We start from the raw sequence: 56,165 nt of genomic DNA, 5'->3' as shown, positions 1-56,165 counted from the left end.
AATTAAAAGGGAGATCATTACATCGCTCTGTCATCTTAACTTAATATAGGAGACCAATACATAACTCTTGTTGGTGTATTTTAGTGTTCCTTGCCGACATTTTTCAAGCACATGTCTCTGTCTATAAAACGATTAGGTAGAATACTTGTGGCCATGAAGCTTTTTTCTGTTTTTAGTTATTTTTTGAATCATGGAATTAATTCTTCTACCGAATTTCCTTCATACTAACATTCAATTGCCCCGACCCTGATCGTCTGCCTGCCTTGGTTGTGATTAACCAATAACCATAGAGGGGTAAACAATGAGCTTTTTTGTATAATAAATAGTTAGAATTAGGGGTTGGTGAGTATCAATTTCATGTCACATGGCATGACGTGACATAAATCCTGCTTGGTATGATCGTAAGTTTTCCCTTAAGCTTTGCAAAGTTTCATGGCACAAGTAGAGTGATTAAAAACAAATGAATCACAATTTTGAATTATACATTTGAGAAGGAGATCCATAATGTTCAATCTCCTTATATATACTTTCGAATCACAGGCCATTCCTTCAATAATTCATGGTCCAAAAACAATCCTAAATCTATGCCAGAGCCAGTCAGAAAGTAATAAGATGAAATACCCGGTTGCTGTGCGTGGTCATCCTTCGGAAGTATGGCCCCACTTATATGGTGGTTAGGTTGGTGGCACTGCAATTGATGCACCATTAAACACACAACAACAACAATTGGGTAAACTATAAACTTGGGCACTGGGGCCATGAGAGAGACAAAATAAAATGGTCCAGCACATGACTTCACCCATAGGGCAATATGAAGCAATTCAAGATGGCAACATTGACATTAATATTCTCCCACTTCAAAACAATTGGAAGGACCCATTACATTTTGCTAACCAAAAACTTTTTTGAGGATGCAGCGTTATGGCCACAATTGGGTGAAATTCCAGCAAGTCTAAAGACTCTGAGAATGCTCGAAGCCCAGCTCATTTATATATTACTTTTTTATTCACAAGATCTTCCTGTACACTGTACACTGCACTCTTCCCTATCCAAAATCAAATCTATAATTCCCTGAACCAGATCAAACAGACACTACTAGGTCATTATAATCTTCCTGGATATTAGCGAGAGAAGGATAGGACTACCACTAGAAAGCCTTCTTCCCTCAATCGAATTTCCTAAACTGCCCACAGTTCAGAAGGAGTAGGATGTCTGGGTGGGTGGATGCAAATTTAAACAATCTGCAGCGGAAAAATTCTCAAGAATTTGAACCAAACAGATTTGTGACTGACTAGACATTGAGCAATTCCACTTGGCCTACTAGGTACTTCCATTTTCCAGCAAGAATAGGTATCGGAACCTTGAATCAAAAGGTACAACGGTGAAGCTTCGAGCGCTTAGAAGCCTCTGCTTGCGATGGGAAGAACAGTCTCGAACCAAGGTAGCTTGTTCAGGGGAAAGGAACCGGCAGATCCATTCAGGCAACAGTGACTCCTCCACTATGCCCTTAGCAAAACAATGAAGCAGCTTCGGCACTAGTAGTTTCCCTCTGCTGCTTATACCCACGGATGCTTGGATGTAATAAACTCTCAATGAATTTTGGAGCTCCTCAATCACATTTTTGCGCTGAATATGGATGCTTAATCTATGTTCTAAACTTTAATGCATTTATTCAAGGTAAGTCTCTAAATAGAACCTTTTTGTAGGCCTTCCATCACCATCCGGAAGATCTCAAAAACCTGCTGGAGCTCAAGATTTCCAACGTAGTCAAACATTAGGTCAAAGGATAATGGGCAATATGATGGACAACCTTTTACTCGGAAATCTTACCTCTAAATCAAGAAGCCGTCCTTCAGATGCTTTTGTACCATCTTCTCCTGTCATGGTATTGGAATAGTGGACATCAACAAACTTTTGGCCTGCTAACATTTAAATGAAGCTGATAATTTTCTCACTATAATGGAGTCAAAATCTGAATCTAATTGGGATCCCAGTTCTATGTATTTTCTCTCTTTTATCTAACCTACTGGTTTGTTTTCTATTCGTTAGCATTTTATGTTGTAATTTATTCATTGGACAAGAAAGTTATATCACAAATATGTTTCCTTGTGGGAAATCTATTGATTGGGTTCTTCTCCCCTGGTTATCTGGTATTCTGGAAGCCAAAACCTGAATTACCCTCAATGGCTTAAGGAGAAAGATTTTGCCATCATTCTCAATTTAAATATCTGGAGGTGGAGAATGATATTTGAGATGGATTTATACAAGTGGTCTTTGTCGGAAGGGAGTGATAATTCTCTAAATATTAGGTACATAACAATTAGTATCAGAGTGGTTTCCTAAGCTAAAGGTTGTGGGTTCCAGTGAGGCCAAATCCTATGATTAGAGAAGTACGTGGAGTTCAGGTTAAGATTTGAATACGGCAAAGACTTGAAGAATTGACTATGATCAACAGGAGATTTGAAAATTCTACAATAATTTGGGGAGATTTTTTTGAAATCTTACTTATAAGAGTTGTTGGGCCCACAAGGATTTGCATCCCCACCAGAGCTTTTTATATTCTAGATTTGAGGATGTAGATAGATTTTTAGAAAATTTTAAAAAAGAAATAAACATAATCAATCAAAACTAGATCAAGGAATAGGGGAATGGGGAGGAGATTAATCGAAACCAGAAAATTACTCGTATGTTGAAAGTCCTAAAAGTTCTATGAAATCAAAACCCTAACCGACATCCTTCAATCAAAAACAGAAAATTAAAAAATTAAAAACTTGATTGAAATATAAGATTACCAACTAAATCACGCAGAAGCACGCACGATTCTGATCTTATTATCAGATCCACAAACACATAGAGAGAGAGAGAGAGAAAGGATGCACCTTTGAAACTCCTAGAGACGGAAAGCAAAGGTTTCTAAGTGCAGCGGTGTTGGAAAGAGTGGTGAAGATCAGTGATAATAATAGAATAAATGAAACATACCCGCTCTTTGCCCTAGGGTTTAGGGCTGTCAACGGATAGGTATCCGATCCGATAGGGCCATATCTGAATTTGAATTAAAAAAAAAATAATATTATCCGAATTCAAATCCGAATATCCCTAACAAACATTCGAATTTGAATCCAAAAAATATATCGGATATCCGATAATATCCTATCTGATAAAAAAACCTACAAAATACCATCATCCTCAATCTGTTGGAGTTCGCACAGTCGAAACCTACAGATTTCACTTTGATTGATTCAGATCAAGGAGAGAGAGAGAGAGAGAGAGAGAGAGAGAGAGAGAGAGAGAGAGAATATGTACCTAGATGCTCGTCGGCGGGAGAAGACATGTCAGAGTTCGCACAGTCGAAACCCACATATTTCCTCCGAAAAATCACTCCAAATTAAGGGAGAGAGAGAGAGAGAGAGAAAGAGAGAGAGAGAAATATACCTGATGCTCGCCGACCAGAGAAGACGATGGTTACGCAGTTCGATCGAAACCTACCGTTACGTCGTCTGGTTGTCTTCTTCTTCACGTTTTATACTTTAATGTGGTTGAGTCGTCTGGTTGTCTTCTTCTTCACGTTTTAGACTTTAATGTGGTTGAGAGAAGATAGAATTTTAAAAATAAAATTTTGTTGTATGAAACGAATATATAACACCATATATATATATATATATATATATAAAATTTGTTGTAAAACATAAATACATAATATATATGTTATTATTGGAACGAATATTATTGGATCGGATATCGTAATATTTGAATTCGTATCCGAAATTCGTTTGAATGTTAAAATGACATCCGAATCTGATATCCAAAAATTTGGGATAATATCTGATTTTTCGAATTCGAATTTCGACTATCAATTGACACCCCTACTAGGGTTTGTTTGCCTATGCAAACTCTATACTGGGCTATAGGCTCAGGTCCTTGAGCGCGAGCTCTCACTGGCAGTGTCAGATCCTTGAATTTAAAAAATTCTCCTTGACTGATATAACAATTGTGCAAGTGTGTGACTTAAAACCTAAGATAAATTTCAAAGAGTTTAAGTTGGAACTGAGTAAAATCTGAGCATAATTTGAGCATAATCTGAGCATAAACTGAGCATAGAATGAGCATAAACTGAGCATGACTGAGCATAATTGAGCATAAACTGAGCATAAGCTGATCATAATTCTGAGAAAACCCTCGGCGGCAACTAAGCAAAATCCAAGATGACCCTTGGCGACAACTGAGTAAAATCCAAGATAACCCTTGGCGGCATTTGAGCAAAATCCAAGATAAACCTTGGCGGCATCTGAGCAAAATCCAAGATAACCCTTGGCGGCAACTGAGCAAAATCCAAGATAACCCTTGGCGGCAACTAAGCAAAATTCAAGTTAACCCTTGACGGCATCTGAGCAAAATCCAAGATAACCCTTGGTGGCAACTGAGCAAAATCCAAGATAACCCTTGGTGGTATTTAGATCCAACAATCATGATGGGCCGAGCCATTTAAATCCAAATAGAAATTAAATTCTATTCTAAATTCGAATTCCAACCCATCTTCAAAGAAGAAAAATTATTTACAAAATGAAAGTATTTTCCAGAAAAAGTATTTTCCTGGAAAAATATTTTCCACAAGTGAAAGATTTTCCAAAAGAAAATGCTTTCCCAAAAAAAAGTTTTCTAAAAGAAAATATTTTCCAAAAAAAGAAGAAGAAGAAAAATATTTTTTTAAAAAAAAAGAAGATTTACAAAAGATCTATTTTTGCATGAAAATTTATTGAAATCAGATTTGTGAAAATGATTATTCTATAAAAACAAAATTTTTTAATAATTTTCAAGAGTGCAATAAAATTATTTTCCTTCTGAATAATCATTGAATGGATTGGTGTAAAGAATTCAATAAAATCTCAGGATTCATTAAAATGTTATCAAGGGGGTAACACTGAAACTGGTTAAATTCACTTTCAATGAGGTTTAAAGGTTATCATTATACTTAAGCTCAATCGTTCGTCTAGCTAGGGTTGTAAGTCCGATCAGTTAGAACAAACATCACTACCAAGTCAACAGTTAGAAATAACCTCAGAATTTCTCAATATCGTCCAGTTGTTCCTTGAAGATCACCGTGCCTCAATCCTGTTGATTGTAAGCAATGTCTCAGTCCTCAGTCTTAATCAAACCCGTTGTGAATAGTTGTATTGAGTTTTCATGAGTTATTTGAGTTAACTCGAGTCCAATTTTTCAATGTCATATTTTCTTTAGATCGGGTCTACTCTTTTTCTACTGAGTCAAGTTAATTTGTCAAGTCTACAATGGTGTCAGTCACTCTATCTAAATTTAATTGAATAAAGAATTTTTGAATACCTTGAGCGCATTAACGAATTAACTAATAACTGGCTTCAAGGCGAAATTCCTCTAATAAGGAACCCCCTTTTGAATGTGAAGATAAATGTTTTGCTCGAGGAAGCAAAAGTCATTGACTTCGGAACAAAAATAATTCCCAAGAAATTCAGATTGGAACTAACTTATCCCTAGAAGAACATAAGGGGATAATGAGTTTTCTCAGAAATTTCAAAAGACTTGTTCGCCTGGGCCTATGAGGATGTGTTAGGTGCAAGCTTGGGTGTTTTCTGACACGGATTAGATACTGACTTGATAAAATGAGATCAAGGAAGATGTTCTCAAAATGGTAGAGCTCCCAGAATAGGTTACCATTCTCAGACTAATGAAACAGTTGAAGCGGTATTGATCTCTGATAATGGGTCATACATCAAAGCTTAGGTTATTACTCTATGTTCAAAGTTCAGGATCTGGAATCACAAATCATCCCCTTATGTTCTCAGCCTAATGGAATAATTGAAGCAGTCAGTAAAAATCTCAAGACAATCATCGTGAAAATATGTCAATCACACATCATTGACTAGAGAAGATACCATTTGTGCTATGGACATATTGCACTTCAATACAGTCTTCCATTAAAGTCACTCTAGTATATGATATGGAAGCAATCTTACCGGTTAAAATGAAAATCCTGTATCTCAAGGTCTTCAAAGAAAATCAATTGTCAGAAACAGATTGGGTTCGCCAACATAGAATTAAACTTGATTGAAGAAAAATAACTTAGAGTTTTGTACCACGTGCAAACTTATCAGAGAAGAGTCACCCGCACGAAAGTCAAAGTTCACCACTTGCAAACCAAGGATTTAACCATCAGACTTCAAAGAAATTGACCACCTCTCCTCGACCATAGGAGGAAGTCTGAACTTAATTGGAGAGATTCATCTATTAGCAAAGAAACACTATTTTAGAAAACCATCAGATTTCAAAGAGAATCGAGTACCTATCTTTGACCCTAGAGGGAAGTTCAAACCAAATCGGGGAAGTCCGTTCATCATCAAGGAAATATTACCAGGAAAAGGTGTCAAGCTTCAAGATCATGATGGAATATAATTACCAGAACCAACCAACCTTGACCAAATCAAACGGTACTACATTTAAGGAGGCCATCTTTGACCGAATCAATTCTCCTGTTACCCAGTTCAATATATCCTTTCTCAACCCCTTTGCAGTCTTTTCAAAAGGAAAAATTATGCATTTTTCTTTCTCAGCCCGATCACCTAACCTAGGGGAGGGAAGATCCGAACTACGTTTTGGTCTGATCCCAAAATTTTGGGGTACGTAGGCAACCTGAGAAGTTACTTCAAGCCCAACCACATCAAAATAAAAAAATAGATTCCTTGACAAAAAAAAATTAAAAAATAAAAAATAAAAACATAAAAAATAAAAAAAAATTCAAAAGAAAAAGAAATATCATCCAAAATGGGGAAAAAATTCAAAGCAAAATAAAAGAAATGCCACACAAGGGGCATTTGGGTTTTTGAGCCTCAAAATCCCTTTCTTTTTATACCCAGTCCTAAGCTTACCCATAAAAGTCCTCTTAAGTACCGTGCGAAAAGTTAAGGAAGATAGCAAAGCATGATCAGACAGCAGCTTCAGAAGTTCAGATAGGAAGAAAAGAAAAAGAAGAAAAAAAAAGGGTCTGCTAGGTTGAAAACCCCAAAAAGGCGACTTAGAAAAAAATTAGGGCAAGCTCGCAAGGTTGAAAATCCGAAAGGACAACCTTGACAACAATCAGAGCAAAGAAAAAATAAAACTCGCTAGATTGAAAATTTGAAAAGACGATCTAGGCAAAAGTTAGAGCAAGCTCGCTAGATTGAAAATCTGAAAAGGCGATCTAAGCAAAAGTTAGAGCAACAAAGCAAAACAGAAGAAAAGCTAAGAGCAGTCCGAGCTGAAATATCAGAAGTCCGAATAATCAAGTTCAATACTTAAACCAGGCATAGACTCAGAAGCCACAAGTATCTCGTCTTTGATTGATCTGAAAAGTTTCATGTCACTAAGCGAACCAACGGGGAGAAAGAACAAATTCTATGATGAATTTCAGAAAGAAATATTTTGTTCCAATTTCTTTGAGCCTGACTCAAAATCTTCAATATAAAAAGTCAAAATTAAAAGTTAAACCTTTATTGCGCTTGTGGTAATCAAGGATTTCAAACTTTCATAACAAGGGCACTTCCTTTTTCTAAAGAGTATAGTTTCCCCCCTTACACTAGGGGCATTTGTTTTCAAATTATGTTCAATTATCCCTAGTGTAATATTCCCTGTCATACTAGGGGCATTTTTGTTCTGATGCCTGGTCAATTTTAACCCCAAAGGATAAGGTTAACTTTGAATTAAAGGTTACCCTCTTGATAGCAATTTTGAAAACTCCTTAGATTCAAAAAGAGTTAAAATGTTTACCGGACCTTCATAAAATTCAATTTTTTATGTGGTGTAAATCCCCCATTTATCCCCAAAAAATTAGTTCATTTCTCTTTCATCCTAGGCAAGTAGAGTAGAACTCCAAAAAAAAAATAGTTTATTACTCTTTCACTCTTAGTAGGTAGAGTAGAACTTCCCAAAAAAATTAGTTCATTACTCTTTCACCCTGGGCAGGTAGAGTAGGACTCCCAAAAAATTAGTTCATTACTCTTTCACTTTGAGTAGGTAGAATAGAACTTCCAAAAAAAAATTAGTTCATTACTCTTTCACCCTAGACAGGTAGAGTAGGACTCCCAAAAAATTAGTTCATTACTCTTTCACTCCGAGTAGGTAGAGTAGAACTTTCCAAAAAAATTAGTTCATTACTCTTTCACCCTGGGCAGGTAGAGTAGGACTCCCAAAAAATTAGTTCATTACTCTTTCACTCCGAGTAGGTAGAATAGAACTTCCCAAAAAAATTTGTTCATTACTCTTTCACCCTGGGCAGGTAGAGTAGGACTCCCAAAAAATTAATTCATTACTCTTTCACTCCGAGTAGGTAGAGTAGAACTTTCCAAAATAAAAAAATAGTTCATTACTCTTTCACCCTGGACAGGTAGAGTAGGAGTCTCAAAAAGCTTAGTTCATTACTCTTTCACTCTGAGTAGGTAGAGTAGAACTTCCCAAAAAAATTAGTTCATTACTTTTTCACCCTGGGCAGGTAGAGTAGGACTCCCAAAAAATTAGTTCATTACTCTTTCACTCCGAATAGGTAGAGTAGAACTTCCCAAAAAAATTAGTTCATTACTCTTTCACCCTGGACAGGTAGAGTAGGACTCTCAAAAAAATTAGTTCATTACTCTTTTACTCCGAGTAGGTAGAGTAGAACTTTCCAAAAAAAAAAATTAGTTCATTACTCTTTCACCCTGGGCAGGTAGAGTAAGACTCTTAAAAAACTTAGTTCATTACTCTTTCACTCTGAGTAGGTAGAGTAGAACTTCCTAAAAAAAATTAGTTCATTACTCTTTCACCCTAGGCAGGTAGAGTAGGACTCCCAAAAAATTAGTTCATTACTCTTTCACTCCGAGTAGGTAGAGTAGAACTTCCCAAAAAAAATTAGTTCATTACTCTTTCACCCTGGGCAAGTAGAGTAGGACTCCCAAAAAAATTAGTTCATTACTCTTTCACTCAGAGTAGGTAGAGTAGAACTTTCAAAAAAAAAAATTAGTTCATTACTCTTTAACCCTGGGCAGGTAGAGTAGGATTCTCAAAAAAATTAGTTCATTACTCTTTCACTCCGAGTAGGTAGAGTAGAACTTCCCAAAAAAAATAGTTCATTATTCTTTCACCCAGGACAGGTAGAGTAGGACTTCCAAAAAATTAGTTTATTACTCGTTCACCTAGGGTAGGTAGAGGAAAACATTCAAATTTTGCTCAGATTATGCTCAGTTTGCTCAGATTATGCTCAGATTTTACTCAGATTATGCTTAGTTTTTTTTTCTCAATCTTTGCTCAGTTTCACACAATACATACACTCACACTTGCACTTTAGTCAGGGAGAATTCTCTAAAATTCAAGGATTTGACACTGTCAGTGAGAGCTCACGCTCAAGGACCTGACAACTTTTTAGTTCGGGGAAAGTTTTACGCTCAAGGATCCGAACATCCTGACGAATTGCCAAATTAGGCTCCAAAATGAACTGTCACTAGCTTTGGCATTTGGATATCACACTATCTATCAAAATAGATTTGCTTCAACCCTTTGCCAAAGAGGGGCATCTGTAGACACCTCATTTTTGCATCTGCCTGATTAATCAACTCGTCAACCCGATCGCAATGATTCCCAATGATGGATATTATTTCCATTGCTTTATTTTGTTACCAGAAATGTTTCAGAAATTCGGATGAGGTATCTCGGACTCATAAAACTGTAGAAACCACGTTACGCTAGGAAAATACGACTTCAAAAACATAGAAATCATCATTTTGCAGAGAAAAAGAAGTTTCACGATAAAAATCACTAAAAAATGACCAAATTATCAAAATACCCCTAACATCAAAATATTCTTAGAGCCTACATTACGCTTAGGAAAATCCATTCAAATACATAAAATAATAAATCGAAATCAAATAAATCATTTCGCTAATTTTAAACAGAATTTGACAAAATTACGAAAATGCCCTTCATAAAGTTCACGATCATTTCACACAAAAAATTTCATAAATGATAAAAACCAATATTCCCATTGAATTCCTTATGAAAAATTATTTCTAAAATATCCTAGAACATCAAAAATCGACTTAAAACGTAAAAAGTCATCTCCGGGGGTAAAACGGTAATTTCACAATTTTTATAATTAAAATTTTCGAAATTAATAAATAAAACATTAAATAATTAAAGTGAAACATTAATAAAATTAATTTAAAATTTTGAACTAAAAAAATCGATCAATCAGGATCTTAGGCAAAATTGTTGAGGGTTCGCAAGATATTTCTTTAAAGACATCTCCATTTGGGGGTCCAAAGAATTAAAGATATAATAGAGGGAGGTTCTAAAAAAATTAAATTCAATCAAGCAAGATTAAAGTCAAGATATTAAAGTCAATCAAATAAGACTAAAGTCAAAATTAAAGTCAATTTAGTAAGACTAAAGTCAAAATCTTAAAGTCAATCAAATAAGACCAAAAGTCAAAATCCTAATAGAGTTCTAATTAAATAATAACTCTATTTAATAGAGTTCGAACTAAAATATATCAATCAAATAAGATCAAAAGTCGAAATTCTAATAGAGTTCTAATTAAATAATAACTCTATTTAATAGAGTTCTAACTAAAATATAACTCTACCTAAAATAATTCTAATTAAAATATAACTCTACCTAAAACAATCATAACTAAAATACAACTCTAACTAAAAGAATTCTAATTAAACACTAATTCTATTTAAATCAACTCTTACAAAAACCTATAAATAGGGGTCCTCACACCCTATTTTCGTATCAAATCATATACCCTAAGAGAAGTAGGTCAAAAAGTCCTCCTAGCCTCCCATAAACCCTAGTTTTGAAACCCCAACTCCTTACCTAAGACCCATACTTCGATTTTAGCTTGAAAAACACCTAGAAGCCCTTCAAAAATACCCCAAAATCCATAAACAAATCCGAAGAATCCAGATCTAAGGAAGTGATACCTCGTCTCAGAGATCAGAAATCAGATCTGGAGACAGACCGAAACAAAGAATTCTGTACAAGGAGTTACTCTGTCAGATCTGAGGGAACGAGAACATTGTCTTCAGAAAGGTATAAATTTCTCAACTTTTTTATTATTACTTAGGTCTTTTAGCGATGTAAGTTATTTGAGAATTAGTAGAGACTGGCGTTTGTCAGGCGGGATTGGTGCCTAACACGTTTCAACCCCGTAACGTGATCCCTGAACCCTTTTTTTTCTTTCGTAGACTAGTAATATTTACCTTTTTTAGAATCACTTTGGTTCCTAGACCATAATAACTAGGTGGCGACTCCTAAGCCTCAAGGTTCAAAAGTAGATCTGCACACCCCGCGGATCAAGGGCGTTTTCACCACTCGGGTGTGATTCTGACATTTTATTATTTCATACCATTTTTTTCGATTTTTACAGTTTTCAATCTCTTCAATAAAATATATATTTTCTAATATTCATAAACTCAATATGAGTTCATTGAATATTAAATCATATTTTCTAACTATAAATTTATTTTTATCAATAATATTGAAAAAAAATATAAATTTTATATCAAAATGGGGTCCGAGTAGTGCACAAGACCCAATTGATAGAAATAACCCGTTAAAGATACCCTACCATGTATAATTTGTTAAAAATACAATTAAACATATCAAACATACAATTTCTGGAGTGAATTTTGAAATAACAAATTGAATTCTATATTTTTGGAAACTCACCACAAATTTTTAATAAAATCTTAAATGTAATTTTCATAATCTACGATTACTAATAGAAATTGAGAATTCCTTACAATCACTAGACGACGGAATTGAAGCACGTGCACGGAAATCGAGGTAAATTATGCAGAAATCAAGATAACTCGTACTTCGAGGCTGTTTCTTTTCGAAACCAGCCCAGTGGTTTCGAAAATCTTGATGTGGTCGTCCTTTTTCCCTTCTACGGCTGAGGACGGTTTGACCCTGAAACGGATGAAATCCGAGGTCGAAGTTACGAAATCTCCGTATAAAAATACGGCTGATTTTTGACGATACGGGGTGAAAAAAATGAAAAAAAGGAAGTAATTTGGGTGGATTTTGTAGATGTCGAGGCTGCGGACGTTTCTCCCTTCTATGTCGGAAGTCAACGGCGAGCCATTTGTGAGAGATCTGAGGTTGAAATTCGAAGAAAACGATTTTTTTTTTAAATGGGTTGGCTGGTTTGGACGGGTTGGAGAAGACGAATAATAAAAAAAATTAAAATTTTATATATATAAAATTTTGAACGAAATCGATATTTCGCCTATTGTTTCGATCGACGATAACTTGACCGTCCGGATTTCAAATGTGACGAATAAATACTCTATTTTGCCTAATTTTTCGTTATGGATCTAATGATATGATCAATTTCTATAAATTCTATCTTTAACAAAAATTTACATTTTTACCCTGAGGTGACCCCTAAAATTGACGTCATTTCGTTTTTAACGATAATTCAACTTCCTAATCTCCAAAAATGACAAATAAATAGTCTATGTTCAATAATTTTTTGTTACGAACCCAATGATATAATTAAATCTTAATAATTCTTACTCTAGCAAAAAAGTCACTATTTTAGCCTGGTTCGACTCGGTAATCAAAGATTTTGCAACTTTTATCATTAAAAATGATTAGAAATATTTTAAAGTTTTACCCCTAAGTCTCACTTTCAAGATTTTTTCAAAATTCTAATATTTATTTTTCCTCAAGATACGAATCGAGAACTCGGGATTTTACAATGTGTGTGTGGATCTGATAATAAGATCAGAATCTTACGTGCTTCTGCGAGATTTAGTTGGTAATCTTTTATTTCAATCAAGTTTTTTATTTTTATTTTTATTTTCTGTTTTCGATTGAAGGACGTCGGCTAGGGTTTTGATTTCATAGAACTTTTAGGATTTTCGATATCCAAGTAATTTTCTGGTTTCGATTAATCTCCTCTCCATTCCTCGATTCCTTCGTCTAGTTTTGATTGATTACGTAATTTATTTGTAATACTTTCAATAGCCCTTCGTTTTACTAATCTACTTGCAGAAATATTGTGGGTTCGAGTAGATCAAACCTTTGTTCTTTGCAAATTTCATTTTTTTTTCCTTCACTTCGTATTGTTTTTCTAAAACTAGAATTAATCGATCAAAACTACGCATAATAACCACAAAATTTCAACTTAGTAACACCTGGAATTGTTCAAACTGTGCTGAGGTCTGTTGGTTCTCTACAGTTCACTCTCATTTGTAAAAGGAAATTTAATCTATACCCTTTCAAATTTAAAATTTCTTCCATATATATGATTTAATATATTTTTTTTCAAGCTCCAATGCTTAGTATATATGAAAATTTTAAGATCTTTGTATAAAATGGGTTAATTTTAAAATATAGAAAATCTTAAATCATGTATAATGTAAAAATAAATGACAAAATTAATCGATTCCAAGTACTCATGGGTACCCATAAGATAGAACCTAATGGTTCATGTTCTTATCGGATCGGTTCCATATTAGACCCGACTCTAATTGGTTCCAATTAAAAGGAAACGGAAACCAATATTTCCGATTTCGATTTTGGGTAAACAGGTACCCATTGACATCCATTCTCCAATGTACCATCCATCTTCATCTCCATCTTCATTTTGGGTTGAATAAAAAATATTAAAATATTTATGAATAATCATTTTAGATAGTATGATTGGAGTGCATACTTGTTAAATATCATAAATGACTAGCCATTAGGGTGTATTTTTATGTTTTATTTCTTTTTAAAATTTTCTAAAACTCCATCTACATCCTCAAATCTAGATTATAGAAAGCTATGACGGGGATGCAAATCAATGTAGGCCCAACAACTCTTATCGGTAAGATTTCAAAAAAAATCTTACCAAATTTAACGACTCTAGGCTAGCTTAATTCTCTCGTATATGTATTGTGCTTTGAATTAAAGCTCATTAGCCTATAGCCTAGTATAGAGTTTGCTGAGGCGGACGAACCCTAGGGAAAAGAGAGGGTTTGTTTCATTTATTCTATATAATTATCACTGATTTTCACCACTCTCTCCAATGCCGTTGCATTTGAAAATCCCTTGCTTTCCATCTCTAGGAATTTCAAAGGTTCGTCATTTCTCTATCTGTCTATCTCTCTACATGTATGTGTAGATCTTATAATACGATCAGTATCGTGCGTGCTTCTGCGTGATTTAGTTGGTGATCTTTTATTTCAATCAAGATTTTTATTTTTATTTTTATTATCTATTTTCGATTGAAGGGCATCGGTTAGGATTTTGATTTTATAGAACTTTTAGGACTTTCGATATTCGAGTAATTTTCTAGTTTCGATTAATCTCCTCCCCATTCCCTTATTCCTTGATCTAGTTTGATTGATTACGTAATTTATTTGTAATACTTTCAATAGCCCTTCGTTCTACTGATCTACTTGCAGAAATATTGTGGGTTCGAATAGATCAAACCTTTGTTCTTTGCAAATTTCATTTTTTTTTCTTCACTTTGTATTGTTTTTCTAAAGCTGGAATTAATCGATCTAAACTACGCATAATAGCCACCAAATTTGAACTTATTAACACTTGGAATTGTCCAAACTGTGTTGAAGTCTGTTAGTTCTCTACAAATCACCATCATTTGTAAAAGGAAATTTAATCTATACCCTTTCAAATTTAAAATTTCTTCCCTATATATGATTTAATATATTTTTTTTCAAGCTCCAATGTTTAGTATATATGAAAATTTTAAGATCTTTGTATAAAATGTGTTAATTTTAAAATATAGAAAATCTTAAATCATGTATAATGTAAAAATAAATGACAAAATTAATCAATTCCAAGTACGCATGGGTACCCATTAGATAGAACCTCATGGTTCATGTTTTTATCGGTTCGGTTCCATATTAGACCCGACTCTAATTGGTTCCAATAAAAAGGAAACTGAAACTAATATTTCCGGTTTCGATTTTGGGTAAACAGGTATCCATTGACATCCATTCTCCAATGTACCATCCATCTTCATCTCCATCTTCATTTTGGGTTGAATAAAAAATATTAAAATATTTATGAATAATCATTTTAGATAGTATGATTGGAGTACATACATGTTAAATATCCAAAATGACTAGCCATTAGGGTGTATTTTTATGTTTTATTTCTTTTCAAAATTTTCTAAACATCCATCTACATCCTCAAATCTAGATTATAGAAAACAATGGCGGGGATGCAAATCCATGTAGGCCCAACAACTCTTATCAGTAAGATTTCAAAAAAAATCTTACCAAATTTTACGACTCTAGACTAGCCTAATTCTCTCGTATATGTATTGGGCTTTCAATTAAAGCCCATTAGCCTATAGCCCAGTATAGAGTTTGCTGAGTAAAAAACAAACCCTAGGGCAAAGAGCGGGTCTGTTTCATTTATTCTATTATTATCAGTGATCTTCATCACTCTCTCCAACGCCGCTGCACTTGAAAATCCCTTGCTTTCTGTCTCTTGTAGTTTCAAAGGTGCGTCGTTTCTCTATCTATCTATCTCTCTATATGTGTGTGGATCTAATAATAAGATCAGAATCATGCGTGCTTCTACATAATTTAGTCGGTAATCTTTTATTTCGAACAAGTTTTTAATTTTTATTTTTATTGTCTATTTTTGATTGAAGGGCGTCGGTTAGGGTTTTGATTTCATAGAACTTTTTGGACTTTCGATATCTAAGTAATTTTCTGGTTGCGATTAATCTCCTCCCCATTCCTCTATTCCTTGATCTAGTTCTGATTGATTACGTAATTTATTTGTAATACTTTCAATAGATTATCGTTCTACTGATCTACTTGTAGAAATATTGTGGGTTCGAGTAGATCAAACCTTTGTTCTTTGCAAATTTCATTTTTTTTTTCTTCACTTCGTATTGTTTTTCTTAAGCTCGAATTAATCAATCAAAACTACGCATAATAACCACCAAATTTGAACTTAGTAACACCTGGAATTGTTCATACTGTGCTGAGGTCTGTTAGTTCTCTACAGGTCACCCTCATTTGTAGAAGGAAATTTAATCTATACCCTTTCAAATTTAAAATTTCTTCCATATATATATGATTTAATATATATTTTTTTCAAGCTCCAATGCTTAGTATATATGAAAATTTTAAGATCTTTGTATAAAATGTGTTAATTTTAAAATATAGAAAATCTTAAATCATGTATAATGTAAAAATAAATGACAAAATTAATCGATTCCTTGTACCCATGGGTACCCATCAGATAGAACCTAATGGTTCATGTTCTTATCGGTTCGGTTCCATATTAGACCCGGCTCTAATTGGTTCCAATAAAAAGGAAAATGAAACCAATATTTCCGGTTACGATTTTGGGTAAACGGGTACCAATTGACATCCATTCTCCAATGTACCATCCATCTTCATCTCCATCTTCATTTTGGGTTGAATAAAAAATATTAAAATATTTATGAATAATCATTTTAGATAGTATGATTGGAGTGCATATTTGTTAAGTATCATAAATGACTAGCCATTAGGGTGTATTTTTATGTTTTATTTCTTTTTAAAATCTTCTAAAAATCCATCTACATCCTCAAATCTAGATTATAGAAAGCTATGACGGGGATGCAAATCAATGTAGGCCCAGCAACTCTTATCGGTAATATTACAAAAAAAATCTTACCAAATTTAACGACTCTAGGCTAGCCTAATTCTCTCGTATATGTATTGGGCTTTGAATTAAAGCCCATTAGCTTATAGCCCAGTTTAGAGTTTGCTGAGGCAAACGAACCCTAGGGCAAAGAGAGGGTTTGTTTCATTTATTCTATATAATTATCACTGATTTTCACCACTCTCTCCAATGCCGTTGCATTTGAAAATCCCTTGCTTTCCGTCTCTAGGAGTTTCAAAGGTGCGTCCTTTCTCTATCTGTCTATCTCTCTACATGTGTGTGTGGATCTAATAATAAGATCAGTATCGTGCGTGGTTCTGCGTGATTTAGTTGGTGATCTTTTATTTCAATCAAGATTTTTATTTTTATTTTTATTATCTATTTTCGATTGAAGGGCGTCGGTTAGGATTTTGATTTTATAGAACTTTTAGGACTTTCGATATTCGAGTAATTTTCTGGTTTCGATTAATCTCCTCCCCATTCCCCTATTCCTTGATCTAGTTTGATTGATTACATAATTTATTTGTAATACTTTCAATAGCCCTTCGTTCTACTGATCTACTTGCAGAAATATTGTGGGTTCGAGTAGATCAAACATTTGTTCTTTACAAATTTCATTTTTTTTTCTTCACTTTGTATTATTTTTCTAAAGCTGGAATTAATCGATCGAAACTACGCATAATAACCACCAAATTTGAACTTATTAACACCTGGAATTGTTCAAACTATACTTAGGTCTGTTAGTTCTCTACAGATCACCATCATTTGTAAAAGGAAATTTAATCTATACCCTTTCAAATTTAAAATTTCTTCCATATATATGATTTAATATATTTTTTTTCAAGCTCCAATGTTTAGCATATATGAAAATTTTAAGATCTTTGTACAAAATGTGTTAATTTTAAAATATAGAAAATCTTAAATCATGTATAATGTAAAAATAAATGACAAAATTAATCGATTCCAAGTACGCATGGGTACCCATCGGATAGGACCTCATGGTTCATCTTTTTATCGGTTTGGTTCCATATTAGACCTGGCTCTAATTGGTTTCAATAAAAAGGAAACTGAAACCAATATTTCCGGTTACGATTTTGGGTAAACGGGTATCCATTGACATCCATTCTCCAATGTACCATCCATCTTCATCTCCACTTCATTTTGGGTTGAATAAAAAATATTAAAATATTTATGAATAATCATTTTAAATAGTATGATTGGAGTGCATACGTGTTAAATATCCAAAATGACTAGCCATTAGGGTGAATTTTTATGTTTTATTTCTTTTTAAAATTTTCTCTACATCCTCAAATCTAGATTATAGAAAGCTATGGCGGGGATGCAAATCCATGTAGGCCCAACAACTCTTACGAGTAAGATTTAAAAAAAAATCTTACCAAATTTAGCGACTCTAGGTAGCTTAATTCTCTCGTATATGTATCGGGTTTTCAATTAAAGCCCATTAGCCTATAGCCCAGTATAGAGTTTGTTGAGTAAAAAACAAACCCTAGGGCAAAGAGCGGGTCTGCTTCATTTATTCTATTATTATCAGTGATTTTCACCACTCTCTCCAACGCCGCTGCATTTGAAAATCCCTTGCTTTCCGTTTGCAGGAGTTTCAAAGGTGCGTCGTTTCTCTATGCATCTATCTCTCTATATGTGTGTGGATCTGATAATAAGATCAGAATCGTGCGTGCTTCTGCGTGATTTAGTTGGTAAACTTTTATTTCAATCGAGTTTTTTATTTTTATTTTTATTGTCTATTTTCGATTGAAGGACGTCGGCTAGGGTTTTGATTTCATAAAAATTTTAGGACTTTCGATATCCAAGTAATTTTCTGGTTGCGATTAATCTCCTCCCCATTCCCCTATTCCTTGATCTAGTTCTGATTGATTACGTAATTTATTTGTAATACTTTCAATAGCCCTTCGTTCTACTGATCTACTTGTAGAAATATTGTGGGTTCGAGTAGATCAAACCTTTGTTCTTTGCAAATTTCATTATTTTTTCTTCACTTCGTATTGTTTTTCTTAAGCTGGAATTAATCGATCTAAACTACGCATAATAACCACCAAATTTGAACTTATTAACACCTGAAATTGTTCAAACTGTGCTGAGGTCTGTTAGTTCTCTACATATCACCCTCATTTGTAAAAGAAAATTTAATCTATACCCTTTCAAATTTAAAATTTCTTCCATATATATGATTTAATATATTTTTTTTCAAGCTCCAATGTTTAGTATATATGAAAATTTTAAGATCTTTGTATAAAATGTGTTAATTTTAAAATATAGAAAATCTTAAATCATGTATAATGTAAAAATAAATAACAAAATTAATCGATTCCAAGTACGCATGGGTACCCATCAGATAGAACCTCATGGTTCATGTTCTTATCGGTTCGGTTCCATATTAGACCCGGCTCTAATTTGTTCCAATAAAAAGGAAACTGAAACCAATATTTTCGGTTTCAATTTTGGGTAAACTGACATCCATTCTCCAATGTACTATCCATCTTCATCTCCATCTTCATTTTGGGTTGAATAAAAAATATTAAAATATTTATGAATAATCATTTTAGATAGTATGATTGGAGTGCATACTTGTTAAACATCCAAAATGACTAGCCATTAGGGTGTATTTTTATGTTTATTTCTTTTTAAATTTTTTTAAAAATCCATCTACATCCTCAAATCTAGATTATAGAAAGCTATGACGGGGATGAAAATCCATGTAGGCCCAACAACTCTTATCATTAAGATTTCAAAAAAAATCTTACCAAATTTAGTGACTCTAGGCTAGCCTAATTCTCTCGTATATGTATTGGGCTTTGAATTAAAGCCCATTAGCCTATAGCCCTGTATAGAGTTTGCGGAGGCAGACAAACCCTAGGGCAAAGAGCGGGTCTGTTTCATTTATTCTATTATTATCACTGATCTTCACTGCTCTCTCTAACGCCGCTGCACTTGAAAACCCCTTACTTTCTGTCTCTAGGGGTTTCGAAGGTGCGTCGTTTCTCTATCTATCTATCTCTCTATATTTGTGTGTGGATCTGATAATAAGATTATAATCGTGCATGCTTCTACATGATTTAGTTGGTAATCTTTTCTTTCAATCAAGTTTTTTATTTTTAATTTTATTATCTGTTTTCATTTTAAGGACGTCGGCTAGGATTTTGATTTCATAGAACTTTTAGGACTTTCAATATCCAAGTAATTTTCTGGTTTCGATTAATCTCCTCCCCATTCCCTTATTCTTTGATCTAGTTTTGATTGATTACGTAATTTATTTGTAATACTTTCAATAGCCCTTGGTTCTACTGATCTACTTGTAGAAATATTGTGGGTTCGAGTAGATCAAACCTTTATTCTTTGCAATTTTTTTTTTTTTATTTCACTTCGTATTGTTTTTTAAAGCTGGATTTAATCGATCTAAGCTACGCATGATAACCACCAAATTTGAACTCAGTAACACCTGGAATTGTTCAAACTATGCTGAGGTTTGTTGGTTCTCTTCAGATTACCCTCATTTGTAAAAGTAAATTTAATCTATGCCCTTTCCAATTTAAAATTTCTTCCATATGTATGATTTCATTTTTTTTTTTTCAAGCTCTAATGTTTAGTATATATGAAAATTTTAAGATCTTTGTATAAAATTAGTTAATTTTAAAATATAGAAAATCTTAAATCATGTATAATGTGAAAATAAATGACAAAATTAATCGATTCCATGTACCCATGGGTAACCATCAGATAGAACCTAATGGTTCATGTTCTTATCGGTTCGGTTCCATATTAGACCCGGCTCTAATTGGTTCCAATTAAAAGGAAATCGAAACCAATATTTTCGTTTTCGATTTTGGGTAAATGGGTACCCATTGACATCCATTCTCCAATGTACCATCCATCTTCATCTCCATCTTCATTTTGTGTTGAATAAAAAATATTAAAGTATTTATGAATAATCATTTTAGATAGTATGTTTGGAGTGCATACTTGTTAAATATCCAAAATGACTTACCATTATGGTGTATTTTTATGTTTATTTCTTTTTAAAATTTTCTAAAAATCTATCTACATCCTCAAATCTAGATTAGAGAAAACTGTGGTGGGGATGTAAATCCATGTAGGCCCAAGAACTTTTATCAGTAAGATTTCAAAAAAAAATCTTACCAAATTTAACGACTCTAGACTAGCCTAATTCTCTCGTATATGTATTGGGCTTTGAATTAAAGCCCATTAGCCTATAGCCTAGTATAGAGTTTGCTGAGGCAAACAAACCCTAGGGCAAAGAGAGGGTTTGTTTCATTTATTCTATATAATTATCAGTGATCCTCACAACTCTCTCCAATGCTGTTGCATTTGAAAATCCCTTGCTTTCCATCTCTAGGAATTTCAAAGGTGCATCCTTTCTCTATCTGTTTATCTCTCTACATGTGTGTGCGGATCTAATAATAAGATCAGTATCATGCGTGCTTCTGCGTGATTTAGTTGGTAATGTTTTATTTCAATCAAGATTTTTTTTTTATTATTATTATCTGTTTTCGATTGATGGGCGTCGGTTAGGATTTTGATTTCATAGAACTTTTAGGACTTCCGATATTCGAGTAATTTTCTGGTTTCGATTAACCTCCTCCCCATTCCCCTATTCCTTGATCTAGTTTTGATTGATCACGTAATTTATTTGTAATACTTTCAATAGCCCTTCGTTTTACTGATCTACTTGCAAAAATATTGTGGGTTCGAGTAGATCAAACCTTTGTTCTTTGCAAATTTCATTTTTTTTCTTCACTTCGTATTGTTTTTCTAAAGCTGGAATTAATCGATCGAAACTACTCATAATAACTAGGGTGCACATTGGATCGGATAAATCGGACATCTAAACCAATCCGAAGCTTTTGGATTGGATTGGTTCGGATTGAACCAACCCGAAAACCGAACCAATTATATATGTATATATATATATATATATATATATTTAATTATTGAAAAATATAATTTTCGTTTTATTTCTCTCTTCTTCTTCCTGTCAGAAGAACGAAGTGAAAACAAAAAACCTAGACGCCGTTTCTCATTCGTCTCCCTCACTCACCTCGCCTCGCCACTTCGCCACCTCATCGGAAAACGAAGAGGTAACTCTCTCTCTCTCTGTCTCTCTCTTAACGCTGCAACAGAGTTTTCCATGAATCCTCTGTTTCAAAAGCTTCGATAAATCTCTTAGGCACAACAAGAATTCTAAGCATTAAAAGATTGTTTGATTTCCATTACATTGATAGGGTATCCTCGAAGCTTGATCCAAATACTTGGGTTGGATGAACAAATCATGTTCCTCCATTCAATTCGATTCTTGGGCTGGAAAAAAAAAGCAGATTTGTAAGATCGGTCTGCACACAACGGTGCTCTAAAAATTTAGTAAAATCAAAATTACTCACTAGATTATCAAATTTCCACGGAGAAATTTACCACTTTTTTTGTTGTTGTTGTTGTAATAAAACACAACTGAGTTTGCCACCATGGGAAGACGAAAACTGAAATCTCTCATCACTTCCTTATTTCCTCGCTATTTTGTCTCCAAACAGAACTGTTAAAGTATGCTCTCTCTCTAACTGATAACTTGAACTTATTTAATTATTTCTCTGTATTTTTCAGACTGTTGATCGAAAATAAAGTTTTGATTCTATTTGCAGAAGTGCCCATGTGATATAGTGGTCATCATTGTAAATAAAAAAAAAAAAACTGATCTTTTGTTGAAATTTGTTGGCAGAAAATTAAACCCATGTTTGAAATTGAAGATTTGCTTTCTGGGTTGATTGAAATGATTTTTATTTTTAATGTGTTAAAAATAATAAGTCTTTTGGATTGGTTCATGGTTTTTTTATGATTTTTATTACTATTGGATTGGTTCATTATTTTTTCATGATTTTTATTATTATTGAAAATAATAATAAGGGATTGAAAAGTACCTTAACGAGTATTCCAGTCTCCTTTCTCTCTCTTTTCACACTTTCGAGATCCGTTGAAATTAGATTGGAAAGGCTTATGAGGAATTTTTTGTATAATGACAAGAGCGGTAGGAAGAAGTATCATTTGGTTAGATGACAGGTGATTTGCATACCCAAGAAAAAACAGAGGACTAGGCATAAGGGGTCTTAGATTAGTCAATAGAGCGCTTCTAGAAAAATGACTTTGGAGGTATGGTGAGGAGAGGGGTAGTTTGTGGAGGAAGTTTATTATGGCTAAATATGGGGAGAGGAATCTAGGTTGGTACAGCGGCGAGTCTAAAACCTCGTATGGGTGTAGTCTTTAGAAAAGGATTCTGAAAGTTAGCAAGGATTTCGAGCAAGGGATTAGATTCAAAGTGAGTGTGGGGGATAGAATCAGATTTTGGGAAGATTGTTGGTGCGGATCATCGTCTCTGGCGTATCAATTTACGTCTTTATACGTCTGTTCTATTAAAAAGAATCGCTCAATCCAACAGTGTTTGATTTGTAACGAGTTCGGTCCTACTTGAGATTTGGGGTTCAGGAGAAATTTTAATAATTGGGAGTTAACTGAGGTTACATTTTTCCTCGATCTTCTGCATACATTTCATCTCAACAAAAGTGAACAGGATAGGTGGGAATGAAATAGAGCTAAGGATTTGAGATTCTCTGTTAGATCCTTCCATAAGTGGCTCACTCTTATTGTTAAGTGAGCCATCTCGGCTTCCATCATTTGGTTCAGGTCAGTGCCCTCTAAAATCTTTTTCTTAGTCTGGTTGGCTTCACTTGGAAGGATTCTTACGAGGATAATCTGATTGCTCGGGCTTGGATTACTTGCAATTGCTGTCCCCTTTGCTTGATGGAAGGGGAATCTATTGGTCACATTTTATTTCATTGCCTTTTCTCCTATAATATCTGGTTAAGTTTTCTTGGTTTATTCTGTATGACTTGGGTCTTTCCTCGTAAGTTTTTCTCGTTGTTGGAAGAGTGGACCAGTAATGTCTTTCACACCAGAAAACGTTACCTGTGGGCTATGCTACCTTGGGCTATTGCTTGGGGAATTGGGAATGAGAGAAATAATAGGGTGTTCAATGGCAAGATTAGAAGCTCTTATGCAGGTTTTTTGGAGATCTTAGGCTTATTATACCTATGGTCCAAACAAAATATAGAGTTTGCGGGGATTTCGTTTGATGATTTTGTTTTTAGATGAAACTCTTTATGTAACCATTGATGTTGTTTGCTCTTCTTCTTTGTTGTTTTTTGTGAGACTTTCTCGGCCTCCTTGTATTTTGCTTTTTCTCTTTGAAATATATTATACTTATAAAATAATAAAAAATTTAATAATAATAAGTATGAGAACCAATCCGAACCAAGATCGGATTGGACTGGTTCGGTTCTATAGGGTAATTGAATTGGATTGGATTGGTTCCAAGTTTGTAGAACCGATCATGTTTGGTTTCGTTCCAATTTTGTTAAAATCCGAACCAATCAGAACCATGTGCACCCTTAATAATAACCACCAAATTTGAACTTAGTAACACCTGGAATTGTTCAAACTATGCTGAGGTTTGCTGGTTCTCTACAGATCACCCTCATTTGTAAAAGTAAATTTAATCTATACCCTTTTCAATTTAAAATTTCTTCCATATATATGATTTAATATTTTTTTTTTTCAAGCTCCAATGTTTAGTATACATGAAAATTTTAAGATCTTTGTATAAAATGTGTTAATTTTAAAATATAGAAAATCTTAAATTATGTATAATGTAAAAATAAATGACAAAATTAATCGATTCCAAGTACCCATGGATACCCATCAGATAGAACCTAATGGTTCATGTTCTTATTGGTTCAGTTCCATATTAGACCCGGCTCTAATTGGTTCCAATAAAAAGGAAACTGAAACCAATATTTTCGATTTCGATTTTGGGTAAACGGGTACCCATTGACATCCATTCTCCAATGTACCATCCATCTTCATCTCCATCTTCATTTTGGGTTGAATAGAAAATATTAAAATATTTATGAATAATCATTTTAGATATTATGATTGGAGTGCATGCTTGTTAAATATCCAAAATGACTAGCCATTATGGTGTATTTTTATGTTTATTTCTTTTTAAAATTTTCTAAAAATCCATCTACATCCTCAAATCTAGATTATAGAAAGTTGTGGCGGGGATGCAAATCCATGTAGGCCTAACAACTCTTATTAGTAAGATTTCAAAAAAAAAATCTTACCAAATTTAGCGACTCTAGGCTAGCCTAATTCTCTCGTATATGTATTGGGCTTTCAATTAAAGCACATTAGCTTATAGCCCAGTATAGAGTTTCCTGAGGCAAACAAACCCTAGGGCAAAGAGCGGGTCTGTTTCATTTATTCTATTATTATTACTGATCTTCACCACTCTCTCCAACGCCGCTGTACTTGAAAACCCCTTGCTTTCCGTCTCTAGGAGTTTCAAAGGTGTGTCGTTTCTCTATCTATTTATCTCTCTATATGTGTGTGTGGATCTGATAATAAGACCAGAATCGTGCGTGCTTCTGCGTGATTTAGTTGGTAATCTTTTATTTCAATCAAGTTTTTAATTTTTTAATTTTCTGTTTTTGATTGAAGGACGTCGGCTAGGGTTTTTATTTCATAGAATTTTTAGGACTTTTGACATACGAGTAATTTTTTGGTTTTGATTAATCTCCTCCCCATTCCTCTATTCCTTGATCTAGTTTTATTTGATTATGTAATTTATTTGTAATACTTTCAATAGCCCTTCTTTCTACTGATCTACTTGCAGAAATATTGTGGGTTCGAGTAAATCAAACCTTTGTTCTTTGCAAATTTCATTTTTTTCTTCACTTCTTATTGTTTGTCTAAAGCTGGAATTAATCGATCTAAATTACTCATGATAACCACCAAATTTGAACTTAGTAACAACTGAAATTGTTCAAAATATGCTGAGGTCTGCTGGTTCTCTACAGATCACCCTCATTTGTAAAAGTAAATATAAGCTATACCCTTTCCAATTTGAAATTTCTTCAGTATTACTGATTTACATACATATATAGATATGCTGATTTACTTTGTTTTCAATTATGTCTTTTGGACTGAAACCCATTAAATTAATCATTTAATGTAATCATTGGCCTTGTTGGATTAGAATGATCATAATTTTTTTTTTTTGTTTGATGGATCAGTTCTTTGTTTTGCCTACTGGGTCTCGAGTAGGCAAAAGAGCTAATTGATAATCATGGCGACTTTCGCAAAACCAGAGAACGCATTGAAGCGTGCTGAAGGTTAGTGATTTCATTGATTCCTTTCCTTATCTCAAATTTTAATCTTTATTTATAGCCCAGGTATGCTTGGAACAGTGAGTTTACGATAAAGGGATTTACTTTTCTTTCAATTTTTAATTTTTTTCTTCTCATTTTTGAATTTTTTGGTCTCAACAGTAAAACGTTGAGCTAGTTTGAGATAGAATGCCTACTTTAATTTGAAATTACCTGTTATCTTCCTTTTTAAGTTTTTTTTTTAATCTTTAATATGAGAAGTTCTTTTGGTCTCTTTGTGTACGTAGAGGAATTGAAGAAAATATAATTTTTTTTTGTCTTCTTAAATGTATTAAGATTACATCTAGTCCTCTGAATTATCTAGTTCCACTGATCAATAAATTTAATTGCATGAAGTACATCCTTGTTAGTTCATCTGGAACTATTACTCATATTCATTTGAAAAATATGAATGCAGAGTTGATTAATGTTGGACAGAAGCAAGCAGCCTTGCAAGCACTTCATGATTTGATCACCTCAAAGAGGTATCGGGCTTGGCAGAAGACTCTTGAACGGATAATGATGAAGTATGTGGAGCTTTGTGTGGACATGCGGAGGGGTAGATTTGCCAAGGATGGTCTAATTCAATACCGCATCGTATGCCAGCAAGTGAACATAAGTTCATTGGAGGAGGTGATCAAACACTTTTTGCACCTTTCCACTGAAAAAGCTGAGCAAGCTCGAAGTCAGGCGCAGGCCTTAGAGGATGCTCTGGATGTTGATGATTTGGAAGCGGATAAAAGACCAGAAGACTTAATGCTAAGTTATGTCAGTGGAGAGAAGGGAAAAGATAGATCTGATCGTGAGCTTGTAACACCGTGGTTCAAATTTCTTTGGGAGACCTATAGAACAGTGCTTGAAATTCTACGTAACAACTCTAAATTAGAAGCACTTTATGCGGTAAGTGATGTTCATTTCCTTCTAGATCTCTTAACATACAACAAAAGTTGTTCAAACTACATGATTTTATCTTTATACAAAAAAGTCTTGGAAAAATGCCATAGTCGACTTGGAAAAAATCTAATGTGTTTGAAGCCAAGGAAGTGAGACCAAATATCCCTTACAAAGGAGTAATGAGTTGAAAGATGATCAACCATCAAAGGTTAGAATTCTATCCAAACAAATAAGGCTATCTCGGACAAAACCTTCAGACACCAAACTGAGACAGTCGAAAATTCCCAAGATGCTACAAGTACTAAGCTTAAAAAAAGGATTTAACTGTGAAAGACTTCTTCTCGTTGCATATCCATTCCCTTCAGTCCTTCTCCGATGCCATAATAGGAATTTAAGAAATTAGATTAATGTGGTTGTCTAAATCTTGGCCCTCCCAATCATTAAAATCTCTCTTAAAGCCCTTCACTCCCATTTTAAATCATGAAAACCTCAGTATGCAAGTTCTTTTCTGAGTACCGCTTGTCCTCACATCAATACAATTTTATAACAAAAAATAAAAAAAATTGTGAAGACAAGGTTATTTTGAATCATTAAAATCTCTGTTCTGGTTCCATTTCCAATCCTCCCAAAATATTACCCTACTCCTGTTGCCAATGTTAACGCAATCTTCGTATAGAATTTGGGTGAAACATTGGCAATACCTTTTGCTACCCTAAAAATATAGGAGGATTCCACCTCTCCAATCTGCCACCAAACTAGTCCAATCTAGCCCAAACTTCCAGAGCAATTTCCTTCGTATTGTCGGGTTCATCTTTCTAAACCCCCCTGATTCCTAAACCTCCATTCTTCTTTGTGAGAGTCAAATCAATTTTCACCTTACTAGATGAAACTATGGTTTAACACCCTATCATCCTAAAGGCAGATTCCTATTCAGCAAACTTTACAGTTCGTTTATATGTATAAGTTAAAAATCTAATAAGATTAAAAAATCAATTCATTTTAGTTTTCAGAAATGAAAGATATGTCTGGGATATCATGTTAACATGGCCTGGTGATGCTCAATGTGAAAATTTCTACTCTGCTAGAGTGAATAATAATGTTGATGTCATAGGTATTCCTTATATAACAGAAGGATTGGATTTAACTCTACTTTCTTATAATGTGTAGATGACAGCACACCGGGCCTTCCAGTTCTGTAAGCAATACAAACGAACGACTGAGTTTCGCAGGCTATGTGAAATAATCAGAAATCATCTAGCCAATCTTAACAAATATAGGGACCAGAGGGACAGGCCTGACCTGTCATCTCCTGAAAGCTTGCAGCTGTATCTTGACACGAGATTTGAGCAGCTTAAAATTGCAACTGATCTAGAACTATGGCAGGTTTGTTTATGAGTTTTGAGTAGAGCTCTCTCTCATAAATCTATTTGAGTTCTACGAACTACTTCTGACTTCATTATTGCTTTTTCTTTTGTTACACAGGAAGCTTTCCGTTCTGTGGAAGATGTCCACGGTTTGATGTGCATGGTTAAAAAGACCCCCAAGGCATCCCTTATGGTCATTTATTATGCTAAGCTAACAGAGATATTCTGGGTTTCGGACAGTCATCTGTATCATGCCTACGCATGGTTCAAACTTTTTGCACTTCAAAAAAGTTACAATAAGAACTTAACCCAAAAGGATTTGCAATTGATCGCTTCATCTGTTATGTTAGCTGCTCTTTCAGTGACTCCCTATGATCACATGCATGGTGCATCTCATTTGGAGCATGAAAATGAGAAAGAGCGCAATTTGAGAATGGCTAGCCTTATTGGGTTCGGTATTGACCCTAAACGTGATAGTAGGGATGGGGTAATGTGATTCGTTTCCATTAGTTTGTTTTTCATGATACTTTCTAAGTAGTTCAATTTATTCATTCTAACAAATAGTTTATTTTCCAGCTTTCGCGGTCATCACTTCTCTCAGAACTGGTAAGATTCAAATATTCATCTCTATTTACATTCTCTTTATTGGGATTGCCTTTACTTAACTTGGACTTTCCTTGTTTCAATGCATTAACTTGAATTACACAACGAGAACTAAAAGATTGAATTAACAGATCAAGTTATTTTGGTACAATTTGTATTGAGTAGTTTTCATTATCCTTCTAAACATTTGATAATCTAGGTACTATCTACAGGTCTCCAAGGGTGTAATGACATGTGTATCTCAGGAAGTAAAAGATCTTTTCTATCTTTTAGAAAATGAGTTTCTTCCTTTGGATCTTGCTTCAAAAGCCCGGCCTTTGTTAACCAAGATTTCCAAACTTGGGGGAAAGCTCTCTTCTGCTTCTTCGGTCCCAGAAGTACATCTATCACAGTATGTTCCTGCCCTGGAAAAGCTTGCTACCTTGAGATTGCTACAGCAGGTCTGCTTGATTATGTTCCTCTTCATATTTCTGGTGTATTTTTTCTCTTTTTAGCTTAAGTTGTTGGTACACTCTTCATGGGTTTTTTGTTGAGCTGTTTTCTGTTTTACCAGGTTTCACAGGTGTATCAGACACTGAAGATTGAGGTGCTATCAAGGATGATCCCATTTTTTAACTTTTCGGTCATTGAAAAGATTTCGGTTGATGCTGTTAAATCTAATTTCATTGCCATGAAAGTTGACCATCAGAAGGGTGCCATTCTCTTTGGTAGTTTGGTAAGTTGAAAGCGTATCGTCATGCACATATTTGCTTAGAAGCATTCAAGAATTGCTTATATTTGTAAATTTGCTGACATTTTAGTTGGTATGCCCCCAGCTTGGCCCAGAAAAAAGAAACATATGCATATTTGTTTTTGGATTGGTCTAACTTCTTGATAACACATACTCATGGCTAGACATATGCTTTCCATATCTGTGCTAGAGATGCCTCTGTGAAAGGTCACCCACTTTGGTGAAGAAAGACTAGGATGAGCAAGCCAGTGTAGACTCTTATTGATTTTTTTTGCTAGTACAAGTGTCTTAGCTTGGTTTGAGAATGGCTAGTCAATCCAAATCTATAATAATCCTTGGTGGGCTGCAAGTGATACAAATTTGGATTGAACTATAAATGACACCAATGATTTTAACTTAACAGTTGATTTTAACCTGTTGTCATGGTAAGTTTCTTCAGGAGTTCTTTGCCTGTGCTTTTACTGATTTTCAACTGCTGATGTGTAAATTATAATCCTGGCATCTGGAAAGAAAACTTCGTGGGTAGGTGGTTCTAGACAAAATGGAATGGAGGAACAGGATTCATTTTGCTAACCCGAAATCATTGGAATGAGGCTTCAATGATGATGATGGTGGTGGTGGGTAGGGTTGAGAGAATGTCATTGATGTGCATACCAGCTGAACGACAATGCTGTCATGACCCCTGGGGTCATTGAATATTCAATGACCTCCTACCCCGAAAAAGCCACCTGGCACTCTTCTGGTCCATTGACCCCACACTTTTTTGTATCACCCATTTTTGGGACTACAATCCAAGTAAGCCCGATTTGGTAGGTTCTAGTCGTTCCATTCTAGCAATTTTTGTTAAGGGCGTCTTGGCCCATGAGGAGATTCCGAGTCCATGATGAAAAACAATAGAACTTAATGGCTATAAAATAAATATGGGAATACCAAAGGTTGAGCCAGAATTAATGTGCTCAGTAGGCTCAAAGGAGTGTGCAATATGGCACATTTGATGTGTGGTCCTTTCCAATTTCTAGTGTCATTTGAGTATTTAAGAACCATATCTCACCTTTTTTGTATGTTATGTATATTCACTGATTTTTCTAGTCCCAAGTTTGATCAACTGGGCTGTGTTGGCCATTATGGTCTGGTGCTAAATTCTATTTGGAACATCCTTCGTTGCTTTTTTGAAGTACAAAACATGTTTTGGTTGTGTGAAGGAATTGTGTTTCTATTGAGTGTTTGGACTTTTGTTGTCTTTTATTCCTTCTATATTGAACCTTCATTTGATTACATTGAGTTCAGCTGCATTCAGCTAAGGTTTTCCATATCCGTGCTTTGATTTTATATGCCAGGGGCATGCAGACATAGTCAAGTAAGACCATCACTGCTTCAGTTTCATCTTATGTGGTTGGTATTTTTTGGGTTTTTGTTTTGCAGGATCTTGAATCTGACAGGCTTCGGGATCACCTAACCTCTTTTGCTGAATCTTTGAATAGAGCAAGAGGCCTGATTTATCCTTCAGTAAAGAGAACATCAAAACTCGGTGAGACTCTTCCTGGTTTGGCAGAGATTGTAGATAAGGAGCACAAGAGGCTTCTTGCTCGGAAGTCAATAATTGAAAAACGCAAGGAAGAACAAGAGCGTCAAATGTTGGAAATGGTAATTCTGTGCTAATTGCTATCTGCTGAACAAAGTGATGATTCCTCTGATTTGCAAATGGTTTATCCATTTTTTGTTCTTTCCGAAGGAATCTGAGGAAGAGTCGAAGAGGCTAAAACTGCAGAAAATAACTGAGGAAGCAGAACAGAAGAGACTTGCCTACGAGTATTCACGAAGGGAAGAACAAAGGATACGAAGAGAAATAGAGGAGAGGGAACTTGAAGAAGCACAAGCTTTGCTCCAGGAAGCCGAGAAACGCAGTAAAAAGAAAGGAAAGAAGCCCATCATAGAGGGAGTAAGCATAATTTCAGTGTCATCCATTTGTTTCGAAAATTGTATTTTTCTTCAATGGTGCAATTGTTTTGGCTTTTTCTGATAATTTTTGGAAAATTGTCTTTGCAGGATAAAGTCACCAAGCAGACATTAATTGAGTTGGCTTTGAGTGAGCAACTAAGAGAGCGTCAAGAAATGGAGAAGAAATTGCAGAAACTTGCTAAAACAATGGATTATATGGAAAGAGCAAAAAGAGAAGAAGAGGCACCTTTGATTGAGGCTGTGTTTCAGCAGCGTCTGGTTGAAGAAAAAGTGCTTCATGAACGTGAACAGCAGGTGTGTTTTGTGCCCTTTCCGATTGATCTCATTGCTTAATTTACCCCATACACTTCATAAATGAAGAAGAATGATTTTTTTGTCCATAAAATTTTCATTGCTTGGTTGAAATTTTACGTGTGTTCTTGTTTTGTTAAAATCACCCCCTTGCATTATATTCTTAATCAACTTAGACACCTTTCCTTTTCTTGTTCTGAATTTATTCTCATGTGTTATGCTATCTTTACGCATGTACCATCTTTCACTGCTATAATATTTACCTATGATGTCCTGAAAACACTTACTTTGAACTTTCTTCTTAATTTGTTTGTCATATTGGCTACTACATGTATATATTATGTTGACTGGAATGTTCCAAACTATTCTGCAGCAAGAGGTTGAGCTTAGCAGGCAGCGCCATGCCGGAGACCTTCAGGAGAAAAATAGATTGGTGCGGATGTTGGACAATAAGGTTAGTGGATCCTGCAATGGCATTCTGTTGAAAATCATTGCTAAGTCCATTGTTTTTGGTGCTGTTTGAATTCAAGTCAAGGTCTGTCAAATATTTGGTACTGTAGTGGGTTTTTTAACTACGAGCAAAATCTTGGTTTTAGCAATATTTAGATTAGGTCTTTAGTCTTATTCGCAAAAGGGGTATGGGAAGTCTGGCATTGTCATGCCTGAAGCAGTTCTCATCTTTTGCGAGTTGTTCTTTCCACCAATACCTTGTTGGTTATTATGACATGATCGATTATCTCGCTTCAAATGGTCTTTGGTGTTGACCTGGGGAGGACCATGTTTAATACTTGGAAGTAGATTGAACCATAGACTGCGAACGTGATCAACTAATTTAAATAAATTTTATTTTGGCTGCTTTGAGTGATCATGTTTTTTGTTGTGACAGATATTATTCCAGAATAAAATTGTAAGCCGTCGTGAAGCTGAATTCAGCAGATTGAAGTCGGAGAGAGAGGAAAGGATTGGCCAGCTTCTCCGGGTTCGGGCGCAAGAGAGGGAGGCTAAGAGGAAGATGTTATTTTATCTGAGGACAGAGGAGGAGAGGCAGAAGAAATTGGAAGAGGAAGAAAAAATTCGGAAGCGTGAGGGTATGTATTTTTTGGGATTTTGAATCTTTATTTTAGTTTCGCTTGCAAAGTTAAATTGGAAAAAAAAAATTAACTTTACATAAAGGAAAACTTTCTGTTGGGTTGCCACAAATGATGGTTTGGTTTTAATATACACTTTGTTTTGATTTGCAGAGGATGAAAGGCGAAGGAGGGAAGAGGCTGAGCGCAAAGCGAAGTTGGATGAGATTGCTGAAAAACAGAGGCAAAGGGAGAAGGAAGTGGAAGAGAGGATGAGGAAGGAGAAGGAGGCTCAGTTAGGAAGATCCTTTGAACCACTTCCAAGGCCTACTGCTGCTGCTGTTGAGCTTCCTGCTGCTGCTGCTGCTGCAGCTCGGCCAACAGCAGAGCCTATAGGTGCTGCTCCGCCTACCTCTGGGAAATATGTGCCGAAGTTCCGGCGTGAGAAGACTGAGGGCCCTGGAGGAATGGCCCCAACCCCTGAACCTGAACGATGGGGCAGACAGGATGATCGTGGTGACAAGTGGCGCAGTGATGAGCGAAGGCCATCATTTTCTGGGAGCTCAAGAGCATCCACCTGGTCACTCAGACGTTGACGTTGACACACTTATTTTATATATTATTATTATGTCCTACTCGAGCTACTACTAGTCACTGGAGGCAAACCAGATTACCATATGTAGGATTGAGGCCTGAATGTGTTTTGTGGTTGGTTGAAATTGGAGGTGTTTCTTTCTGAGCTTCCAGATTGGGCGAGTTCTTGTTAACTAGTAATTTTGTGGGATTTATTGCCTGAATTCTTTCCTGAATCATAATAACTTAAAAGAGTACACTCTTAATTTTAAGAGGTCCATCAGATTATTTTGGGTATGTGTTCTGGGATATATTCTTCAAGTCAAACTGTCAAAGTAGTTTGCTTGCTGCGGCATTTTATTTTCACAATAGAAGAGATTAATCAAATTTAAAATCAAGAATGGAAGAAGTCGTTCCTTCACATAAATTATTCGTTCAAACCGGTTTGAACGGTTTTCAATAGTGAAAGTGGGACCTGAACAGTTTCTCTCGACATTCTTAATATAAAAGTTCCGTTCAGACATGGTTTTCAACAGTGAAATGGTTCGAAATTGTTTTTAATTATGAAAAGCTAAAAACCGTTTTGTTCCTAATTCATTATTTTCTTTGTGGTGTGAAGTCTCAATTCCCAAATATCTTTCAATCCAAAGTCGAACTGAATGCATTGGCCTTTATTCTCATTCTTACTAGGTGGCGTGTCATGAAAGAAACACTACCCATGAAAGTCCTCTACTAGTATGAATGAATGAATTTACTTGTGGTTGTTCACATAGACTACAAAAATCTGTTTGCCTTCTAGTCTCACCTGATGGATTATCTGTTTTTAGTCCCAAAGGAATGTAGGAATCATCTATTTTCACTTTGAAAGAGCTTTTGGATTGGTCAAGAACTCCAACTCTAGACATGGGGCCTACAAATCAGATTGTAAATTTGCGTGCTAATAATTTGCTAAGTGATGGTTGTGCTCTGACTCCTGAACTGATCAAATTCCCTTTAAGTGATGTCCTTTTTTTAGTCAAATTTGATATTCTTATTTTTGAATAAATTACTTATTATCTTAATATTTTCATTGTTTTGTAGACCATCTCTACAAAGGTGATTGCCATGTTTTGTAGATCGTCTCTAAAAGGTGATATTCTTGTTGGTGTAGTGATTAAATGGCCTAGGAGTCATTGCCTTGTCTTTTGAGAGACTCTTGTTTTGTTAACTTTTATTTAACACGTTACATTTTTTTTTTCTTTTTCTGCTGTCATATTGTTCTTTCATGGTATGGATTGAATATTAATTACTGTAAATGTGAGTGTATATGGATGGATGTAGGAATTTCAATGTGATGATGTGGATGTGGCAGGTTGAAGACAATCTTTATATAACACATAAGATTGTTGTTTTTTTTTTATTGTTCTTTCATAGTATGGATTGAATTAGATTGTTGTTTGTTTATTCTTCTTTCATAATATGGATTGAATGCTAATTAGTGTGGATGTGATTATATTTGAGCCGATATAGGGTTTTGGATGTGAGAGGTGCAGGACGAAGACCATTTTGGGCATAGCCCTGACAAATAGATATTAAATAATTTTATTTCTGCTCACTAGAAATTCTATCTCCTAGAAACTTTTAATTCCTCATTAGACCCAGATTCTACAATTAATAGTCGTTGAATTTATGGATTCGACAGTCCAAAGCCGTCGAGTTTTTACAATTCCTGAAGCCATAGAATTTTTAAATTCAACAGATTTAAAGCTGTCAACTTTATTTTCGAAAAGAAAATTCGACATGTAAGGCCATTGAATCGTACAGAATTCAATGGCTTTGAGTCGTTGAATATCAAACATTTTCACATGGTGCTTGGCCTTAACAGCATGATGCAATACGATCACTAATTTTAGTTTCCTTCAGATTGTATATTTAGCAATAAAAATTTTCATGGGAGAGACAACTACCTAAAACCAATAGGAAACTTGGTTTTGAAGCATAGGAAAATATCCAATAAAAAAACTTCAGAAGCATTCACTATATCGGTTATTTCTATTAATAATGAATTTACTGTGATTGTTCACATAGACAACAAAAATCTGTTTGCCTTCTAGTATCACCTGATGGATCATTTGTTTTTAGTCCCAAAGGAATGTAGGAATCGTCTATTCTCACTTTGAAAGAGCGTTTAAATTGGTCAAGAACTCCAACTCTAGATTGTAAATTTCCGGCCTAATAGTTTGCTAATTGAAATATATTTTCATTTGAATGTAGACATGTAAGTTGCATATATTATGATGGAGACAGGACAAGTTAAGTCATAAGAAGCTTGTGCTGCTCGAAGGAAAGAATCACCTACAAAAGAGAAAAATAAAAGGTAAAATATGAGGGAAGAAGAGTGCATTATAAATTTCAATGGAAGAGTTGATGCTCCTACAAATTATTTCATGCCAGTTGAAGATCATTTCAAAAAGAAAAGAAGCAACTTGCAGCATTGTTACAAAAAACACAATATTAAAAATCCCTGTTATGGAAAGATTTTTAGGAAAATAATATAAGTTAGAATTAATTATTGTAGTTATAACTTTTTTATTAAATAATGACTTTTGAACCTATTTTAGAGCTTAATTATTTACCAAATGACTAAAAAACTATAATTCAATATTTAGAATAGCAATGAATTTTTTTTAATAATATCATTATAATTATATTTATATATAACCTATGTTTTTATTGCGCAAAATATATCATATCGGGCCTAGCATCACCATATTGATTCTATTCTTATAATAATAATAACAACATATTTGATGTGCAAGACACTTGAAATTTACTTGGTTTCTAAACAAAAATGAAATGGGATTTAATAAACTAAAATTGCTTACCTCCTTGGTGAATGTTGATGCCAAATCCAGATTAAAATTATAAACTAACAACCTGATTTTACATCCCTAATTGTCCAAATATCATGTAATAATATGTTTACCCGGACTAATCCGGATGGAATAAACAAAATAACTCACACCAACTTAGTGAATTAAGTCTAACAAGAATTCTTAAACTGAAATAAAAGTAAATTTAGCCAACATCCTATTGTTCAGAAAAAATTACTCGCTAATAGTAAACCCATTCAATTCTAACAACCCAAAACCACTTAAAAACATAGTTTTAAACCCGAAAACTCAATTCAACTTGAATGCCCATCAAGTCGAGTCAAGTAAAAAACCTTGGGAGTCGGCTTGACAAAGTCAAATAAAAATGTTTAATAACATAAATGCCCTCATTTCAAGAAATGCCATTGATATTTATTGTTAAAGATATGTCTCGTTTCTTCAACCTTAAGATCTATATTTTCTTACCCATCAGGGATTAGCTGAGATGGTAAGGGCATTGGATTTTCTCCCCTGGTCACACCTTCAAATTTTTATATACCCCTCCACATAAAAGTGTTTACTTACTTGCTGTCATTTGACGTGGTGGGATGGTGTGTGTGGCCCTCTAAGCAAAAGAAGAAGAAAAAAAAAAGCTCTCTCTTTTCTTCAAACACAATCTAGCAAGATTCAAGTCAAATATGAATGTAGATTGGGATAAAGAATTCAGACATGGGTATGGATATAGTTGGATCCAGCCCGGATCGATTTCAAGCCCTAATTGATGGATGTCAGATTATTGCAAAATTTTGAAATGATATATTCATGCATGACCCTGACAAATAGCTAATTGTATGTATCTCGATGGGTCTGAATTGATTGCTCTAATGAACAATACAACAAGAGATCTAACTAAGATATATAAATACCGATTATCTGTTGACACTAAGTAGTCATGTTAATCAATATTTCTGAAAAAAAGGGAATGGTATATCAAATGTTGCTCTCTTGAGTATAACAAGTATTTTCCTCATTTGTAGCAAACAAATAATTAGCTAAGAGAGCTTCTCTTGGCACCCCAACTTTTACTTATTAAACCCCAATTTAAAAAATAAATAAATAAGTAAATGTTTGAATTTTTGGGAACCCACTGACCGTATGGATATCTGGTCAACTCCTTAATGAATCTGCATAAAATTTTTCAGTTTGATTGGTGATGTGCATCCATTGATTTAGCAATTGTCTTAAGAATGATTTATGATCGTTGGATTTAAACTCTTTCTTTCAAGAGCTTAGATCTAGTGGAGACAAGTTATCAAACACTATAATTTTGCTACGTAGGTTCAACAAGGGATAGACCACACATCCAACGGTCAGTAGGTCCCAAAAGATTCCACGTGGCATAAGATGATTACCATCTTACCTTGGTAAAGTACGGGACACCATACTGGATCCCTACTCTCCTAGAAAATTCCGTTTTATATCCTCTGAATACATCATACGTGTGTGAGATCCATTCGACGTACCCTTGAGTTAAGAAGATTGCGATACATCATACGTACGCTTGAGATAAGAAGATTGCGATAGAGATCCACGCTAGGTTCTAGGGTTTTTTTCTTTTTGTCAAGTTCGTTGGATGTATGAGAGACAGCTCTGTTTAACTTGGAAGTAGTTTCAAATTCCAATCGGTCCTTTTTCGTACGTACAAACTTTACAATCAAGAAATCTGAAGAAATCAAGAAATAAAAAAAATCTGACAAAATCAAGAAATCGAAAGAAATCAATAAGAAAAGATGGAAGATCAAGTCGGAGGATGTGTTAATGTTCAAGAAGAGGATCAAGAATGCTTCATACTTCCACCGGGTTACCGTTTCTGTCCTACCGATCAAGAATTAATATTGGATTACCTTCTTAAAAAAATTTCCAATCAAAAATTACCTTGTGAGAAAATTCCAGAACTGAATCTCTACCAATACAATCCTGAAAATCTCGCAGGTTTACCAATAAATTCACTCTCATAAATTTGGATGTTGTTTGTTCTAAATGTTTCTTGTTATTTGAGAGATGGGTGTAGAACACTAACTTTAATTATTTATTTGTTTGTTATTTATTAATTGAATAGAGATGTACAAATTTCAAATGGAGAAAGAGTTTTACTTCTTCACACAAAGGGGTCGAAAGCATTGCAATGGGAGCCGTCCAAATCGTCTTACGGTTGACGGGTTTTGGAGGACTATCGGTGATAAAAAAATCTATCTCAAGAAAGAGATAATTGGGTGCAAGAAAACATTGGTGTTCTTTAGAGGGAAGTCTCACCAAAAAACCAATTGGATTATGCATGAACTCTTAATCATTGAGAGCTCTCATACAAGGCGGCTGAACTTGAGGAAAATCAATGTATGGATCCTTCTTCTATATTAGATTAATAATTAATTTCAAGATAATAATTAATTTCTTTATTGTTGACATCTAGTTGGAAGACTGGGTCGTATGTCGGATTCACGAGAACGTGAAGAAATCAAATGAAGCTCCACCAGCATTAGCAGTACCAGTGATGGTGGCCATGACGACACAAGTCAATCATTCACGAGATATTTTAAGAGATCGTTTTGATTGGATATCACCTAGTGACATTTCAATGGATGAACTAGTTAGAAGGCTTGCTTTCGTATCCAATGAGGACATTAATGTAAATTCACTCCAACAACAAGCCAACAATATTAATATGGTAACCGAGCAAGATCATCATTTATCAGAATGGACAGAAGATGACTCAAGAGAATTACACAAAGAACTATTTTCTTCAAAATTAGCGATTGATGACGAGCCAAGAGAATGGACAGATGGCGACATGAGCGAATTATTTGATCAATTTTCTTGAGATATTTAGGACGACTCCGAGATAAAGACAGAAAAAAAAAAAAAAAAAAAAAGAGAATACTTTTGTAAACCCATACTAAGTAAAGAAGATTGATCGTACTCCGAGGATGTAGCCCATAAATGGGTGAACCTCGTAAATCTGTGCGTGTCTATTTTATTTTACATTGGATGCATGATATTCTAACATAACACCAAGGAAAGTTTAGGAGTGAGTCAACTAAAAAGCCAATCAGGTCGACTTGAGGTACACAATAACAAAGTCGGGGTTCGGAAATAATTTGGTAATAGAAAACTTCGAAAAATAATTGGCAAAAGATCGATAAAGTTAAGAAATTAAACATCAGATAAGTAGAATAAAATTTTGAAGTATAAAAATATGTATTTTATTTTATATATTAAATGACAAAATAAAAATTAAAAAAATAATCTCTGAGTTTTTCAAAAAATCGTTGATTAAGATTAAAGTGATTTTTTCAAAAACTACCCAGACTTTTTGAAAATATTGTGATTTAGTCGACTACATTATGATAATCACTACTTTTAAAAAAAATCACAAACTATGGGTCTATAAAATTATACAAAATAGTAGAGAATCAAACATCTTCTCCATCAAACAAATGGTATAGATGGTAAAAATTACAATGCGATCCACAGAGAATAATTAGTTTAGAATTGATCCAACTAATCAAGTGGAGCAATTCTTTGGTCTTACTTACCAACTCTAATCTTTGGTTGTCTCTAGTCATTTGGTTTAACCATTGTATGTGCTTCCTTCAACCTTGTACCAGATTGCATGCCCATAGTGGATTTAGAGTTTGTCGGTATCAGTAATACCTTGAACCATTCAAGAATTGAGAAATATTTAATGTAGTTCTCTGATTTTTCTTTCTTAATTGGAAATGTTTTATGTGTTTTGAGTTATTCAAAGCTAAGTTTGAGTAGGTAACACCAAAGTCGGGGTCAAATCTTAGGTTTGTTTCCGAATTCGACACTTCAAGGATTCCAATATCCTAATAGATATCCCTTTGTTTTATTTTATTTTTTGGTGATGCAGACTAATTGGAAATGAATATTTAGGTCTGAGGACTAGTATTCTGGGCTAATCAGTCATATTGGTTTCAAGTTATGGTTGTCTTACTTGTATGAACTGCAAGGTAATACTAAGTTCCTGTATTATAGTGGTGACTTCCACCATGTCAAGGTGACACTCTACCGCATATGGACTTGATCTAAAATTGATAAAACTTCGCGTCTAGGTGATTTCATTACATATATAGTTCAGTTTAAAAATAAAATGTGTATTTAGTATGCCAACATTTGTATTTCCAGCCCCATTGGCCTCTTTAAACCTTGAAACTCAAATTTGGAAAGAATTTACTTGAATAAATTAATTTACTTTATGAACAATCTCATTCATAAAGTTCTGTGACTTTTGAAACTTGTAAGTCCCAAGTGGTTTCCCTACACTCATTCTTCTGGTAGTTTCTTTAAATTTCTCAAAGTTGTTTTATATAAATTTTTAACCCTCATACAAAGGTATGGAATATTGAAGGTGCTAACTAGCTTACACTAATATCTATGGGTGATGATACCATAAATAAAAATAGAGATAGAAGAAGACAATTTCTTTTTAAAATGAAAAGTTTAATGCACAAACTTGACAAAAACAAAACAAAAAGAGAATAAATTTATTTAAAGATGATTAACAAGAAGTAAAGAAGAAATAAATTAAAAAAAGAGATGGAAAATATTTATTTGAAATAGAAAGAAAAAATGAAAAAATGTAAGGTATAAGCCTCGACCAAAAGGTGTATGCCTCGCACTAATAAGGCATATGCCATTTGCGAGCCTTTTGGTTTGATGTGTTATTTGCTTTCATGTTTCAACCTAACTCCCAAGAGTGTTTTTAATGAGCCTCATTGTGTGGCATGCCTCAAGGAGTAAGTATCATACACATCTAAAAATATTGATTTGGACAATCTAACTTAAAGGGAAAAATGTAATTTATTAGGTTTATAATGTCATCATGCACAAGAGGTAGAGTAGACTCAATAAAAGCACCCAAAAGGTTGGAACCAGAGGAATATGGCCAAGTAATATTACTAGATTGGTGTCGACAAGAACAATTGTTCCAAGGAGTAAGTCCACCAAGAGTCCATATCTGTGTCATGTGTGAAAAAACAAAATAACAAAGATGATACAATCATACAAAACTCAAGGATTTACATGATTCAACAGTGTGCCTACGTCCACGGAACAAACCAAGAACAAACATTATTTTCTCATAAATTTTACGGCCCTAAAGATTTCTATATAAATAACGAGAGTTACCAAAAGATGTAAAGCTCCCCATAATAGAAACCCCCGAAAAATAGAAAATATTATACGATTGCCATTTTCGTACTCCTTAAAAAATTTGGCACGTCCGGCGGGGGCACCTGCCCCCTACACACCCTCACAACTTTGCGTAGCGCAACATAATACAAGACATCTACACAACATCATGTTCACGTAAGGTTATTCTGTTAAGCTTACACAATCTATACTACTACTCTGTTAGATTATGAATTATGCATATATGTCTTCTTGTGCTGATGAGCAAACTAAAAAAAAGTGGTTGAAGGAACTTCTTTAATACAAAATGAAGAGAGAAGAGCAAACAAAAGAAGAATAATACAAGATTTAAAATGTAACGTACAATTTGGGATGTCATGTATAATTTTAATTAGTTTTTTTTTGTTTTTTTTGAAAGGTCAACAGGGTTAAGGCAGACCCAGACCAGTTACAAACGAGGGAACGGGAAACCACAGGCATCCTGAAAAATAACATAAACAAGGTCATTTTAATTAGTTTGTTTTACAAAAAAATAAATAAATAAATAAATAATTAACAATGGAAGTTCTCGTATTTCATAATTTGAACTGAATAATATACATTGAAATGGTCTTCACAATTAGTGTTACTACATTCAAATGCTGGTGTAAGTGGTTTATGTGAACGTTGGATCTCTCCTCCAACATACAAACCGAGTCCTTATCCCACCTAAGCATCTCCTTACGAAAAAGTCAGATTCAATAGGTTTCTTTATATAATTTATTTGGTAAGTGTCACCACACCTAATCTAATAAAGCTCCTAATTATACTTAAGAGTGGGTTCGATCTCATCCATATTGTAGTTTTATAGTTGGATCCATTGACATTCCTAGATAGCAATCATCACTTAATTTATTAGATGTGAGAATATATGAAGAGGTCCGAGTAGACGATGTCAACTTGTTTTTTTAAGAGAGATGCTATTGCCACCCCAACTTTTACTAACGACAAACCAACTGTGTTTAATTCTACATAGGAATTGGTGTGGAATTAGTAAAATTTGGGGTGGAAATAGCAGCTCTCTTAAAGGTTTTGAAAAACTGGGCTGTAATAAGTAAAATTTATTTTTGGTGACACTAGTAGCTCTCAATTTTTAACCCTTTTTTTTATTGGTAATTTTCAGTTTATATTATTTTCCCTCCCCTCGCCATTTATTCAAACTTTTTGACCAAAAACCCTAACGGTCCGCCGTGAAAAAAATGTCATTGAACTTGAATTGTCCTTCTCTAGCTCTTTATTGCTAAACTCAGCCCCTCTAACGTCTTCTTCTCCCTCAATTCTAGCCGTTAAGAGTCTCTTTCTCTCTGTCTGCCATGCCGAGCATCTCTGCAGAAACTGATGAGAACAACAATTTATCGGTTTTAACAGAGATGAAGAAAACCATTGAACCTTCTACTACTACTATTACTTCTTCAGTTATGTCTACTACTATTACTTCTTCAGTTATGTCTGTTTCTTTGAAGAGAAAGAGACCCCCCAAGATTGAAATTCCTTCAGTCTTGCAGGAAATTCAGACTGACAAGATCAGATCCAGAGACAAAATCTTCAAAGATGAATCTGTGGGTTTTGATGGGTCTGGATTCGGGGTTTTCTCCATCAAAGGAAAGAAAAAGTTCATGGAAGATACCCACAAGATGCTTCCTAGTTTACATGGAGATTCCAAGAAGGTATTTTTTTTTTTTTTTTAAATAAGATAAAAAAGAAGGAATATTTCTCACGAAAAAATCTATTGGTTCTATCTTAATTTTTCTAGTCTTTTTTTTGGGGGGGGCATTTAGAGAAGAAGTTTGAATTTTGGCTGTTAGTGTTTTTTAGTTCTTCTTTTCTTTGTGTATCAAAGGGTTTTCTTTTCTTGGTGGTGAGAAAACGTTTATGGATTTTGTGGAAACCATATGAAGGATTAATGGGTTAGTATATTTCTTTTTTCCTTTTCATTGAGTGGATTTTTTTTATCCTGGGTATTAATGGGTTTTCTTTTTCTTGTTTGTGAGAAAACATTTATGGGTTTTGTGGAAACTAAATGAAGGATTAATGGGTCTTTTTTTTCTTTTCTTTTCTTTTCTTTTAGGGTTTTTTTGGTGTTTATGATGGGCATGGAGGTCGAAAAGCGGCAGAATTTGTTGCAGAGAATTTGCATAGAAATATATTGGGAATGCTAGAGACATGTGAAGGGGATTTGGGGAAGGAAGAAGCAGTCAAAGCTGGATATCTGAAAACCGACGAAGAATTCATGAAACAGGTATACTTAGTCTTGACCTTTATTTCAAATGCCTAATTGGACATTATAATACCGGCTTTATTATTTATTAATGTGGGAGTTTTCTTCATCTTTGTGTATTAATGTGCATTGTAATATTATTTTAAGCAAATGGTTTTTCCTCATCTTTTTGAACCAATGTTGAGTTGAACTTCTATACCTATCCATTTAATCACTAAATATCCATAATGTTCAAATTTCATTTGTGAACGAGTTACTAGTTCTGTTGTTTTTGTTGAGGAATTAACAATCTTTATTGAACACCAACATCTTTTTGAAATATTCATCATCTTTACCTTGAATTTTTCGTGTGGTATAGTTGAGGCTTTTCCTAACCATCAGCCTGGCCAAGACTAGTACTAAAATTGTTTCTTAGGTTCTTAGCACCATGTGTCAGCTTAACTTAGACATGTCAAATCAATTTTTTACTTGCGTTTTACGCATTAGAGAAAAAAAAATGTAAAATCATCATCATCCAAGCCTTATCCCAAAGATTTGGAGTCAACTAAACAAATCTTGTTCCTCCATTCAACTCTGTCCAAAATCACGCTTTGTGTTATTGAAAGTGTGTTCACATCTGCTTTCATTTGTGTCAATCCACACTCTTTTGGGCCTTTCTCTTGCTCTTTTAGAACCTTCAACTTACACATTTCTTTTAACCGGGGCTGTAATAGGTGTTCATTGAATGTGCCCAAACCATCTCAATCAACTTTATCTTAGAACACCTATTTGTACTACACTCAAATGTGTTCATTTTTAATTATATATTTCCCAGTCTTTCCACTAATCCATCTCAACATCCACACCTTTACTAACTTAATGTATGCCTAAAAATATTGAGGACTATGAAGATATGCTTGATGATATAGTTAAAAGGTGAAATAGGATTCACATTGCTAAACCCAATAATTGGAATATGGTGGTGATGATTATCACCGATTTCTTTGTTTTTTTATTGGGTGTACAATGTTTCTATGATATAAAAAACAAAAAATCTTACGATTGAGTTCCATTTAGAATTGCTAAAAGAATTTGAAATTAGACTTCCGGATCTAACTGATCTCTCACTGTCTTTTTTTATTTTTGGTAAGTAAGCTAGGACTAGAATCCATTGCAATTTGTTTTGTTCATGTGTGCTTATCATCACTTTAGTTGTTCAAAAAGGGCCAAATGACTAATTTCAACATTGACTATGCTAGATTTTACATTACTTGACCGCAGCGAAACATTTTTAAGTTACACAGATTTGAATCCCATCTAATAATTTGCTTTAGGAACTCAGGAATACAACATTCTAGCGATCTCCTTTTGTATCTTCTACCAATTTTTCTTTTTCATTTTTTTTTTATCTGCTGAGAAAGTATGGTTATAACCATGGGGAATAAAAAACAGGGGTTATGTAGTGGGACTTGCTGTGTCACTTGTCTGATTGAGGAGAAGGACATTGTTGTCTCGAACTTGGGAGATTGCAGAGCAGTTCTCTGTAGAGGTGGTGTGGCCGAAGCCATTACAAAAGACCACAGAGCCGGACAGGAGGATGAGCGGAACCGAATTGAAAACAAGGTACTATTATTTACTGAACTTGATAAATGTTAGAAACAACTATGAAAGGGTTGGGAATAGATTCTGATTGGTTTGTTTTCATATTGCGATATAGGGAGGATATGTGGAAAACCACCGAGGTGCTTGGAGGGTTCATGGGATACTTTCTGTTTCGAGAAGCATTGGAGATGTCCATCTGAAGGATTGGGTTTTGGCGGAGCCTGATACGAAGATCCTGAATTTGACTCCTGACATGGAGTTTCTTATCTTAGCCTCAGATGGATTATGGGAGAATGTTAGTAGGAACCAACCTTATCTTATTATGGAAATTCTTTCTGCTTTAAAAAACAAAGTTTGCCTTATATAGTAGTTACTCATGAAGTTTCTTTAGTTTAAGGGCTTGTTTTAGCTTTTTTTTGGTTCATGATGGTTCATTGTCTTATCATGAGATGTTTTCACATACCTGGTCTTCTTGCTAACCCAAGACATTTCAAATGTTCAAGAAACAATTTCATACTTTAAAGGATATTTTCGGCTAAAAACAAATCCGATAACAAAAAAAATCTAAGAAACTCTTTCGAATTTTAGTAATTTATCAAATTTCTTTGTGTGTCCTCCATTTAATTGCTTGTCGTAAACATGGTTTATAGTCTTAGCTGTAAATGTATTTTTTGGGATTCATTGAATGTTGGGTCCTGATCCTTTTCTGCAAAAATAGGGGGTAGTCCTGTAATAAATTTTTCTTTCCAAAACGATTCATTTGCTTTGAGATAATCTATATAAGCTAATTTAGGAAATGAAAGAATATTAATTGAATCACGAGTTTTCTAATAGGCTATTTTTTCTTATCTTTGACTAGGTGGGCAATCAGGAAGCTGTCGATACTGCAAAGCGTGTTCGTTTGGTCCCAAACAAACTAGAATCGAAAGGTGATCTTTGGGAAGAAAATGAAGATGAATTTGGTAACGAAAACACTAGTCCTCCAACAAAGGCTCAGAGAATTTCGTTGGTCAAGCAACAAAAAACAAGGGGTAAGTTTCCAAGTCAAGAGAACAGCAATGCCAACTATAAGAAGAGACCAACTTGGGGTGGTGGGCTCATGGCTGCTTGTAAGGAGCTTGTGAACCTTGCTGTGAAAAGGGGCAGTTTGGATGATATAACTGTGATGATCATTGACTTGAAGCACTTTCTATGCTGAAGCTAATCTCATTGTCTAATGTGAAAGCAAGCGCTGATTCTTGTTTCGTTCCCTAACTGTACAGACATGAATGATGTATGCTAATACCCTGTACAGATGCTTAAGCATCAGATGCACATGGAACATATTCCATCTTTTAGGTTAAATTCAATATCTTTTCTCTCTATTTCTTAGTTTCTTTTTCCCAACTAAATGAAATGAGAATGCAAATTTATTTTTGTTCTTATATATACTGAGAAGTTACAAATGAATTTTCTTCTTAAAAATTTATATAGCTATGTCCTTATAAACCCTGATTCAATTTATATGAGTGTTAATTTTTAATACTTCCACAAAAAAAAAAAAAAAAGAGTTGGAATGTCTAACTGATTATTTACATAAAGTCTTTATGTCTCACGAAAATGGAATCTCCGCATTTTATTGCTTTTTTTTTTTAATACAATTTTTCTCCTCCAAATCTGAATCCTCCATCTATGGTGACATATCATAAAAGTGGCACTCTTGCAAATTCTATGCTTTACATTGTATTTGGATTGAAAGAAATGTAGAGAAAATAAAAGAAAAAAAGGGAGTTTCTCTACTTCTCTTGCTTGGATTGTTAAGTGAGGAGAGAAAACTGGGTCAATTTTTCTTCTCTTTTTTTTTTCTTTAAAATCTGAGAGAAGAGAAAAGTTCACGAATGATATAAAATTTAAAATTACAACTCTACCTATTTTTTTCCCCTTTCCAAACTTATGTTTTTCTACTGTTAAACCAAGTAAGGTGGTGAGAAACAAGATTTCTTTTCTCTTATTTTCTTTTCTTTTCTTTTATGGTATGTTTGGATTGAGAGAAATGAAGAGAAGAGAAAAGAAGAGAAGAGAAGGGAAAATAAATGATTCTCTCCATCTCTCTTGTTTGAATTGTTAAGTAGGGAGAGAAGAGAAAAGAATTTGAGAGAAAAAAATGTTATTAAAAGTGGAGAGAAGAGGAGAGAAACCCTTATAATATTTTAAAATTTCAAAATTGTCTCCCAAGTTCTCTCCTGAGAATCCAAACATAGTGGAGGAGAGAAATTGAGTTTCTCTTCTTTTCTCTTCCCTTGGGAGGGGGGAATGGACAAACAATTCTCAAAGAAAAATATTGATTAAAATAAACTAAAAAAATAAAAAAAGAAAAAGAAAAAAATCTCACTCCATATCCCAAGTCCCTACCTCTTAATGTAAGTCTTCTTAAAGCAAACAACCTCCTAATATTGATTAATAGAACAAATAAAAATCAATTTTAGTTCTAAAAGAAAAAAAAAATTCTAAAGAAGCCCAATAGGAAACTAAATGTTTAATTCTTTCTAACAAGAATAGAGTGGTTCATTGAGCCTGCCTATGACAGGCCATTTTCAATGGAATGGGTGGGTCCGAAAATGAACCATCAACGATTCGATCAAACACAAATTTGTTAGCAGCTTCAGTGAAGTGGACCCCATCCCAATTAATCATAACCGTCGGATCTTTGCATGACTTACCAATCAAGATCTGTGTGCCATTCACTTCAATCTTCCCTCCACAACCTACGTGTCTATTATAGTTATACTTCCCACCATGACCACAACAAGCTCTAAGAGGATGCACAAATCCTGCAGTTTTACATCCAATGGTGATTAGAACTGAAACACAGGAAATTCGCTGTTTAACAGAGTATTGGATCATTTCTCAGGTGGGCTAATTATGATGATTGGGTGTTACGCGAGACAGGGAATTACCGTGCTTCTTGGCTTGGCTGATGAGTGAATATTTGACCGAATAAACATCAACGTATGTGATTGCAGCTAATGGGAGATCTTTTCTAAGTTGAATCGTGGTCTCCTTCAATTTATGATTAAAGTATTGAGCCACCTCATTGAATGGACTTGCACACCCGAAGCTATCTATCTGTCCTGCTGTGATGAGTAGGCGATCCAAGATGTACGGTAGGCAACCGACCGGGCCCGTATTGTGTATCCAGAATGATCTCCCTCCTTGACCGTAGATGTACTGCATGAAACACGATTCCCCATCACGATGAATTTTTTAGAGTGGGAAAAATAAAAGTGTATGATTAACGATAATCCGACACTCTTTTTTCAGACGCCCCTGACCTGGTAATTACAGAACCATAAATCCTTTTCTTGTGTATCTCGAAGCAAATGATCTACGGTTCTGTGATGGGGATGTACGGGGGAGACTGAAGTTTTTAATTATGATTTTTGTGGATTCTAATTCTACATATGAGAAACTTTGTATGAGATTTGACACTACAAATATTCGATACATATAGGGTATCAGATAAGAAGTATAATTATTTTTTAATAGAAAAAAAATGGGGTATTTAATAAAATGAAAATAAATTTTTGAATGAAAAAGCTTAACCTATAATTCAGCTTTGATAACTATCAACCAGAATGGATTCTTCAAATAAATCAAACTTTTGAGAAGAAAACTTTAGAAAATTATGATATAGAATATTTGTTTGTAATTGAAATTGAGAATAGTAAAAAATTAATACTCTATATTCTCTTTATATTCAAATTTTAGTGAAAGAAACCTTTACCTCTGGACTTAGATATGAGAGCTTATATTGTCACACCAATTTTTACTAAAGACCCCAAGACGGATATTAAATTTTTCTTTGATATCACATGAATTGAGATGCTCTTAGATGGTGTGGCAATAGAATGTCTCCTAGATATCTACTCAAAATCGAACTGCCCAAAATTAACTAATCAGTTTGGATTTGGGGTGTCATTGGGTTGATCTTAGTTCTGTTTCCAAGAAATTTAGAATCATAATCATTATATTTAGTTTGGTTCTAGTTCTTGTCGGTTATAGGTCAAGTTTTAAAATGAATAAAATCGGAATGGAAATCACTAAAAATCATAGGTTCTCATTGATTCCGATTCTCAAGAATAGAATGAGGACAAAATTATCAACAAAATTATAAACTTTGTTGTAATTTGTGATATTATTGATACAAATTAATGATTTTTTCAAAAAGAAAAGTTTATCTTATTTAAAAATAATAAATTTTTAGAAGAGTAACTCATTTTAAGTTCCAATAGATAATTTATATGAAAAATTGAAGAAATTTACATAATATACATTTATTTTAAAGTTAAAAAAATACCTTAAATCATCTATCATATGAAAATAAATAGGTTCTAGGTACCCATTGGATATAACTTAATGGTTTCGATTCCTATCAATTCAATTTCATTTTAGACCGACTCTAATCGGTTCCAATAAAAGGGAAATAAGAAATGGGGTTTTTAGTTTCGGTTGTGGTTCGGTTTCGATTAAATGGGTATCATTGACACCCATAAATCAGTAAATAAATTAATAATTTAAGGATGCATTTCTTGAGAATCTCTGCGAGATCCTGTCATCTCAACCGTTAATTTAATGGATAACCTTTCTCCTTCTCTGACCTTAATAATTGTAGCAAATTGATCGAGTACATCAGGGACGTACGCCTTAACTTCCTCCGTAGACATGTTAAGGAAGTAACCAGCGGTAAGATCATTCTGACCAATGTCGAATGTGTACAAGGCACGTGAGAAGTCCTCCTCAGTGGGCAATAATTCACGAAAAATTCCTACAACAAAACAAAGATCCAACGGTCCCACACCCATACATCATCAATCAACCAATCCAAGAATTAACGGTTAGATTGCATCAGGAGTATAGAAATAATGTAGTCCTAAAATTACCTTGTCCACGAACTATTGGAGACCTTGTATGAAACCCGGAAAACTGATAATATTGAACGTTTAAGGAAATAGGACTGAACCCACTTTGTGAGAGAGTCGTGTTTTGTGGTCTGATTGTTGATCCTGCGGTCGCGAAATTGGCTCCATGGCTGAAGTTGGACCCCACAGCGTCCAAGAAAGCACTCAGATAAGGTAAACCAAAGCTCTCAGCTGAAAAATATACAAATTACATATAAGAGAAATATAATTGATAAATAATGCTGAAGTGACCTAAAGTCTTTCAAATTGTACCTCACATCGCACATCATGAGGTGAAAGTGTGTAGGAACCGTAAATGCTTTCATCGAGATACAAGTCAAAAAGTATTTATGAATCCTACACTCTTTCACGTCAGTGATGTGGAATATGGAATATGACGTACAATCTTGCGGTCACTCCAACACGATTCATATTTCATATATGTTATTATGGGCACAAAATTGGATCGTGTATATTGGGGACTCAAATTGCAAAACTCAATTCTTTTGGAGCAAAGGATGTGAATTTAATAAATAATTAAATAGCCTTGTATAGTTAGCAATTCGGTGTACGGTAAAAAAAATCATTATAGGATTAATTCAAGTATGATTGGAATATACATGTAGTAGTTCATTTTAAAATTCGGTTAAAAATTCGAAGAACTGCAAAAATGGGATACGAGAATAGTTCGGGTATTAGCCTTCAATACTCTAAAAAACTTTCAAAAATCCATGTATATACATCTTAAAATTTTCGTAGTACTCATATCCAAATATTTAGAAATCTCATCCATCTATTTTAGATTTATCATTTTTCTATTTTATTTTTCAAAATCACCATCAGTACCCTTCATCTTTGAACTCATACCTGGTAAATTAAGAACATATGATATCTTTATACATATGATAACTCATTAATAGCGATTTGTTATTTGATTTGAGTTCTACGTAAAGATATGGTTTTGTTAACGGAGAGACACACATAAATGTGATTCTATGTATCATATGAATTTGAACATTCATTCAAATCAATTGTTCTTTCTAATTGGGGACCATATCAAAGCTACATTTAATGAGTTGTTTATTAAAAGAGAAGTGCTTTTCTTACACCCCTTCTGATATATGCTCCTTGGTGTGGCATGGGCTAGAATCATAGATTTTTCATTAGAATACACAACCGAACATCCCCATAAATATGTGCAATTGTGCATCGGGAGAAAAAAAAAATCAATGGTTCTGACACATGCCATGTTAGGGAGCGTATGTCAGATGGGGGCGTTAGAAAGTCATTATTCTTCCTAAACCCAACTCCAGCACTTAGGGGGCATTAGGTTTGGATTGGAGATCCTAATTCTTGATTATGATTATGGATTGTCAAAATTAGATTATAGAATCTGATTTCCAAAATCTCCTTTAACTAACACTGTTTCAGAAAACTAATCTTGTGAAAAAAAATTACCCAATTACACTTTTCAAAATTGAAAATGTGAGTAAAAATACATGCCCTAGAGATTGAAGATAATGAATTTTTGAGAGAGAAAATCAAAGATTTTTTAAAAGAATTGAAAAAGAAGATATTTATAACATTTTCTATTAGTTTTCAAGTAAACTGTATATTAAGAAACATGTTAAGATTGATATTATCCCAAAAATTAAGGTGATTTTGTATTTTTATTTTAAAAACTATTATTATTATTATTATTGAGTTGTTGTTATTAATAACTATAATTATTTATATAACTATATATTAATATTAGTTATAATTATTGCTTTTGTTATATTACTACTATTATTGTTATTAATTATAATTATATTTCTATTATTATTATTATTAGTTATTATTGTTAAAATAATACTAATAATTTTATTATTATTATTATTATTATTACAAGATTTATTTCAAGATCGTCATAAGTGGATAGTCTATGAGAATTAGAAGAAACAGTCTAAGAACTATTTCTGATTCTCCATGATTTTGATTCCTGATTATGAAAAAATCAGGTCAATAATTCGAACCAAATGATGCATCAGATTCTAGAATCTGATTATGAGCCAGAATCATACTCTAGAAAACGATCCAATGCCCCCTTAAATAATTTCTCTAAAACAGCATCAATTGGAGCACCAAAGCTAAATTTGGTAAGCTGATTACTAAACCCAATTCCAACACTTTACCAAATCCAACATCAACTCATTAAATTTTTTTTTTTTTTTTTGTAACAATCAAATCCAACATCAAATTTGGTGAGCCTACTTCAGACTATCTCCAATACTACTCGTCAAAATTTCACCAAATTAATGAGTGAAAAAGTTTTTAAAAAAATCTTAAGAGAGTGGGAGACACCACTAAGTATCAAAATTTTCATCAAATTTGAATGGATCCCACATTACTCTTATTGCAATAAAGGAATGGCAAAATTGTAAATAGAGGTAACTAACGGGAATAGGAATGTAGTTGGTGAAATTTTGATGAGTAATGTTGGAGATGCTCTAAAGAAAGAAAATGGATCACACAAGTACCACGTGCAGAGTAAGAGCATTTCTTTTAAGTAAAGATGAGGTTTTATTATTGAAGTGTGGTACAAGTATCGTCTAGTAGGGATTTGAAAAAACAAAATCAATTGATAACTTGTCCCTAAAAATATATTATAATAACTTATCAGTTTCAGATGAAGATTAGGATCTTAAATACAAGAAATGGCCCTACTAATCAACCAGTTTGGTAGCTTTATAAGTAGGGGTGTCAATGGGTCAGTTTCGGTTCGATTTCCTAAGGAGCTAAAGACTATAATTATTATATTTATTTCGATTTTGACTTTAGTCAGTTTTAATTTCGAATAGAAAATAAATGGAATCACTTTTTTTTTTTTTTTGAAGATAAAATAAATGGAATCACAATAGTCAAAAAACACGGGTAACCATTGATTCCGATTCTCAAGAATCAAATAATAAAACATATTTTAAATCATTATAAAAAAACCTTTGTTAAAAAAATTAATATATTATCTATAAAATAATTAACTTAGTCAAACTTCCTTATACCAAGGATATAAATTAATGATTTTTTTCAAAAACAATAATTCATCTTAGTTAAAAAGTATTAAATTTGTAAAAGATATAGCTCATTTTAAGCTCTGATTGATAATTTATATAAAAAATCGAAGAATTTTATATAACATACATTATTTACAAAAAAAAAAAGAATTACTTAAATCATCTATATTATGAAAAGAAATGATAAAATAGGGTACCCATACCCATTGGATAGAACCTAGCAGCTCCGGTTCCTATTAGTTTGATTCCATTTTAGATCCAACTCTAATCGATTCCAATAAAAGTAGAATCAGAACCAAAGTTTTCAATTTCGATTAAATGGGTACCCACTGACACCCTTAATTATAGGTGTATTGTTTGATTAAATTTAATCAGATACTTATAACCTTATTTGATCTTTTTATATTTTGGTTTCCATCCAACGAATCAATGGTTGGGATGATCAAGTGCAATTAATTTTTGACTTAGGGCACCAACAATGGGACCCATGATCCTCACAAAAATATTATTAATGCTCAAAAATAAAATAACCATTTTTTGACTAAGCATGTCGGTGGATTCCTCTCACTCCTCTACGTAGAAAATAGCAAAATTACTTATTTAACTGCACGCCTGCCTGCCAAGCATTTTTCATCCGACAGATATTCTCACACAGCTCAAGTAGTCATCTCCACGACCCTATCTCACCCTTAATTTTCTTGTAAAAGAGTTAGGGAGAGTACAAGGGGAATATTTTATAAATTTTATTACGCAAATTTTACTTATTTTTTAAATTAATTTATAATTCATTCATCTTAGATTTCTCTTATAAAATAGGATTCTAAATAGAGTTAAATGGCATAATATGATCAATAATGATGAAGTGACCTCATTTCACACTTTCCTCACATGGAGGCATATATGAACCATAGACGATTTTTTCGAGATACACGTGATAAGCATCTTTTGTGATGGGGGTGCAAATTAAATGAGGTCACTCTAGCACAACAAATAAGATTCATGGTGTGGACTCCCCAATTAATTAGATGAGTGATATAATCTTATTTAAAATAAAAGTCGTGATAATTTGACACGCCGCTTTGACATGTGTCTCCATCACAAAATTGTAAATCATTTGCCTCGGGATACACAAGAAAAAGAATATGCTTCTATGCATCCCGAGGCAAATGATCCAAGTTTTGTGATGGGACGTAGGGGGGCTTATGTATGGATCTATTTCCTACTTTAGATGAGGTCCTCAAACAGATGATGTAACATATACTTTGATTTAAAAAAGCTGTTAGATCTTCACTCTTAGTACATTAAATCATATACTATACCAATAAAATGACATAATTTGTTCAATAAATTGAAATATTTACATAATAATAATATATTTATTTCAAAAATTCCAAGTTTTTAAGTTAAAAAACTTTGATGATGAATTAGACTATAAGAAGCATTATAAATAAAAGATAGAAAAATATGTACCTATGAAATCGATGACGAGACGTCCATCGGAGTATCGCCCCTTCGGGGTATGGAAATATGTCTCCCCATTAGGTGGTCCTGCTTGTCCAAATGCTGCAGACAAACCTCCTGTATCAGAATTGGAGTCACCAAAGTTGAAGATGGCTGGGAAGTCACAAGATTTAGAAGCAAAGATGGGACTTGGGGCAAATGTTACTGAAACTAAAACGCTCACAGTAGCAATTAATATTCTCAAACTATAGAACTCCATGGGAAGAAGAAGAAGAAGAAAAAAAAAAAATTTCAAGAAAAAAGAGGAAAGTTTGGTAGATATAGGGTCAATAGCGGAAGGGTAAATTACACTTTAATCCTTTATAGTTTGGTATAATTCTATTTTGACCTTTTAATGTTATGTTAATTGCACCTACCTCCTTTATAATTATTTAAGAGGTTATAGCTTATACCCCTTTTCATTAAATTTCTGTCAACCGAACTGTTAAATTTCTTCTGTAAAGATCATTTTGCCCTTTTTAAAATGTTATTTTTATAATATAAAAAACAAGCATATGAAAAAATGGGTTTGATGAATGGTCAAATTGTTTTAAAAATTATCTTTAATATAAAAATAAGAAGGTAAAATAATAAAATAACATCTAAATTTTAACAATGTAAAAAGTGGAGGTAAGTACAATTATCAAAATATTAGGGGTTAAAATGGAATTATGCCAAATTACAAGAGGGTCAAAGTGTAATTTACTCATAGTGGAATAAATACAAATATATTAAAGAGACGTAAGCGAGGAACGTGAACGTGGTCTGCCATAATTCACGTGTTTGTTTATTAAGGGGTAGTTTCGTCAATTTACGCAGTAATAATAGAAGAGCTAGAAACATGGAAGAACGAGATGTCCAGAGAACAGAACAAAGAGTTTAAGTTCTTATCCTTTGTTTCGAAATTTTATTCGGTTGAGGGTAATTATTACTGAAAAGTAGGGGTAATTTGGATAATTTTCTTTTTAAAAGTATGTCTAGTTTTGTAATTTTCTTAGTTTTAGCTTCTTTTGGAACGTAACCCGGCCGTAAAAGCAGGTTTGGAGCTGTTTTATGACTTTCGGATGCTGTCTTTTATCGGGTTTTTGGGCCTTTCCCCATTTTTTGTGGTGGAAGAATTTTAGAAAGATTTTACTTTCTACTACACGACTAGGCGGTCAACGGACTGAATCAAAACTGAAATTCGATCCATCACGATTCATGACTTCATATTCAGATTTTATAAGTGTAACAAGTAAATCGATATTACATCAGGATCTTGCACGTGTTTTGCTGAAGTCATGAGTTGGAGAGGAGAGAAGTAATGGTCAAAGGTAAGTGATA

At 33.9% G+C, this 56,165-nt stretch overlaps 3 protein-coding genes and 1 long non-coding RNA gene across 4 annotated transcripts; 2 read left to right on the top strand and 2 right to left on the bottom strand.

The window, feature by feature from the left end:
• Positions 1 to 1,766: 1,766 nt before the first annotated feature.
• LOC147398714 (uncharacterized) lies at positions 1,767 to 3,425 on the bottom strand. The gene is made up of 3 exons (XR_015179981.1): positions 3,304 to 3,425; positions 2,793 to 2,890; positions 1,767 to 1,877 (listed from the first exon to the last, which is right to left on the bottom strand). It is a non-coding gene; the product is annotated as an uncharacterized LOC147398714 (long non-coding RNA).
• An 18,217-nt stretch (positions 3,426 to 21,642) lies between these two features.
• LOC147398713 (eukaryotic translation initiation factor 3 subunit A-like) lies at positions 21,643 to 33,729 on the top strand. The gene is made up of 14 exons (XM_086447969.1): positions 21,643 to 21,797; positions 25,839 to 25,937; positions 26,389 to 26,870; positions 28,032 to 28,247; positions 28,347 to 28,715; positions 28,805 to 28,834; positions 29,044 to 29,271; positions 29,385 to 29,546; positions 30,984 to 31,205; positions 31,294 to 31,500; positions 31,608 to 31,814; positions 32,185 to 32,265; positions 32,698 to 32,899; positions 33,053 to 33,729. Exons 2-14 carry the CDS (start codon positions 25,892 to 25,894, stop codon positions 33,472 to 33,474), a joined length of 2,874 nt encoding a protein of 957 aa, XP_086304095.1. The 5' UTR covers positions 21,643 to 21,797; positions 25,839 to 25,891; the 3' UTR covers positions 33,475 to 33,729.
• A 9,005-nt stretch (positions 33,730 to 42,734) lies between these two features.
• On the top strand, positions 42,735 to 46,716 carry LOC147398712 (Protein phosphatase 2C family protein). Its single transcript, XM_086447967.1, has 5 exons — positions 42,735 to 43,220; positions 43,622 to 43,792; positions 45,203 to 45,373; positions 45,468 to 45,647; positions 46,212 to 46,716. The coding sequence occupies exons 1-5, from the start codon at positions 42,867 to 42,869 to the stop codon at positions 46,548 to 46,550; spliced, it is 1,215 nt and encodes a 404-aa protein (XP_086304093.1). The 5' UTR covers positions 42,735 to 42,866; the 3' UTR covers positions 46,551 to 46,716.
• Positions 46,717 to 47,756: 1,040 nt separating this feature from the next.
• LOC147398711 (GDSL-like Lipase/Acylhydrolase superfamily protein) lies at positions 47,757 to 55,088 on the bottom strand. The gene is made up of 5 exons (XM_086447968.1): positions 54,813 to 55,088; positions 50,272 to 50,481; positions 49,990 to 50,156; positions 48,289 to 48,559; positions 47,757 to 48,162 (listed from the first exon to the last, which is right to left on the bottom strand). The coding sequence occupies exons 1-5, from the start codon at positions 55,060 to 55,062 to the stop codon at positions 47,897 to 47,899; spliced, it is 1,164 nt and encodes a 387-aa protein (XP_086304094.1). The 5' UTR covers positions 55,063 to 55,088; the 3' UTR covers positions 47,757 to 47,896.
• Between the last annotated feature and the right edge of the window lie 1,077 nt (positions 55,089 to 56,165).

This window comes from Akebia trifoliata, chromosome 7 (genome assembly GCF_017979445.1).
Source record: "Akebia trifoliata isolate Shusen 1 chromosome 7, ASM1797944v1, whole genome shotgun sequence".
NCBI classification, from domain to species: Eukaryota; Viridiplantae; Streptophyta; class Magnoliopsida; order Ranunculales; family Lardizabalaceae; genus Akebia; species Akebia trifoliata.
The sequence above is the reverse complement of the archived record's forward strand: the minus strand, read 5'-3'. Positions and strand labels throughout refer to the sequence as shown.

Bases quoted from the DNA above. Each gene is read 5' to 3' on its own strand.
- LOC147398713 (XM_086447969.1), top strand. From the start codon at position 25,892: ATGGCGACTTTCGCAAAACCAGAGAACGCATTGAAGCGTGCTGAAG. The intron at 26,871-28,031 runs GTAAGTGATGTT...TATAATGTGTAG, and splicing joins AATTAGAAGCACTTTATGCG to ATGACAGCACACCGGGCCTT. The intron at 28,248-28,346 runs GTTTGTTTATGA...TTTGTTACACAG, and splicing joins CTGATCTAGAACTATGGCAG to GAAGCTTTCCGTTCTGTGGA.
- LOC147398712 (XM_086447967.1), top strand. From the start codon at position 42,867: ATGCCGAGCATCTCTGCAGAAACTGATGAGAACAACAATTTATCGGTT. The intron at 43,221-43,621 runs GTATTTTTTTTT...CTTTTCTTTTAG, and splicing joins TACATGGAGATTCCAAGAAG to GGTTTTTTTGGTGTTTATGA. The intron at 45,374-45,467 runs GTACTATTATTT...ATTGCGATATAG, and splicing joins GGAACCGAATTGAAAACAAG to GGAGGATATGTGGAAAACCA.
- LOC147398711 (XM_086447968.1), bottom strand. From the start codon at position 55,062: ATGGAGTTCTATAGTTTGAGAATATTAATTGCTACTGTGAGCGTTTTA. The intron at 50,157-50,271 runs GTAATTTTAGGA...GTTTTGTTGTAG, and splicing joins TCCAATAGTTCGTGGACAAG to GAATTTTTCGTGAATTATTG. The intron at 48,560-49,989 runs GTCAGAGAAGGA...TGTTTCATGCAG, and splicing joins AATTTGCTACAATTATTAAG to TACATCTACGGTCAAGGAGG.